This window comes from Ambystoma mexicanum, chromosome 2q (assembly GCF_040938575.1).
Source record: "Ambystoma mexicanum isolate Mex_15411 chromosome 2q, UKY_AmexF1_1, whole genome shotgun sequence".
NCBI lineage: Eukaryota > Metazoa > Chordata > Amphibia > Caudata > Ambystomatidae > Ambystoma > Ambystoma mexicanum.
Window position 1 is genome coordinate 502990304 of NC_090924.1, and position 72089 is coordinate 503062392.

Consider the following 72089-nt stretch of genomic DNA (forward strand, 5'->3'; position numbering starts at 1 on the left):
AAGTGAGTCTCAATTTTTTGAGCGATTAAAAGTAACATATTTTAAATCTTGTGGTCATTTTGCCAAATACTGCGCAGGGAAGACGCAGAGTTAATCCTTAACTGTTTGATAAACCTACGTGTTCACCCAGAGAAGGACCCCCCAGTGTCCGGCGGTTGATGCTTTTTGTTGTGCATTTGGGGCAATCCTGCTGCACACAGTGGCGGCGGAAAGGAGGGAGTTCACAGCGCCGCTAACAGCCACGTTACATGTTAAGGGAACTTTCTGTGATGTCCGGGCACATTGTGGCCCGCACAGAAAACAGCCCCACCCCACTCATGCCAACAGGGGCATGTTCACCCGTATACCTTTAGGGCGAGCGCTGGGTGTACAGAAATGGACTGTACAAATAAGACGCTTTTAGCTGTTAAATGTGTTTAGGAAGCAAGCAGAGGAACCTGCTGCTATTAATACTGGGGACTGCGCCCACCTCCTTTGTGGGCCATCTCTGTTCTCGGCATCTGAGGTGGCTGTATAATGGGGTGAAGAGCCAGTATCAAACAAAATGGAAGATGAAGAAAACAAATGAGTTCCTGGGTGGGCTTGAACCACCAACATTGCGCCACAGAGACGGCTGATAGCTTGATCTTCTATGAGGACATGTCACAGTCTAATGGCAGAGTCCTGGTCAACACTGCACCATTGCCAACCCACCTGAGACAGAGAGAGCTGAGCGTCAGACAATCAGTCTTCTTCTCACCGTCCTTCGTCACCGTCATGAGCCTCCACAGCACACGTTGCTCCCTGCTGCCTGGCTTGGATTCGGAAGATGAGGGAGGCTGGCTGGCAAGCTACGCAGAGGTGCACTGCGCACTCCAGCCCAGCCTACACTGGCACGTGCCGTATTCCCTGGGGCTGGGGGAGGAGGGGAACGCACAAGCAAGAGTTGTTGTCAACAACTCTTGCACGTGGTCCTGCGTCGTCCTCCTCCCTCTCCCCCACTGTTGTTGTACAGTGAATCAATCATGCCATGGCATGGATGGGAATCGAAACTACAGCTTCAGCCCGCACCTGCTGCGTGCAAACTTCAGACTCTCCGAAGTTTGCAAGCATCAGTGCACAGACGGACACAGGACACACAAACTGGGGGGATATTGTATCCCCGCCACTTAAGATTGTGGGGGGGGATTTGTCCCTCTGATCCCCCCATGTCCTACACCCATGGGGGGTCCCCTCCAGGGCCACCATGATGGGGGGCCCGGGCACATGCCCCATTTGCCCCCCATAGAGACGTCCCTGCTCAAATGCCCAAGCACGGACATTTTGTGCTTGCTGTAGCCTCACATGCCAAGTATGGTCCTTGGAAGCAAGGTACGGTCTAAACCGGAAAGCACTGCCATCATTTGATAAGTGCAAGTTCTAAAGTCCGAGTAATATCATGTTATGCCAGCTGAGTCCCCCTGCGTCAGTTACAGTCATCATGTGAACTGACCAGATTTACTGGCCCAGCTGCCTCCATCATATGCCACACACAACCTCAAATGCCAATGTGCACCCCTGACCTTACCACAACCGTATGCCGGATGCAGACGTATCCTCTCACTATCAAATGCCAGACAGCACCACAATGTGTGAAGCACTATGCACATTGGCTTAGCATACAAACACTTACATTGATAGGTAGACAACTTCGAAAACAGAATATCATAAGCAACTATTTAATAAGCTATAATGCTTTTTAAAAGACCTGCATTTTCATCAGGGGTCCTTTTATTTAACCATCAATAAAATAAGGCGTACCCTAATCTGTGTTCCTGGTTGATTGTTGGTTAGCAAGTGTAAGATTGTTCAACAATACGATGTATATTATATGTAAATGTGCATATAATATTGTTGAAATGAGTGCATACAATTCATACAGAAAGGTAAGTAAAGGGATTTTATATTGATGAAAAAAATATGCTTCCCTTTAAAAGAAGACGGGTGCGTTGAAGCGATGAAAGGAAGCTGCATAATAAAGGACACCCTGCTGAGAGGATGCTGTCCTTCCCAGCAGAAGGTTTCTGTTGATCACAGGCCCACGTGGATCCCGTCAGGCACAGAGCAAAGGTTAACTGCGAAAGCGGGCCGGCTATGGCATGCCGGATAGGACATCCCAGAATACGCAGCCGGACATATTGGCGCCACTAGTTCCTCATTGACGTTTCGCCGCAGTAGGCGGTTTGGCACGCCAAGTTAGGAGCGGCCAGTTCGACATGGGACGTTGTTTTGGCGCAAAGACTCATTATTTTTTTGAAATGACAGTGTCGTGCCAAAATACACTGAAGTATGTAGCTTTTTTTATATTAAAATAATGAAAGATGGTGACACTGACTGTCTAAACATTCCCAAAGCTGTTGTTTTCAAACAGCAAGCCACATACACCAGTACATTTTTTCAGAACAGCCACCACTGATAAACACGTCTAGTGAACTTTTAATTGGTGACGTCGGTTTTACTGAAGATGATTAATGCTTGCCCCAAAAGCTTCAGCGTTCAGTCTTTCAAGGAACGAAAGGGGCTTCTGTTTGTTTGATCGCACTGCCACGGTTTGTTGCCTTGCCATTGGTATGACTGAATGCTAGGGTGCCCAGTAATGGCCTCCGTGCCACGGCTTTGAAGGTCTCTATAAGAGAGCTTACAAATCGTTCGTTCAATCTCCCTCCCTGTAGCGTAGCAAAACTGCCCACTGATTGAGGTAAGCATTCCTACGTGGCTCCTTTGTCGTTCGTGAACAGCATAATGCTGTTCACGAATGACTTAGTACCTGTGGAGGAAGCACTATCTAGCTTTACAGATTGGCGTTTGCTTATTTTCTTCATGGGTTGGGTAGTCAGTGCACACAATAGCAGTGGTGCTGAAGTAGTACGATTTCAGGGGTATATGCTAAACTCACACTATCGGAATTGGACTTAATGCAAGCTTTCCAAGTTGTGTTCTCAGAACTCCTTTTGTATTTAGCTGGGTTTTCATGCTTGAAGGCTTACTTCACATAGTGGATCAATTACATCATAAGGGCAGGAACGGCGTCAGGAGCTTTCAAACTTTTATGTTATGGACGTAATGGTTCTGGGGTCCCCGGTTCCTTAACCAGTGAAGCTGCTGTTAAAGCTGTATTTTCTACCCACAGAGCCTAGTCTTCAAAATAGCTGCAGGCGCAGACTGGATTTGGAAATCTTTAGTGACTATAAAGGTTTGTGTGACTGCATGACCTGGTCGAACAGTCAAAATAGCTTGCCCAGAAGGTGGGAGTAATCCATTTGTATTTGGCGTGAAGGCATTTATACGTGACTACAATGTCAGCCAAGTCCAAACGTCCCTCACTCCAAATCGACTGTGCCAGAAACTCTTCTGCGCTGAAATCGGTGTCCCGAAATGGCTGCCACGTCAAAGCGGTCGTGCCAAACCAGCCCACGTCCAAACGGCGGTGCTGAAACGGGGTATACCGCCAGCATAGGCACAGGCAGATGTCGCACTAAAAGATAGGACGTTCAGGAAAGGCACACAGGGGCAAGCACAGGGCACTCAGGCGGCTCATACAGGAGAGGGCTTTGGCACACACAGGGCTGGGCACACCGAGGTGCCCACAGGAAAGAAGCTGTGCTTCTAGCAGAGGCAGATATGCAGGACAAGTCCCACAGGCACGTGGGAAACAGTGAGAGCATTTCCAGCATACTGAATCGCACAATCTGTGGGAACCGAGTGGGGTCATTTTCCATCGTCCAGGCGGGGAGCTAACACACAATGCACTTACCTTAGGGAAAGGTCGCTGACATGCATCTAGGGTTCGATGCCCCTGGGCTGCCTCAGCCCTTTATCCTCCGGAGAACTTGGAACTGAGCCCCATGAGTATTACATGGCAGCCTTTAGAAACTGGAAGCCACCTCAATAGCGAGCGAATGGAAACACTATACTCACCCCGCAGATTTCCAATCGAAGAAACCTTTTCCGAGGAAAGGCCAAACAAGGGATGTGATTAGTGAAAAAGGAAAGCAGAATTACACGGCCTGCGGTAGCGGCTGTGTAGTTATGGTTAAGTTGCTAAACCCATTGGAAGAGCACTTTTTGGGCGGCTTATAACTTCGCTCCCGCCTGGACGAAACCTCCCGAAACTCTGAAAAAAAATGATATGGCCCGCTCTGAATATTTATGGTAAGTTTGGTGAGGTTTTGTTAAGGGGGGGGGCAAAGTTAAAGTGGGTCCCACATTTTTCTTTTTCCATAGACTGAATGGAAAAAAACTTTGCTCACGCCTACAGCCCAAACCACTGGACAGATTTTCACCAAATTTGCAGCAGGAGCGGCAGCTTGGTCCCGAAAGCGTGCTTTTATAAATTCGGTGAAAATACAGTCTATTTTTAAAACAGGTAAAATGTAGTTGGCTAAAAATTGGTGATATCTGGCTCCGTTCCGCTGACCCATTTCCCGGTTTGCTCCATGGACAGGACTCTGATTGGTCCGGAGGGCTGTGTCATGTCCACAGACATGCAACGCGCCCACTGATTGGCTGAAAGGAAGCGTGATGTGCGTCACTTTTACCCAAACCACCTGCTATGTTGTATCCATGGATTTTCGCAGATGAAGGGCTGGAAAGGGTGGGGGAGTGAAAGATGGTTCATATGATGTATTTGTTTAGGTGGAAGAAGACTGTCTGGCCGATTCATGGAATCAATGTGCGCCGAAAATTCCGGCGCAGAGGTGCCAAAACGTGCGATTTGCAGTAAAAGTGCGAAATTCGCAGTGCAACTGCGAAAATCGCAGGGAAACCAGCGCACATCGATTCATGGAAGTCCGTGCGGCAGAAAAAAGTTGGATGTGCACTGAAAAAGTGCGCGGCGCATGCCGGCGCACAGGTCATCCAACGGCGTGCGCCACGGCCACTGCGAAATTGCACATAGCGCGGCGCACATCACAAAAGTAGGCGGAACACGGGGCGTAACACTCGGAATGGGGAACAACGCATGAAAATATGGGCGCCACGGGGGAAGTACAGGAGGCAAATGTGCGGAACGCCCACACGCTCGCCTACAACTCGTATTCATGGAATCGAATAGGGCAAACCAGCGCATGGTCAAAGACGGTCACAGGGCCAAACAAGTACGCCACAAGAAAGCAGGCGGTAGCGTCCCTGCGGCTGAAATAAATGTGCGCCAAAATGTGCGCTAACAAAAAGCACCTATATACAGCTATGATGAATGGCCCATACAGTGGCCCTCTAGGACAAATGAGGTGCAAAGGGGTACCGACAAACACAGACATCCGCTGTGAGAAAAATAGCGTGTGCGTGTATTACGGGGTTCGCAGGAAGTTCCACACGCGATTGGCCTGGGCATGTGTATTCCGGGGTGCGTGTGAAGTGTCCCACGCAAATTAGCAGGGTACGTGTATTTCGGTGTGCGTGTGAAGTTCCACACGCAATTTCAGCAGAGTATGTGTACTCCGGGTGCGCGACAAATAACACACGCGAATCCAGCAGCCTATGTGTATTTCGGGGGTGCCGGGGAGTCCCACACGTGAATTGGCCATGTGGGTTCTCCCAGCTGTTCCCTCTACACCCTCCACGGCCCCTGTAGGCGGCCCACACCACAGGGGACTACCCTGCATCCCTGCACATGTCCAGCAGGCAGCCCATCCACCATGGCCATGCCCCCCAGCCAACCCACATGTCACCTTGCACTACTGCAAACCAACACTTGTCTCCCAGCACCCCCACCCCCAGCATCCAGGGGCACCCTCCACCAGGCCCCCACTCCTGTCTCCCTGCACCCCCAACCCCCAGCAGTCAGGGGCACCTGCCAGCAGGCCCCCACTCCTGTCTCCCTGCACCCCCACCCCCCAGCAGTGCAGGGCACCCTCCACCAGGCCCCCACTCCTGTCTCCCAGCACCCCCACCCCCCAGCAGTGCAGGGCACCCTCCACCAGGATCCCACTCCTGTCTCCCAGCACCCCCACCCCCCTGCATCCAGGGGCACCCTCCACCAGGCCCCCACTCCTGTCCCCCTGCACCCCCACCCCCCTGCATCCAGGGGCACCCTCCACCAGGCCCCCACTCCTGTCTCCCAGCACCCACACCCCCAGCAGTGCAGGGCACCCTCGACCAGGCACCCACTCATGTCCAACTCATGTCCCCCTGCACCCCCACCCCCAGCAGTCAGGGGCAGCTGCCAGTAGGCCCTCACTCCTGTCTCCCAGCACCCCCACCCCCCAGCAGTGCAGGGAACCCTCCACCAGGCTCCCACTCATGTCTCCCAGCACCCCCACCCCCCTGCATCCAGGGGCACCCTCCACCAGGCCCCCACTCCTGTCCCCCTGCACCCCCACCCCCCTGCATCCAGGGGCACCCTCCACCAGGCCCCCACTCCTGTCCCCCTGCACCCCCACCCCCCACCAGTCAGGGGCACCTGCCAGCAGGCCCCCACTCCTGTCTCCCTGCATCCCCACCCCCAGCAGTCAGGGGCACCTGTCAGCAGGCCCCCACTCCTGTCTCCTTGCACCCCCACCCCCCAGCAGTGCAGGGCACCCTCCACCAGTCCCCACTCCTGTCTCCCAGCACACCCACCACCCATCAGTGCAGGGCACCCTCCACCAGGCCCCACTCATGTCCAACTCATGTCCCCCTGCACCCCCACCTCCCAGCAGTCAGGGGCACCTGCCAGCAGGCCCCCACTCCTGTCTCCCTGCACCCCCACCCCCAGCAGTGCAGGGCACCCTCCACGAGGCCCCCACTCCTGTCTCCCAGCACCCCCACCCCCCAGCAGTGCAGGGCACCCTCCACCAGGCTCCCACTCATGTCCAACTCATGTCCCCCTGCACCCCCACCCCCAGCACTGTGGGGCAACTGCCAGCAGGCCCCCACTCATGTCCCACTCCTGTCTTCCTGCACCCCACCCCCCAGCATTGCAGGGCACCCTCCACCAGGCCCCACTCATGTCCAACTCATGTCTCCCTGCACCCCCAACCCCAGCAGTGCAGGGCACCCTCCACCAGGCCCCCACTCCTGACTCCCTGCACCCCTACCCCCCAGCAGTGCAGGGCACCCTCCACCACGCCCCAACTCATGTCCAACTCATGTCCCCCTGCACTCCCACCCCCCAACACTGTGGGGCACCTGCCAGCAGGTCCCCACTCATGTCCCACTCATGTCTTCCTGCACCCCCACCCCCCAGCAGTGCAGGGCACCCTCCACCAGGCCCCAGTCATGTCCAACTCATGTCTCCCTGCACCCCCCCCAGCAGTGCAGGGCACCCTCCACCAGGCCCCCACTCCTGTCTCCCTGCACCCCCACCCCCACCAGTCAGGGGCACCTGCCAGCAGGCCCCCACTCCTGTCTCCCAGCACCCCCACCCCCTGCATCCAGGGGACCCCTCCACCAGGCCCCCACTCCTGTCCCCCTGCACCCCCACCCCCCACCAGTCAGGGGCACCTGCCAGCAGGCCCCCACTCCTGTCCCCCTGCACCCCCACCCCCTGCATCCAGGGGACCCCTCCACCAGGCCCCCACTCCTGTCCCCCTGCACCCCCACCCCCCACCAGTCAGGGGCACCTGCCAGCAGGCCCCCACTCCTGTCTCCCTGCTCCCCCACCCCCAGCAGTCAGGGGCACCTGCCAGCAGGCCCCCACTCCTGTCTCCCTGTACCCCCACTCCCCAGCAGTGCAGGGCAGCCTCCACCAGGCCCCCACTCCTGTCTCCCAGCACCCCCACCCCCCTGCATCCAGGAGCACCCTCCACCAGGCCCCCACTCCTGTCCCCCTGCACCCCCACCCCCCTGCATCCAGGGGCACCCTCCACCAGGCCCCCACTCCTGTCTCCCAGCACCCCCACCCCCCAGCAGTGCAGGGAACCCTCCACCAGGCCCCCACTCATGTCCAACTCATGTCCCCCTGCACCCCCACCCCCCAGCACTGTGGGGCACCTGCCAGCAGGCCCCCACTCATGTCCCACTCATGTCTCCCTGCACCCCCACCCCCAGCAGTGCAAGGCACCCTCCAACAGGCCCCACTCATGTCCAACTCATGTCTCCCTACACCCCCACCCCCCAGCAGTGCAGGGCACCCTCCAACAGGCCCCCACTCCTGTCTCCCTGCACCCCACCCCCCACCAGTCAGGGGCACCTGCCAGCAGGCCCCCACTCCTGTCTCCCAGCACCCCCTGTTAGGCGGAAACCTGTGCAGTTCCCTCTGGGACCACTGCAAAAGATTTAGGACTACAGGCGTTTGGCGGTGAACCCACCTGGTAGCAGTCTGTACCACACAGATTCACTTGGTAGCTTCAACTCTTCTTGAGGGAAGTCAGACTTCCCTCAAGAAGAGTTTAGCAGTATGTGGAGTATACAATATAGGGCAATTCTTCACAGTAAGACAAGCAAACACGCCACGAGACTCAGTGTATAGATATTCAGGTATTTATTTATAGCGGAACATGTATGAAAAACACTATGGCACTATCACGGCAAACAGTTCAATCACAATTACTCTACGAAGAAGACACGATCAATCCCTCTAACAATATTTCGACAAGTCTAGGTTCCACCAGCATCACTTATTTGCAGACAGAGGTGTATGCCTCAACCTAGATGGCACTCTAATATTAGTTAGGACGGGAGAGAAAAATAGGCAGGTTACGAAATCAACACGGTTCAATACTTCACGGAAAAAATGCAAGGTAAGAAGGCAAGAACCACAATAGATCATAATGTTCAAAGGCCAGGCCCACTCGGAGAGAGGCAAGATATATGTCCCAAAAAGTCTCTAGGGGAAATGCGTTCTAGTCTTTGTAGCAAATTGTTATCGGCAGATTGAACCAGTTCAGAACAATACATGAGAAAGCTTGGAGGCGACCCAACGGAAAGGAGAGGATTAAGACACCTCACTCGAACCGATCGAAAGGGAAGCCAGGCAGACACGGTACCTTGTTTGTGGGGAGACAGCTCCGGCGGGGGCAGTTGTTCCTGGTGGTGGATGCACGTCGGGTCTTTGCCAAGAGTAGAGATGATCTCGTCGTCGAAGAAAAGTGAAGTCCGGTGCACCACCAGGGAAGAGACCAGCCACGGAGTGCTCCGTTACAAGGCACCACCTTTTGGTCGCAGTACAGGGGTAGTGGCTATCCGGTTGCCGAGGTGCTCTGCACGGGCAATTCGACCACTGCGTCCTGAGGCGAAGAAAAAGCAAAGGGGACTGGTTGTTCCCACCAGTCAGGGGAAGAGACTCTCCGGCAGGGAGATCTCCTCTGTCGTCGGGAAGTGGTGAGTCGGTTCTGCAGGGCTCCACCGGAGGTGTCGTCGTGCAGGTCGGCTCAGCGTTACCCTTGTCGGATTCTTAGGTCCTGTGGCGACTTCTGAAGATCCAGTCCCAAAAGCCCTGCTTTTATGCAGAAACCCCCATTCATTCAGCCTAGCTGTCAATCAACACATGCTAAGTGGTGAGCGGGAAGGCTCACCACTTGGGCCAATCACTCCAGAGTGCGACCAGAGTTGGCAAGGCAACTCGGTCCAGGGTGCCTAAACCCCCTCCCACACCCCTGTGGTAACCCAGACAGAATGGCACCACTTTGGAGGGTCTCTGTACAGAGCCCGCCAAAAGTGGAACAAAGGGCTCAACCTTTGGTTTAGGAGTCACAGAGATGAACACAGACACCATTTTTAAAAACCGAGTTCTGGCAGAAAATACCATCCGATAAACTCATTTAAGATAAGTAGACCAGTGGTACGTTAGAAATTAATGAGAAAAAGTATCAATCTCTAACATTGGGACGAATCCCATAGGGTTATGTTCGGGGTCGAACATAACAAGTAGTTTCCACTGCCACCAGCCAAAACTCGACGAGGGGGGACGGGACAGTGCCCCCTCGAGTAACAGATCCAGGAGTAATCGAATTACCCCTACTAGTACGTCCACAATAAGATGGTTTGTACTAGTTCTGTTAGTAAATTTAGGTCTAGTAAAGCCAATGGTGACTTTACATGCCCGGGGAGACAGTAGTCAGTCCCCGGGTATGGAGTCTATGGTGGAGGTCCGCTAGGACGCCCCAGTGTTACGGCACATAGCGTGCAGTGTAACACACATAGAAAAACATATGAGACCCTATGAAGTAAAAGACCCCATAGCCCATAGAACACATTGCTATTCAAAGGAATTACACACATTCATGTCCAAGAGTGGGAGGAAAAGAGTCTCACTTTTGGCAGAATGGAAAAACAAAACTCCAGAAATCCAGCAAAGCTGCTGGGGGACTCACTAGGTTAGGAAATTCAGCCTAAACCGAGAATTCTCCCTAACACTCGCCCCCCCAGACTAAGGGACAGGAGGATTTAATCCACTCCTGGATGAATCTCATTCCTCTAGTCGATGACATACATCGTAGAGAGACCATCAGCATTTTGGTGGTGACATCCTGACCTGTGCTCAATGGTGAAATCAAACCCTTGCAGGCAGATCGACCATCTCAATAGTTTTGGGTTTTCCCCTTTCATTTGCATTAACCATTTTAAGGGTTGGTGGTCAGTCTGAATGACAAAAGTAGAACCATACAAGTACGGCCTAAACTTCTTCAGAGCCCACACGATAGCAAAGCACTCTCTTTCGATTGTTGCCCACCTTGTTTCAGGATCCTTCAGCTTGCGGCTGATGAAGCAAACGGGGTGCTCCCTACCTTTCCCATCCAGTTGACTGAGTACGGCACTTATCCCTACATTTGAAGCATCTGTCTGCACAATGAAGTGTTGGCGGTAATCAGGAGCTCTGAGTACTGGGGCTTGGCAAAGAGCCTTTTTCAGGTTTTCAAAAGCCTGATTGCACTCCTCGTTCCATTTAACCTTTTTAGGAAATTTGAGCGAGGAGATGACATTCAGTGGAGAAGCTATGGTCCCATAGTTCTCAAATGAAATTCCTGTAATACCCAGTGAGGCCTAGGAAGGCTCTCACTTGGGTTTGAGTAGTAGGTGTTGTCCAATTTTGCACAGCTTCAATCTTACTGAGCAAAGGCCTTATTTCTCCACCTCCTACCTCATGTCCCAGATAGACTACCTTACTCTGTCCAATTTGGCATTTACTCGCCTTTATGGTCAGATTGGCTCGTCCAAGAGCCTGCAAAACATCTCTCAGGTGGGTTACATGTTCTTCCCAGGAATTGCTGAACACTGCGATGTCATCCAAGTATGCCAAGCAGAAGTCCTCCATCACATTCAGAACCTGGTTTACCATCCGTTGAAACGTAGCAGGTGCATTCTTCAATCCGAAAGGCATTACCTTAAACTGGTATAAGCCAGCAGGGGTAGAAAATGCAGTTTTCTCCTTGGCATGGTCTGCCAGGGCTATTTGCCAATAGCTTGACGTCAAGTCAAATGTGCTGAGGAACTTGGCGGCGCCAAGTTTATCCACCAACTCATCTGTTCTTGGCAAAGGGTGGGCATCAGTCTTGGTGAATGCATTAAGAGCTCTATAATCCACGCAGAATCTAAGTTCTTTAGATCCGGCCTTTGGTACTAACACAACTGGGCTAGACCATGGACTAGTAGAGGGTTCTATTACCCTGAGATCAAGCATCTTGCTGACCTCACCTTTGATGTGGGTTCGTACGTTTTCTGACATTCTGTATCCTCTGCTTTTGACTGGCAGACAGTCACCAGTGAGTATGTCATGCTGGCCCCAAGGGGTCAAGCCTGGTGAAAGCGAGAACAGAGAGGCAAACTGATTCAACATGGATTTGCACTTTTCTTGTTGCTCGGGTGTCAGATTGGAGGAGAGATTTACTCCTTCAATTTGTTCGTCTAAAGGTAAGCCTCTGAGGAGATCCGGAAGAGCTTCACTCTCTTCTTCTTCCTCGGATGATGCTAGAAGCATCGCTCCTACATCAGGTCGTGAGACATACGCTTGGAGGCGGTTGGTGTGGAAGACTGTCGGAGCCTCCTTGGGATTGCCCAAGTCCACCAGATAGTTAACCTCTCCGAGTTTACCCACAACTCGGAAGGGTCCCATCCACTTATCTTGCAAGGCCCTCTGCCTTGTTGGGATCATAACGAGAACGAGCTGGTCTTGAGCGAACTCAACCATGTTAGCCTTTTGATCGTGCCAGTACTTGATCAATGCTTGTCCAGCTTTCAAGTTATCGCTTGCTTCTGTCATCATGTGCGACATTCTCCTCCGGAGACCTATCACGTAGTCAGTCACTCTGACTGGCTTGGGGGAAGGAGCACTCTCCAACCCCTCCTTAATCAGGGCCAATGGACCTCTGACGGGATGACTATAGAGAAGTTTGAAGGGAGAGTAACCTACTCCCTCCTGAGGGACTTCTCTATAAGCAAAGAGAAGGCATGGCAGTAGAAGGTCCCACTTACGCTTAAGGGGTTATTCTAAGGCACCTATCATGCTCTTCATGGTTCAGTTGAACCGTTCTACCAGCCCATTGGTTTGTGGGTGGTAAGCTGTTGAGAACTTGTAAGTAACTCCACAGGTTTTCCACATGGCTTTCATGTAGTGGGACATAAAGTTTGACCCCCTGTCAGAGATTTCTTCCTTAGGAAACCCGACCCTAGTAACAATACCAAGGAGGGCCTTAGCCACAGCCGGAGCTGTAACAGTCCTCATAGGAATTGCCTCAGGATACCTAGTAGCATGGTCTACTTCAACAAGTATAAACCTGTTGCCTGAGGAGGTTGGAGGATCAAGGGGACCAACAATGTCAATCCCTACTCTCTCAAACGGGACTCCCACAACTGGGAGAGGCACTAAAAGTGCCACATTCTTGGAGCCAACCTTACCAGAGGTGTGGCAGGTGTGGCAGCTCCTGCAGTGTTTTTCTACTTCGGCCCCCATGTTTGGCCAATAGAAGTAGAGAGAGAGCCTTTCCTTAGTCTTCTTGAAACTCAAGTGACCAGCCAAAGGAATCTCGTGGGCTAACTATAAGAACTGTGGTCTATTCTCTTGGGGTACTACAAGTCGTTTGTAGTCTCCAGGTGCAGACTCGGTTGGTTCGCTGTAGAAGAGGCCATCTTCCCAGTGCAACCTGTATTTCCCAGGTTCTTGCCCTTCAGCCTGAGCTTCTGCCTGGTGGCGAAGACCTTACAGAGGTAGACATTCTCTCTGTCCCTTACTGAAGTCTGCCCTGTTGGGTCCACCTTCTGGCAGTAAAGACTGCAGCTCAGGATGGTGAACAGGATCCAGATCTCCAATGAGTTCCTGGCCTTCCATTAGCTCTTCCTCAGAATCTAATTCTACCACACAGGGTTGTACCTCCCTCTCAGCCTCAGCTGGAGGTGGAGTTACGGGTGTAACTTTGGACAACCGCGGGGAAGTCTGTGTTGGCTGCACTGAAATGCTGGCTGCTGGTTTCGGGAGAGAAGTCTTAGGTTTCCCTTTCGCTTCTGTTTTCTTGGAGACAGCTGCCGACAATTCCAGTGGAGCAGGAGTGATTTCCTTCTTCATCATCTCCTGGAGAGTACTGCGCATGGTCCTCTCTCTTGCGGGTCTGGTTAGCTCCTGTAACCGTTTACTAGGAGGTCTGGGAGTATGCGATACAACTCCGAGAGTTTTCAAATCGTTACCCAACAGTACGCATCCTGGTACCTCACTCTGTATGCTGACAGGTATCTTTACAGTCATGTCGTTACACTGGATGAGAACTGGTAATTGGGGAAGCATCTGCACAGGCCCTCCAGCTAACTTGGTGAGGCGTTTGGGTGCCTTAGCAACATCCTCAGCCTGAAAAAACGATTTATCCACCACAGTTATGCTGGCCCCAGTGTCCCTAATGGCAGGAGTCTCCTGACCATTCACCTGGACACTGTCCTTATAATACTCTTTAGTATTATCGGGGATAGAATTATAGACATCTAAATTCTGTTGTTCCCACAACCCCAGAGATACTAAAGAAACACTGGCTGAGACTCCAATGGGTTCGTTAGCTAGCAGTAGAAAGTTTTCACTTGCCATTTGGACTTCCTCCTCTGGAGAGAAGGCTAAGGAGACAAGCTGGACCCCTGAAGGTTTACCCTTACATCTGGGATCTCCTTTAACGTGATCAGTCGAGCCACAAACAAAGCATTTACCAAACGCTTTTTGGAATGGTGGCTTGTTCTGACCTCCTTCCGGTTTGGCACCAGAAGACACACTATTCTGCTGTGGTTTTCCCGGTGGCTTACCCTTCTGGTTTTGTTTGGGGCCCTCTTTGGAATTTGAGTTATTCGAATTCTCTTTTGAGTCTTTTTTAGACTGCCTTCCCTCATCGTTCTTCTGAGTTGCCCCAGAATCCTTATGAGTAGCCCTGTTGGCAACCCACAAGTCAGCAGCCTTAGCTAGCGTCCGGGAATCCAATTCCTTCGAATCAGCCAAGTGCTGTCTGAGCTCAGGAGAACAGGCATCATAAATCGACTCCAACATAAAAAGATTCTTCATACCCTCATAAGTGTTCACTTTGTAACCCTTAATCCATCCCTTAAAGTTTTTCAACCCTTCACTCACCCAGGTAGCCCAAGGGGTACCATCATGCTTTTTGAGGGTTCTAAACCTCTTAAGATACTGGGAAGGGGTCTTCCCGAATCTAGCTATTAAAGCTAGTTTCACACTTTCGTAATCCGTTTTATCCGCCTCCCCCAACTCCATTACCACATCAGTCGCAACATGAGGGAGCCTAGAGAACAACCAGGGAAGTAAATCATTCCCGGTGATGTCCTGGAGCCCATGATTGTACTCAAACAGTTTTAACCAATCCAACACATCCAATCTCGGTTCATACATACCCAATAATTCCTTCGGCATCCGGGGTCTTTTGGGACTGGAGCTCCTAGAGGAACCAGAGGAGAGAGAAGCATTTTCGACAGACAACTTTTTCATCTCTAACTCGTGATTAAGTTCTATTTCCCTGAGTCTTAACTCAGCTTGCTTCTGCTCAGCCTGGGCATTCATCCGTCTGAACTCGAGCTCTTGGTTTCGTTCAGATTGAGCCAAGAACTGTTTGTATTCTAATTCGAGCTTCATTTTTTCAAGTTCAAAATAAGCAGGGTTACTTGTGGGACCTGGTATGGGCCCCGTAGGCACAGCGGGTAAGGCAGGTAGAGGATTAGGGGAGACAGTTTTGTAAGCCTCTCCGTCCTCGTCAGCCTCTTCATCGCTATCATCAGAATTACGATTCAGATCAACACCATCACTGTTATCTACATTTGCTGGAGAAATTGGTTCCTCTGAACCAGTACCCAGACTTTGGTTCGCCAGCAATCTCTCTATTAATTCTAACTTCTTGCCTCTTACAGAAAGATTCTCTTGCCTACAGAGAGCTCACAAACTCTCAGTATTTTCACCTGACAAGGATTCTTGACTGTAAGTTTCCATCGTAGACATGTTTTTGAAAGTTGCTTTTTAGTGCTAAGTTTTGTGTTTATTTATCCTAAAGTGTCGAAAAGCACTCTAAACTGTATACTCGATACAAATCCCACCGCTGTACACCAGTGTTAGGCGGAAACCTGTGCAGTTCCCTCTGGGACCACTGCAAAAGATTTAGGACTACAGGCGTTTGGCGGTGAACCCACTTGGTAGCAGTCTGTACCACACAAATTCACTTGGTAGCTGTGGCTGAGCAGTCAGACTTCCCTCAAGAAGAGTTGAGCAGTATGTGGAGTATACAATATAGGGCAATTCTTCACAGTAAGACAAGCAAACATGCCACGAGACTCAGTGTATAGATATTCAGGTATTTATTTATAACGGAACATGTATGAAAAACACTATGGCACTATCACGGCAAACACTTCAATCACAATTACTCTACGAAGAAGAGACAATCAATCCCTCTAACAATATTTCGACAAGTCTAGGTTCTACCAGCATCACTTATTTGCAGACAGAGGTGTATGCCTCAACCTAGATGGCACTCTAATATTAGTTAGGAAGGGAGAGAAAAATAGGCAGGTTACGAAATCAACACGGTTCAATACTTCACGGCAAAAATGCAAGGTAAGAAGGCAATAACCACAATAGATCATAAAGTTCAGAGGCCAGGCCCACTCGGAGAGAGGCAAGGCGATATGTCCCAAAAAGTCTCTAGGGGAAATGCGTTCTAGTCTTTGTAGCAAATTGTTATCGGCAGATTGAACCAGTTCATAACAATACGTGAGAAAGCTTGGAGGCGACCCAACGGAAAGGAGAGGATTAGGACACCTCACTTGAACCGATCGAAAGGGAAGCCAGGCGGACACGGTACCTTGTTTGTGGAGAGACAGCTCCGGCGGGGGCAGTTGTTCCTGGTGGTGGATGCACGTCGGGTCTTTGCCAAGAGTAGAGATGATCTTGTCGTCGAAGAAAAGTGAAGTCCGGTGCACCACCAGGGAAGAGACCAGCCGCGGAGTGCTCCGTTACAAGGCACCACCTTTTGGTCGCAGTACAGTGGTAGTGGCTATCCGGTTGCCGAGGTGCTCTGCACGGGCAATTCGACCACTGCATCCTGAGGCGAAGAAAAAGCAAAGGGGACTGGTTGTTCCCACCAGTCAGAGGAAGAGACTATCCGGCAGGGAGATCTCCTCTGTCGTCGGGAAGTGGTGAGTCGGTTCCGCAGGGCTCCACCGGAGGTGTCGTTGTGCAGGTCGGCTCAGCGTTACCCTCGTCGGATTCTTAGGTCCTGTGGCGACTTCTGAAGATCCAGTCCCAAAAGCCCTGCTTTTATGCAGAAACCCCCATTCATTCAGCCTAGCTGTCAATCAACACATGCTAAGTGGTGAGCGGGAAGGCTCACCACTTGGGCCAATCACTCCAGAGTGCGACCAGAGTTGGCAAGGCAACTCGGTCCAGGGTGCCTAAACCCCCTCCCACACCCCTGTGGTAACCCAGACAGAATGGCAGGACTTTGGAGGGTCTCTGTACAGAGCCCGCCAAAAGTGAAACAAAGGGCTCAACCTTTGGTTTAGGAGTCACAGAGACGAACACAGACACCATTTTTAAAAACCGAGTTCTGGCAGAAAATACCATCTGATAAACTCATTTAAGATAAGTGGACCGGTGGTACGTTAGAAATTAATGAGAAAAAGTATCAATCTCTAACAATGGGACGAATCCCATAGGGTTATGTTCGGGATCGAACATAACAAGTAGTTTCCACTGCCACCAGCCAAAACTCGACGAGGGGGGACGGGACAGTGCCCCCTCGAGTAACAGATCCAGGAGTAATCGAATTACCCCTACTAGTACGTCCACAATAAGATGGTTTGTACTAGTTCTGTTAGTAAATTTAGGTCTAGTAAAGCCAATGGTGACTTTACATGCCCGGGGAGACAGTAGTCAGTCCCCGGGTATGGAGTCTATCGTGGAGGTCCGCTAGGACGCCCCAGTGTTACGGCACGTAGGGTGCGGTATAACACACATAGAAAAACATATGAGACCCTATGGAGTAAAAGACCCCATAGCCCATAGAACACATTGCTATTCAAAGGAATTACACACATTCATGTCCAAGAGTGGGAGGAAAAGAGTCTCACTCTTGGCAGAATTGAAAAAAAAAAACTCCAGAAATCCAGCAAAGCTGCTGGGGGACTCACTAGGTTAGGAAATTCAGCCTAAACTGAGAATTCTCCCTAACACTCACCCCCCCAGACTAAGGGACAGGAGGATTTAATCCATTCCTGGATGAATCTCATACCTCTAGTCGATGACATACATCCTAGAGAGACCATCAGCATTTTGGTGGTGACATCCTGACCTGTGCTCAATGGTGAAATCAAACCCTTGCAGGCAGATCGACCATCTCAATAGTTTTGGGTTTTCCCCTTTCATTTGCATTAATCATCTCAAGGGTTGGTGGTCAGTCTGAATGACAAAAGTAGAACCATACAAGTACGGCCTAAACTTCTTCAGAGCCCACACGATAGCAAAGCACTCTCTTTCGATTGTTGCCCACCTTGTTTCAGGATCCTTCAGCTTGCGGCTGATGAAGCAAACGGGGTGCTCCCTACCTTTCCCATCCAGTTGACTGAGTACAGCACCTATCCCTACATTTGAAGCATCTGTCTGCACAATGAAGTGTTGGCGGTAATCAGGAGCTCTGAGTACTGGGGCTTGGCAAAGAGCCTTTTTCAGGTTTTCAAAAGCCTGATTGCACTCCTCGTTCCATTTAACCTTTTTAGGAAATTTGGGCGAGGAGATGACATTCAGTGGAGAAGCTATGGTCCCATAGTTCTCAAATGAAATTCCTGTAATACCCAGTGAGGCCTAGGAAGGCTCTCACTTGGGTTTGAGTAGTAGGTGTTGTCCAATTTTGCACAGCTTCAATCTTACTGAGCAAAGGCCTTATTTCTCCACCTCCTACCTTATGTCCCAGATAGACTACCTTACTCTGTCCAATTTGGCATTTACTCGCCTTTATGGTCAGATTGGCTCGTCCAAGAGCCTGCAAAACATCTCTCAGGTGGGTTACATGTTCTTCCCAGGAATTGCTGAACACTGCGATGTCATCCAAGTATGCCATGCAGAAGTCCTCCATCACATTCAGAACCTGGTTTACCATCCGTTGAAACGTAGCAGGTGCATTCTTCAATCCGAAAGGCATTACCTTAAACTGGTATAATCCAACGGGGGTAGAAAATGCAGTTTTCTCCTTGGCATGGACTGTCAGGGCTATTTGCCAATAGCCTGACGTCAAGTCAAATGTGCTGAGGAACTTGGTGGCGCCAAGTTTATCCACCAACTCATCTGTTCTTGGCAAAGGGTGGGCATCAGTCTTGGTGAATGCATTAAGAGCTCTATAATCCATGCAGAATCTAAGTTCTTTAGATCCGGCCTTTGGTACTAAGACAACTGGGCTAGACCATGGACTAGTAGAGGGTTCTATTACCCTGAGATCAAGCATCTTGCTGACCTCACCTTTGATGTGGGTTCGTACGTTTTCTGACATTCTGTATCCTCTGCTTTTGACTGGCAGACAGTCACCAGTGAGTATGTCATGCTGGCCCCAAGGGGTCAAGCCTGGTGAAAGCGAGAACAGAGAGGCAAACTGATTCAACATGGATTTGCACTTTTCTTGTTGCTCGGGTGTCAGATTGGAGGAGAGATTTACTCCTTCAATTTGTTCGTCTAAAGGTAGGCCTCTGAGGAGATCCTGAAGAGCTTCACTCTCTTCTTCTTCCTCGGATGATGCTAGAAGCAACGCTCCTACATCAGGTCGTGAGACATACGCTTTGAGGCGGTTGGTGTGGAAGACTGTCGGAGCCTCCTTGGGATTGCCCAAGTCCACCAGATAGTGAACCTCTCCGAGTTTACCCACAACTCGGAAGGGTCCCATCCACTTATCTTGCAAGGCCCTCTGCCTTGTTGGGATCATAACGAGAACGAGCTGGTCTTGAGCGAACTCAACCATGTTAGCCTTTTGATCGTGCCAGTACTTGATCAATGCTTGTCCAGCTTTCAAGTTATCGCTTGCTTCTGTCATCAGGTGCGACATTCTCCTCCGGAGACCTATCACGTAGTCAGTCACTCTGACTGGCTTGGGGGAAGGAGCACTCTCCAACCCCTCCTTAATCAGGGCCAATGGACCTCTGACGGGATGACCATAGAGAAGTTCGAAGGGAGAGTAACCTACTCCCTCCTGAGGGACTTCTCTATAAGCAAAGAGAAAGCATGGCAGTAGAAGGTCCCACTTACGCTTAAGGGGTTCTTCTAAGGCAAGTGCTGTCTGAGCTCAGGAGAACAGGCATCATAAATCGACTCCAACATAAAAAGATTCTTCATACCCTCATAAGTGTTCACTTTGTAACCCTTAATCCATCCCTCTAAGTTTTTCAACCCTTCACTCACCCAGGTAGCCCAAGGGGTACCATCATGCTTTTTGAGGGTTCTAAACCTCTTAAGACACTGGGAAGGGGTCTTCCCGAATCTAGCTATTAAAGCTAGTTTCACACTTTCGTAATCCGTCTTATCCGCCTCCCCCAACTCCATTACCACATCAGTCGCAACATGAGGGAGCCTAGAGAACAACCAGGGAAGTAAATCATTCCCGGTGATGTCCTGGAGCCCATGATTGTACTCAAACAGTTTTAACCAATCCAACACATCCAATCTCGGTTTATACATACCCACTAATTCCTTCGGCATCCGGGGTCTTTTGGGACTGGAGCTCCTAGAGGAACCAGAGGAGAGAGAAGCATTTTCGATAGACAACTTTTTCATCTCTAACTCGTGATTAAGTTCTATTTCCCTGAGTCTTAACTCAGCTTGCTTCAGCTCAGCCTGGGCATTCATCCGTCTGAACTCGAGCTCTTGGTTTCGTTCAGATTGAGCCAAGAACCGTTTGTATTCTAATTCGAGCTTCATTTTTTCAAGTTCAAAATAAGCAGGGTTACTTGTGGGACCTGGTATGGGCCCCGTAGGCACAGCGGGTAAGGCAGGTAGAGGAGTAGGGGAGACAGTTTTGTTAGCCTCTCCGTCCTCGTCAGCCTCTTCATCGCTATCATCAGAATTACGATTCAGATCAACACCATCACTGTTATCTACATTTGCTGGAGAAATTGGTTCCTCTGAACCAGTACCCAGACTTTGGTTCGCCAGCAATCTCTCTATTAATTCTAACTTCTTGCCTCTTACAGAAAGATTCTCTTGCCTACAGAGAGCTCACAAACTCTCAGTATTTTCACCTGACAAGGATTCTTGACTGTAAGTTTCCATCGTAGACATGTTTTTGAAAGTTGCTTTTTAGTGCTAAGTTTTGTGGTTATTTATCCTAAAGTGTCGAAAAGCACTCTAAACTGTATACTCGATACAAATCCCACCATTGTACACCAGTGTTAGGCGGAAACCTGTGCAGTTCCCTCTGGGACCACTGCAAAAGATTTAGGACTACAGGCGTTTGGCGGTGAACCCACTTGGTAGCAGTCTGTACCACACAAATTCACTTGGTAGCTGTGGCTGAGCAGTCAGACTTCCCTCAAGAAGAGTTGAGCAGTATGTGGAGTATACAATATAGGGCAATTCTTCACAGTAAGACAAGCAAACATGCCACGAGACTCAGTGTATAGATATTCAGGTATTTATTTATAACGGAACATGTATGAAAAACACTATGGCACTATCACGGCAAACACTTCAATCACAATTACTCTACGAAGAAGAGACGATCAATCCCTCTAACAATATTTCGACAAGTCTAGGTTCTACCAGCATCACTTATTTGCAGACAGAGGTGTATGCCTCAACCTAGATGGCACTCTAATATTAGTTAGGAAGGGAGAGAAAAATAGGCAGGTTACGAAATCAACACGGTTCAATACTTCACGGCAAAAATGCAAGGTAAGAAGGCAAGAACCACAATAGATCATAAAGTTCAGAGGCCAGGCCCACTCGGAGAGAGGCAAGGCGATATGTCCAAAAAAGTCTCTAGGGGAAATGCGTTCTAGTCTTTGTAGCAAATTGTTATCGGCAGATTGAACCAGTTCAGAACAATACGTGAGAAAGCTTGGAGGCGACCCAACGGAAAGGAGAGGATTAAGACACCTCACTCGAACCGATCGAAAGGGAAGCCAGGCGGACACGGTACCTTGTTGTGGAGGGCAGCTCCGGCGGGGGCAGTTGTTCCTGGTGGTGGATGCACGTTGGTTCTTTGCCAAGAGTAGAGATGATCTCGTCGTCGAAGAAAATGAAGTCCGGTGCACCACCAGGGAAGAGACCAGCCGCGGAGTGCTCCGTCACAAGGCACCACCTTTTGGTCGCGGTTCAGGGGTAGTGGCTATCCGGTTGCCGAGGTGCTTCTGCATGGGCAATTCGACCACCGCGTCCTGAGGCAAATAAAAAGCAAAGGGGACTGGTTGTTCCCACCAGTCAGGGGAAGAGACTCTCCGGCAGGGAGATCTCCTCTGTCGTCGGGAAGTGGTGAGTCGGCTCCGCAGGGCTCCACCGGAGGTGTCGTCATGCAGGTCGGCTCAGCGTTACCCTCGTCGGATTCTTAGGTCCTGTGGCGACTTCTGAAGATCCAGTCCCAAAAGGACTGCTTTTATGCAGAAACCCCCATTCATTCAGCCTAGCTGTCAATCAACACATGCTAAGTGGTGAGCGGGAAGGCTCACCACTTGGGCCAATCACTCCAGAGTGCGACCAGAGTTGGCAAGGCAACTCGGTCCAGGGTACCTAAACCCCCTCCCACACCCCTCTGGTAACCCAGACAGAATGGCACCACTTTGGAGGGTCTCTGTACAGAGCCCGCCAAAAGTGAAACAAAGGGCTCAACCTTTGGTTTAGGAGTCACAGAGAGGAACACAGACGCCATTTTTAAAAACCGAGTTCTGGCAGAAAATACCATCCGATAAACTCATTTAAGATAAGTAGACCGGTGGTACGTTAGAAATTAACGAGAAAAATTATCAATCTCTAACAATGGGACGAATACCATAGGGTTATGTTTGGGGTCGAACATAACAAGTAGTTTCCACTGCCACCAGCCAAAACTCGACGAGGGGGGACGGGACAGTGCCCCCTCGAGTAACAGATCCAGGAGTAATCGAATTACCCCTACTAGTACGTCCACAATAAGATGGTTTGTACTAGTTCTGTTAGTAAATTTAGGTCTAGTAAAGCCAATGGTGACTTTACATGCCCGGGGAGACAGTAGTCAGTCCCCGGGTATGGAGTCTATGGTGGAGGTCCGCTAGGACGCCCCAGTGTTACGGCACGTAGGGTGCGGTATAACACACATAGAAAAACATATGAGACCCTATGGAGTAAAAGACCCCATAGCCCATAGAACACATTGCTATTCAAAGGAATTACACACATTCATGTCCAAGAGTGGGAGGAAAAGAGTCTCACTCTTGGCAGATTGGAAAAAAAAACTCCAGAAATCCAGCAAAGCTGCTGGGGGACTCACTAGGTTAGGAAATTCAGCCTAAACAGAGAATTCTCCCTAACACCCCTACCCCCCAGCAGGCAGGTGCCCCACCCCCAGCGCTGTGGGGCACCTGCCAGCAGGCCCCCACTCATGTCCCACTCATGTCTCCCTGCACCCCCACCCCCCAGCAGTGCAGGGCACCCTCCAACAGGCCCTGACTCCTGTCTCCCTGCACCCCCACCCCCCAGCAGAGCAGGGCACCCTCCACCAGGCCCCCACTCATGTCAAACTCATGTCCCCCTGCACACCCACCCCCCAGCACTGTGGGGCACCTGCCAGCAGGTCCCCACTCATGTCCCACTCATGTCTCCCTGCACCCCCACCCCCCAGCAGTGCAGGGCACCCTCCACCAGTCCCCAGTCATGTCCAACTCATGTCTCCCTGCACCCCCCTCCCCAGCAGTGCAGGGCACCCTCCACCAGGCCCCCACTCCTGTCTCCCTGCACCCCCACCCCCCACCAGTCAGGGGCACCTGCCAGCAGGCCCCCACTCCTGTCTCCCAGCACCCCCACCCCACAGCAGTGCAGGGCACCCTCCACCAGGCCCCCACTCCTGTCTCCCAGCACCCCCACCCCCCTGCATCCAGGGGCACTCTCCACCAGGCCCCCACTCCTGTCCCCCTGCACCCCCAGCCCCCTGCATCCAGGGGCACCCTCCACCAGGCCCCCACTCCTGTCCCCCTGCACCCTCACCCCCCAACCAGTCAGGGGCACCTGCCAGCAGGCCCCCACTCCTGTCTCCCTGCTCCCCCACCCCAGCAGTCAGGGGCACCTGCCAGCAGGCCCCCACTCCTGTCTCCCTGTACCCCCACGCCCCAGCAGTGCAGGGTACCCTCCACCAGGCCCCCACTCCTGTCTCCCAGTTGCCCCCACCCCCCAGCAGTGCAGGGCACCCTCCACCAGGCCCCCACTCATGTCCAACTCATGTCCCCCTGCACCCCCACCCCCCAGCAGTCAGGGGCACCTGCCAGCAGGCCCCCACTCCTGTCTCCCTGCACCCCCACCCCCCAGCAGTGCAGGGCACCCTCCACCAGGCCCCCACTCCTGTCTCCCAGCACCCCCGCCCCCCAGCAGTGCAGGGCACCCTCCACCAGGCCCCCACTCATGTCCAACTCATGTCCCCCTGCACCCCCACCCCCCAGCAGTCAGGGGCACCTGCCAGCAGGCCCCCACTCCTGTCTCCCTGTACCCCCACCCCCCAGCAGTGCAGGGCACCCTCCACCAGGCCCCCACTCCTGTCTCCCAGCACCTCCACCCCCCTGCATTCAGGGGCACCCTCCACCAGGCCCCCACTCCTGCCCCCTGCACCCCCAACCCCCTGCATCCAGGGGCACCCTCCACCAGGCCCCCACTCCGGTCTCCCAGCACCCTCACCCCCCAGCAGTGCAGGGCACCCTCCACCAGGCCCCCACTCATGTCCAACTCATGTCCCCCTGCACCCCCACCCCCCAGCACTGTGGGGCACCTGCCAGCAGGCCCCCACTCATGTCCCACTCATGTCTCCTTGCACCCCCACCCCCCAGCAGTGCAGGGCACCCTCCACCAGGCCCCACTCATGTCCAACTTATGTCTCCCTACACCCCCACCCCCCAGCAGTGCAGGGCACCCTCCAACAGGCCCCCACTCCTGTCTCCCTGCACTCCACCCCCTACCAGTCAGGGTCACCTGCCAGCAGGCCCCCACTCCTGTCTCCCAGCATCCCCACCCCCCAGCAGGAAGGTGCCCCACCCCCCAGCACTGTGGGGCACCTGCCAGCAGGCCCCCACTCATGTCCCACTCCTGTCTCCCTGCACCCCCACCCCCAAGCAGTGCAGGGCACCCTCCACCAGGCCCCACTCATGTCCAACTCATGTCTCCCTGCACCCCCACCCCCCCAGCAGTGCAGGGCACCCGCCACCAGGCCCCCACTCCTGTCTCCCTGCACTCCCACCCCCCAGCAGTGCAGGGCACACTCCACCAGGCCCCCACTCATGTCCAACTCATGTCCCCCTGCACCCCCACCCCCCAGCACTGTGGGGCACCTGCCAGCAGGTCCCCACGCATGTCCCACTCATGTCTCCCTGCACCCCCACCCCCCAGCAGTGCAGGGCACCCTCCACCAGGCCCCAGTCATGTCCAACGCATGTCTCCCTGCTCCCCCCCCAGCAGTGCAGGGCACCATCCACCAGGCCCCCACTCCTGTCTCCCTGCACCCCCACCCCCCACCAGTCAGGGGCACCTGCCAGCAGGCCCCCACTCCTGTCTCACAGCACCCCCACCCCACAGCAGTGCAGAGCACCCTCCACCAGGCCCCCACTCCTGTCTCCCAGCACCCCACCCCCCGCATCCAGGGGCACCCTCCACCAGGTCCCCACTCCTGTCCCCCTGCACCCCCACCCCCCTGCATCCAGGGGCACCCTCCACCAGGCCCCCACTCCTGTCCCCCTGCACCCCCACCAGTCAGGGGCACCTGCCAGCAGGCCCCCACTCCTGTCTCCCTGCTCCCCCACCCCCCAACAGTCAGGGGCACCTGCCAGCAGGCCCCCACTCCTGTCTCCCTGCACCCCCACCCCCCAGCAGTGCAGGGCACCCTCCACCAGGCCCCCACTCCTGTCTCCCAGCACCCCCACCCACCAGCAGTACAGGGCTCCCTCCACCAGGCCCCCACTCATGTCCAACTCATGTCCCCCTGCACCCCCACCCCCCAGCAGTCATGGGCACCTGCCAGCAAGCCCCCACTCCTGTCTCCCTGTACCCCCACCCCCTTGCATCCAGGGGCACCCTCCACCAGGCCCCCACTCCTGTCCCCCTGCACCCCCACCCCCTGCATCCAGGGGCACCCTCCACCAGGCCCCCGCTCCTGTCTCCCAGCACCCCCACCCCCCAGCAGTGCAGGGCACCCTCCACCAGGCTCCCACTCATGTCCAACTCATGTCCCCCTGCACCCCCACCCCCCAGCACTGTGGGGCACCTGCCAGCAGGCCCCCACTCATGTCCCACTCATGTCTCCCTGCACCCCCATGCCCCAGCAGTGCAGGGCACCCTCCACCAGGCCCCACTCATGTCCAACTCATGTCTCCCAGCACCCCCACCCCCCAGCAGTGCAGGGCACCCTCCACCAGGCCCCCACTCCTGTCTCCCTGCACCCCCACCCCCCAACAGTGCAGGGCACCCTCCACCAGGCCCCCACTCCTTTCCAACTCATGTCTCCCTGCACCCGACACCCCAGCAGTTCAGGGCACCCTCCACCAGGCCCCCACTCCTGTCTCCCAGCACCCCCAACCCCCAGAAGTGCAGGGCACCCTCCACCTGGCCCCCACTCCTGTCTCCCAGCACCCCCACCCCCTGCATCCAGGGGCACCCTCCACCAGGCCCCCACTCCTGTCCCCCTGCACCCTCACCCTCTGCATCCAGGGGCACTCTCCACCAGGCCCCCACTCCTGTCTCCCACCACCCCCACCCCCCAGCAGTGCAGGGCACCCTCCACCAGGCCCCCACTCATGTCCAACTCATGTCCCCCTGCACCCCCACCACCCAGCACTGTGGGGCACCTGCCAGCAGGCCCCCACTCATGTCCCACTCATGTCTCCCTGCACCCCCACCCCCCACCAGTGCAGGGCACCCTCCACCAGGCCCCACTCATGTCCAACTCATGTCTCCCTGCACCCCCACCCCCCAGCAGTGCAGGGCACCCTCCAACAGGCCCCCACCCCTGTCTCCCTGCACCCCCACCCCCACCAGTCAGGGGCACCTGCCAGCAGGCCCCCACTCCTGTCTCCCAGCACCCCCACCCCCCAGCAGTGCAGGGCACCCTCCACTAGGCCCCCACTCATGTCCAACTCATGTCCCCCTGCACCCCCAGCCCCCAGCACTGTGGAGCACCTGCCAGCAGGCCCCCACTCATGTCCCACTCCTGTCTCCCTGCACCCCCACCCCCCAGCAGTGCAGGGCACCCTCCACCAGGCCCTACTCATGTCCAACTCATGTCTCCCTGCACCCCCACCCCCCAGCAGGGCAGGGCACCCTCCACCAGGCCCCCACTCCTGACTCCCTGCACTCCCACCCCCCAGCAGTGCAGGGCACCCTCCACCACGCCCCCACTCATGTCCCCCTGCACTCCCACCCCCCAGCACTGTGGGGAACCCGCCAGCAGGTCCCCACTCATGTCCCACTCATGTCTCCCTGCACCCCCACCCCCCAGCAGTGCAGGGAACCCTCCACCAGGCATCAGTCATGTCCAACTCATGTCTCCCTGCACCCCCCTCCCCAGCAGTGCAGGGCACCCTCTACCAGGCCCCCACTCCTGTCTCCCTGCACCCCCACCCCCCACCAGTCAGGGGCACCTGCCAGCAGGCCCCCACTCCTGTCTCCCAGCACCCCCACCCCACAGCAGTGCAGGGCACCCTCCACCAGGCCCCCACTCCTGTCTCCCAGCACCCTCACCCCCTTGCATCCAGGGGCACCTTCCACCAGGCCCCCACTCCTGTCCCCCTGCACCCCCACCCCCTGCATCCAGGGGACCCCTCCACCAGGCCCCCACTCCTGTCCCCCTGCACCCCCACCCCCTGCATCCAGGGGACCCCTCCACCAGGCCCCCACTCCTGTCTCCCAGCACCCCCACCCCACAGCAGTGCAGGGCACCCTCCACCAGGCCCCCACTCCTGTCTCCCAGCACCCCCACCCCCCTGCATCCAGGGGCACCCTGCACCAGGCCCCCACTCCTGTCCCCCTGCACCCCCACCCCCCTGTATCCAGGGGCACCCTCCACCAGGCCCCCACTCCTGTCTCCCTTCACCCCCACCCCCCACCAGTCAGGGGCCCCTGCCAGCAGGCCCCCACTCCTGTCTCCCTGCACCCCCACCACCCAGCAGTCAGGGGCACCTGCCAGCAGGCCCCCACTCCTGTCCAACTCATGTCCCCCTGCACCCCCACCCCCGAGCACTGTGGGGCACCTGCCAGCAGGCCCCCACTCATGTCCCACTCCTGTCTCCCTGCACCCCTACCCCCCAGCAGTGCAGGGCACCCTCCACCAGGCCCCACTCATGTCCAACTCATGTCTCCCAGCACCCCCACCCCCTAGCAGTGCAGGGCACCCTCCACCAGGCCCCCACTCCTGTCTCCCTGCACCCGCACCCCCCAACAGTGCAGGGCACCCTCCACCAGGCCCCCACTCCTTTCCAACTCATGTCTCCCTGCACCCGACACCCCAGCAGTTCAGGGCACCCTCCACCAGGCCCCCACTCCTGTCTCCCAGCACCCCCAACCCCCAGAAGTGCAGGGCACCCTCCACCTGGCCCCCACTCCTGTCTCCCAGCACCCCACCCCCCTGCATCCAGGGGCACCCTCCACCAGGCCCCCACTCCTGTCCCCCTGCACCCTCACCCCCTGCATCCAGGGGCACTCTCCACCAGGCCCCCACTCCTGTCTCCCATCCCCCCCACCCCCCAGCAGTGCAGGGCACCCTCCACCAGGCCCCCACTCATGTCCAACTCATGTCCCCCTGCACCCCCACCACCCAGCACTGTGGGGCACCTGCCAGCAGGCCCCCACTCATGTCCCACTCATGTCTCCCTGCACCCCCACCCCCCACCAGTGCAGGGCACCCTCCACCAGGCCCCACTCATGTCCAACTCATGTCTCCCTGCACCCCCACCCCCCAGCAGTGCAGGGCACCCTCCAACAGGCCCCCACCCCTGTCTCCCTGCACCCCCACCCCCACCAGTCAGGGGCACCTGCCAGCAGGCCCCCACTCCTGTCTCCCAGCACCCCCACCCCCCAGCAGTGCAGGGCACCCTCCACTAGGCCCCCACTCATGTCCAACTCATGTCCCCCTGCACCCCCAGCCCCCAGCACTGTGGAGCACCTGCCAGCAGGCCCCCACTCATGTCTCACTCCTGTCTCCCTGCACCCCCACCCCCCAGCAAGTGCAGGGCACCCTCCACCAGGCCCTACTCATGTCCAACTCATGTCTCCCTGCACCCCCACCCCCCAGCAGTGCAGGGCACCCTCCACCAGCCCCCCACTCCTGACTCCCTGCACCCCCACCCCCCAGCAGTGCAGGGCACCCTCCACCACGCCCCCACTCATGTCCCCCTGCACTCCCACCCCCCAGCACTGTGGGGAACCTGCCAGCAGGTCCCCACTCATGTCCCACTCATGTCTCCCTGCACCCCCACCCCCCAGCAGTGCAGGGAACCCTCCACCAGGCATCAGTCATGTCCAACTCATGTCTCCCTGCACCCCCCTCCCCAGCAGTGCAGGGCACCCTCCACCAGGCCCCCACTCCTGTCTCCCTGCACCCCCACCCCCCACCAGTCAGGGGCACCTGCCAGCAGGCCCCCACTCCTGTCTCCCAGCACCCCCACCCCACAGCAGTGCAGGGCACCCTCCACCAGGCCCCACTCCTGTCTCCCAGCACCCTCACCCCCTTGCATCCAGGGGCACCTTCCACCAGGGCCCCACTCCTGTCCCCCTGCACCCCCACCCCCTGCATCCAGGGGACCCCTCCACCAGGCCCCCACTCCTGTCCCCCTGCACCCCCACCCCCTGCATCCAGGGGACCCCTCCACCAGGCCCCCACTCCTGTCTCCCAGCACCCCCACCCCACAGCAGTGCAGGGCACCCTCCACCAGGCCCCCACTCCTGTCTCCCAGCACCCACACCCCCCTGCATCCAGGGGCACCCTCCACCAGGCCCCCACTCCTGTCCCCCTGCACCCCCACCCCCCTGTATCCAGGGGCACCCTCCACCAGGCCCCCACTCCTGTCTCCCAGCACCCCCACCCCCCAGCAGTGCAGTGCACCCTCCACCAGGCCCCCACTCATGTCCAACTCATGTCCCCCTGCACCCCCACCCCCCAGCACTGTGGGGCACCTGCCAGCAGGCCCCCACTCATGTCCCACTCATGTCTCCCTGCACCCCCACCCCCCAGCAGTGCAAGGCACCCTCCACCAGGCCCCACTCATGTCCAACTCATGTCTCCCTACACCCCCACCCCCCAGCAGTGCAGGGCACCCTCCAACAGGCCCCCACTCCTGTCTCCCAGCACCCCCACCCCCCTGCATCCAGGGGCACCCTCCACCAGGCCCCCACTCCTGTCCCCTGCACCCCCACCCCCTGCATCCAGGGGCACCCTCCACCAGGCCCCCACTCCTGTCTCCCAGCACCCCCACCCCCCAGCAGTGCAGGGCACCCTCCACCAGGCCCCCACTCATGTCCAACTCATGTCCCCCTGCACCCCCACCCCCCAGCACTGTGGGGCACCTGCCAGCAGGCCCCCACTCATGCCCCACTCATGTCTCCCTGCACCCCCACCCCCCAGCAGTGCAAGGCACCCTCCAACAGGCCCCATTCATATCCAACTCATGTCTCCCTACACCCCCACTCCCCAGCAGTGCAGGACACCCTCCAACAGGCCCCCACTCCTGTCTCCCTGCACCCCACCCCCCACCAGTCAGGGGCACCTGCCAGCAGGCCCCCACTCCTGTCTCCCAGCACCCCCTGTTAGGCGGAAACCTGTGCAGTTCCCTCTGGGACCACTGCAAAAGATTTAGGACTACAGACGTTTGGCGGTGAACCCACCTGGTAGCAGTCTGTACCACACAGATTCACTTGGTAGCTGTGGGTGAGCAGTCAGACTTCACTCAAGAAGAGTTGAGCAGTATGTGGAGTATACAGTATAGGGCAATTCTTCACAGTAAGACAAGCAAACACGCCACGAGACTCAGTGTATAGATATTCAGGTATTTATTTATAACGGAACATGTATGAAAAACACTATGGCACTATCACGGCAAACACTTCAATCACAATTACTCTACGAAGAAGAGACGATCAATCCCTCTAACAATATTTCGACAAGTCTAGGTTCCACCAGCATCACTTATTTGCAGACAGAGGTGTATGCCTCAACCTAGATGGCACTCTAATATTAGTTAGGACGGGAGAGAAAAATAGGCAGGTTACGAAATCAACACGGTTCAATACTTTACGGAAAAAATGCAAGGTAAGAAGGCAAGAACCACAATAGATCATAATGTTCAGAGGCCAGGCCCACTCGGAGAGAGGCAAGATATATGTCCCAAAAAGTCTCTAGGGGAAATGCGTTCTAGTCTTTGTAGCAAATTGTTATCGGCAGATTGAACCAGTTCAGAACAATACGTGAGAAAGCTTGGAGGCGACCCAACGGAAAGGAGAGGATTAAGACACCTCACTCGAACCGATCGAAAGGGAAGCCAGGCGGACACGGTACCTTGTTTGTGGAGAGACAGCTCCGGCGGGGGCAATTGTTCCTGGTGGTGGATGCACGTCGGGTCTTTGCCAAGAGTAGAGATGATCTCGTCGTCGAAGAAAAGTGAAGTCCGGTGCACCACCAGGGAAGAGACCAGCCGCGGAGTGCTCCGTTACAAGGCACCACCTTTTGGTCGCAGTAGAGGGGTAGTGGCTATCCGGTTGCCGAGGTGCTCTGCCGGGCAATTCGACCACTGCGTCCTGAGGCGAAGAAAAAGCAAAGGGGACTGGTTGTTCCCACCAGTCAGGGGAACAGACTATCCGGCAGGGAGATCTCCTCTGTCGTCGGGAAGTGGTGAGTCGGTTCCGCGGGGCTCCACCGGAGGTGTCGTCGTGCAGGTCAGCTCAGCGTTACCCTCGTCGGATTCTTAGGTCCTGTGGCGACTTCTGAAGATCCAGTCCCAAAAGCCCTGCTTTTATGCAGAAACCCCCATTCCTTCAGCCTAGCTGTCAATCAACACATGCTAAGTGGTGAGCGGGAAGGGTCACCACTTGGGCCAATCACTCCAGAGTGTGACCAGAGTTGGCAAGGCAACTCGGTCCAGGGTGCCTAAACCCCCTCCCACACCCCTGTGGTAACCCAGACAGAATGGCACCACTTTGGAGGGTCTCTGTACAGAGCCCGCCAAAAGTGAAACAAAGGGCTCAACCTTTGGTTTAGGAGTCACAGAGACCGACACAGACGCCATTTTTAAAAACCGAGTTCTGGCAGAAAATACCATCCGATAAACTCATTTAAGATAAGTAGACCGGTGGTACGTTAGAAATTAACGAGAAAAAGTATAAATCTCTAACAATGGGATGAATCCCATAGGGTTATGTTCGCGGTCGAACATAACAAGTAGTTTCCACTGCCACCAGCCAAAACTCGACGAGTGGGGATGGGACAGTGCCCCCTCGAGTAACAGATCCAGGAGTAATCGAATTACCCCTATTAGTACGTCCACAATAAGATGGTTTGTACTAGTTCTGTTAGTAAATTTAGGTCTAGTAAAGCCAATGGTGACTTTACATGCCCGGAGAGACAGTAGTCAGTCCCCGGGTATGGAGTCTATGGTGGAGGTCCGCTAGGACGCCCCAGTGTTACGGCACATAGGGTGCGGTGTAACACACATAGAAAAACATATGAGACCCTATGGAGTAAAAGACCCCATAGCCCATAGAACACATTGCTATTCAAAGGAATTACACACATTCATGTCCAAGAGTGGGAGGAAAAGAGTCTCACTCTTGGCAGGATGGAAAAAAAACAAACTCCAGAAATCCAGCAAAGCTGCTGGGGGACTCACTAGGTTAGGAAATTCAGCCTAAACAGAGAATTCTCCCTAACACCCCCACCCACCAGCAGGCAGGTGCCCCACCCCCAGCGCTGTGGGGCACCTGCCAGCAGGCCCCCACTCATTTCCCACTCCTGTCTCCCTGCACCCCCACCCCCCAGCAGTGCAGGGCACCCTCCACCAGGCCCCACTCATGTCCAACTCATGTCTCCCTGCACCCCCCCAGCAGTGCAGGGCACCCTCCACCAGGCCCCACTCATGTCCCACTCCTGTCTCCCTGCACCCCCACCCCCCACCAGTCAGGGGCACCTGCCAGCAGACCCCCACTCCTGTCTCCCAGCACCCCCACCCCACAGCAGTGCAGGGCACCCTCCACCAGGCCCCCACTCCTGTCTCCCAGCACCCCCACCCCCCCTGCATCCAGGGGCACCCTCCACCAGGCCCCCACTCCTGTCCCCCTGCACCCCCATCCCCCTGCATCCAGGGGCACCCTCCACCAGGCCCCCACTCCTGTCCCCCTGCACCCCCACCCCCCACCAGTCAGGGGCACCTGCCAGCAGGCCCCCACTCCTGTCTCCCTGCTCCCCCACCCCCAGCAGTCAGGGGCACCTGCCAGCAGGCCCCCACTCCTGTCTCCCTGCACCCCCACCCCCAGCAGTGCAGGGCACCCTCCACCAGGCCCCCACTCCTGTCTCCCAGCACCCCCACCCCCCAGCAGTGCCGGGCACCCTCCACCAGGCCCCCACTCATGTCCAACTCATGTCCCCCTGCACCCCCACGCCCAGCAGTCAGGGGCACCTGCCAGCAGGCCCCCACTCCTGTCTCCCTGCACCTCCACCCCCCAGCAGTGCAGGGCACCCTCCACCAGGCCCCCACTCCTGTCTCCCTGCACCCCCACCCCCCAGCAGTGCAGGGCACCCTCCACCAGGCCCCCACTCATGTCCAACTCATGTCCCCCTGCACCCCCACCCCCCAGCAGTCAGGGGCACCTGCCAGCAGGCCCCCACTCCTGTCTCCCAGCACCCCCACCCCCTGCATCCAGGGGCACCCTCCACCAGGCCCCCACTCCTACCCCCTGCACCCCCACCCCCCTGCATCCAGGGGCACCCTCCACCAGGCCCCCACTCCGGTCTCCCAGCACCCCCACCCCCCAGCAGTGCAGGGCACCCTCCACCAGGCCCCCACTCACGTCCAACTCATGTCCCCCTGCACCCCCACCCCCCAGCACTGTGGGGCACCTGCCAGCAGGCCCCCACTCATGTCCCACTCATGTCTCCTTGCACCCCCACCCCCCAGCAGTGCAGGGCACCCTCCACCAGGCCCCACTCATGTCCAACTCATGTCTCCCTACACCCCCACCCCCCAGCAGTGCAGGGCACCCTCCAACAGGCCGCCACTCCTGTCTCCCTGCACCCCACCCCTACCAGTCAGGGGCACCTGCCAGCAGGCCCCCACTCCTGTCTCCCAGCACCCCCACCCCCCAGCAGGCAGGTGCCCCACCCCGCAGAACTGTGGGGCACCTGCCAGCAGGCCCCCACTCATGTCCCACTCCTGTCTCCCTGCACCCCCACCCCCCAGCAGTGCAGGGCACCCTCCACCAGGCCCCACTCATGTCCAACTCATGTCTCCCTGCACCCCCACCCCCCAGAAGTGCAGGGCACCCTCCACCAGGCCCCCACTCCTGTCTCCCTGCACCCCCACCCCCCAGCAGTTCAGGGCACCCTCCACCAGGCCCCCACTCTTGTCCAACTCATGTCCCCCTGCACCCCCACCCCCCAGCACTGTGGGGCACCTGCCAGCAGGTCCCCACTCATGTCCCACTCATGTCTCCCTGCACCCCCACCCCCCAGCAGTGCAGGGCACCCTCCACCAGACCGCAGTCATGTCCAACGCATGTCTCCCTGCACCCCCCCAGCAGTGCAGGGCACCCTCCACCAGGCCCCCACTCCTGTCTCCCTGCACCCCCACCCCCCACCAGTCAGGGGCACCTGCCAGCAGGCCCCCACTCCTGTCTCACAGCACCCCCACCCCCCAGCATCCAGGGGCACCCTCCACCAGGTCCCCACTCCTGTCCCCCTGCACCCCCACCCCCTGCATCCATGGGCACCCTCCACCAGGCCCCCACTCCTGTCCCCCTGCACCCCCACCCCCCCACCAGTCAGGGGCACCTGCCAGCAGGCCCCCACTCCTGTCTCCCTGCTCCCCCACCCCCCAACAGTCAGGGGCACCTGCCAGCAGGCCCCCACTCCTGTCTCCCTGCACCCCCACCCCCCAGCAGTGCAGGACACCCTCCACCAGGCCCCCACTCCTGTCTCCCAGCACCCCCACACCCAGTAGTACAGGGCACCCTCCACCAGGCCCCCACTCATGTCCAACTCATGTCCCCCTGCACCCCCACCCCCCAGCAGTCAGGGGCACCTGCCAGCAAGCCCCCACTCCTGTCTCCCTGTACCCCCACCCCCCTGCATCCAGGGCACCCTCCACCAGGTCCCCACTCCTGTCCCCCTGCACCCCCACCCCCTGCATCCATGGGCACCCTCCACCAGGCCCCCACTCCTGTCCCCCTGCACCCCCACCCCCCCACCAGTCAGGGGCACCTGCCAGCAGGCCCCCACTCCTGTCTCCCTGCTCCCCCACCCCCCAACAGTCAGGGGCACCTGCCAGCAGGCCCCCACTCCTGTCTCCCTGCACCCCCACCCCCCAGCAGTGCAGGACACCCTCCACCAGGCCCCCACTCCTGTCTCCCAGCACCCCCACCCCCAGTAGTACAGGGCACCCTCCACCAGGCCCCCACTCATGTCCAACTCATGTCCCCCTGCACCCCCACCCCCCAGCAGTCAGGGGCACCTGCCAGCAAGCCCCCACTCCTGTCTCCCTGTACCCCCACCCCCCTGCATCCAGGGCACCCTCCACCAGGCCCCCACTCCTGTCCCCCTGTACCCCCACCCCCTGCATCCAGGGGCACCCTCCACCAGGCCCCCACTCCTGTCTCCCACCACCCCCACCCCCCAGCAGTGCAGGGCACCCTCCACCAGGCCCATACTCATGTCCAACTCATGTCCCCCTGCACCCCCACCCCCAGCACTGTGGGGCACCTGCCAGCAGGCCCCCACTCATGTCCCACTCATGTCTCCCTGCACCCCCACCCCCCAGCAGTGCAGGGCACCCTCCACCAGGCCCCACTCATGTCCAACTCATTTCTCCCTACACCCCCACCCCCCAGCAGTGCAGGGCACCCTCCACCAGGCCCCCACTCCTGTCTCCCTTCACCTCCACCCCCCACCAGTCAGGGGCACCTGCCAGCAGGCCCCCACTCCTGTCTCCCAGCACCCCCACCCCCCAGCCGTGTGATTTGCCTGGGTACGTGTATTCCAGGGGTGCGTGGGTAGTCTCACACGCAATACCATCAGGGTACGTGTATTATGGGTCCGCGTGAACTTCCACACGCGATACCAGCAGGCTACGTGTATTACGGGGTTTGCGGGAAGTTCCACGCGCGATTGCCCTGGGTACGTGTATTTCGGGGTGCGCGTGAAGTTTCACATGCGAATTTGCAGGGTTCATGTATTTCGGTGTGCGCGTGAAGTTCCACAAGCGACTGGGCCTGTGAGAGTGGGGTACGTGTATTCTTGGGGTGGGCGGGAAGATTCACACGGTCGCCTACAATGCGCCAAAAAATAAATGGTCCAATCCTGAAACACGTACGCCAGCATGAAGCAGGCGCACGTCCCGCGCAGCATAAAAGAGCACGCAAACAACAAACAAGCTCAGACGCCAGGATGAATATACCGTTCCTAGCAGCAGTGGCTGTGGGATTCCGCAGGAGGAGGAGAAAGATAGTCAGGGCCAGAATATTCACACCCAGAACCAGCCTATTTGGTATGCCTGATGACCAGGTGTATGGGAGGTACAGGTTTCCACCACACATAATACTCGACCTGGTCAGTGAGTGGGAGGATGACCTCACATCACCCACCGTGTGCTCCTTCTTGGCTACCGGATTATTTTCAGCGGACAAGTGCCATAGTGGGGGGGGTGTCACAGGCCACGCAGTCACGGTACCTACACCAGGTGTTGGCCATCATCACTGCACGCCCATCTGTCCGTAGGCACATATACCTGCCCAGAACACCTGCAGAAAGGTAGGCACAATTCCCCAAAGTGCTAGGTGCCATTGATTGCACCCATGTGGCTCTACGTCCCCCCAGGGCATCGGAACACATCTACAGAAAATGCAAGCACTGGCATTCCATCAACGTCCAGGAAGTATGTGATGCCAAGGGAATCATCACCTTAGTATATGCCAACTATCCAGGGTCCACCCATGACAGCTTCATTTACAGGATGTCAACCCTACACCGGGACATGGAAGCTGGGCGGCATGACGATGCATGGCTGCTTGGTGAGTAGAAATGTCACAGCACATGCATGCATGACAGATACAGAGTAATGCCAATACCCCACTAATGATCCCCATCACCACCTCCCCAGGGGACAGTGCCTACCCTCTGAGCACACACATGATGACGCCAATTCGGAACCCCATCACGCCTCCCGAGGTAAGATACAACACAGCCCATATTGCAACCCGGGGCATAGTGGAGCGCACATTCGGAGTGCTCAAGTCACTCTTTCGCTCCCTTAACCGTTCTGGTGGGCAGCTGTTATACGCTCCCCCAGTAGTGTGCAGGATCATAGTGGCAGCATGTGTCCTGCACAATGTTGCAACACGACGGGGCCTGGCTGTGGACGTGGTGGTGCCCCCACATCCCCAACCACATGCACACCCGCTGCGCATGGGAGGGGAAAGGGCACGGGGTGAGGCAGCCCGTACACAGCTGGTGGCTAATTACTTCACCCCTGTGGAGTGCACACAGCCCTGGCACATACCATCTGACAATCAATGATGACTCAATATGACAATTCTGATGAATCAAGGGACAGTCAACTGTCAGAACCATAGCAGCCTGAGATTGTTCACCTCGAAGTGTCACAATGTGTGCATCCCTACCTACACAAACACCACCAATGCAGTGTCATCAAAAGACACACTTCCATGCAGCAAAAATGAATACCCACTTGCAAAATACAACATGAGAACAGTGCCATGTCACCCAACCCCTCCCCGGCATGGCCACACAACACACCATGGCATGTCATGCAATGTGAGAGCAAACAAATTAATCCCCACAACATGACCCAAGTGTCACCAACTACAGTGTCCCTAATGGAAACTGGCCACACATGAAATGCTCACAGTAATGCAGGACCAACAACACACATTAGCAAATACTTACCAATAATACCAATCACCTACACAACCTCCAACCTACCGTAAACATGACAGTACAGACTTAAAAAATTGGTAGCCTCACTACCTGATAATGCCAGCACTTCGAACACTTCCAACTATACAGTGTTAGCGCCACGCAAGAGTGTAGGTGCACTGCTTACAACATGGACTCCAGTTCCAAAGTAGACCGCCTTGTGAAGACATGAGAAATGGACCTGCAAATTAGGAGGATGAGAAGGATGCAGAGGCACATATCAATACACCATGCAGTGTACAAAACAACAACAATATGCACTAGGAATGTATACACAGTATTGACTACAGACTGCCCACACATCAAATGGGAGTCCAACGTCACTGTGTAAGTCAATGTCACTTGGGCACACCCTTTGCAAGCCCATGGAAACGGGAAGCAAGAGGGGTGTGTGTCACACAAACCCAAACATCTGACCCAAATTCAGGACAAGCCTGCATGTGCCCAGCCACAATCCATCATATGCCCACGGGAGCCACACAAGGCAACACACTGTCCAAAAAATCAAAAATCAAAAATTAAAAAAAAGAAAAAAAGAAAAATCAAAAATGGCCATTAATGGGCCCGGGGGGGGAGGTCACCCAGGAGGTCCGAGGACAGGGTGCACACCAAAACCCACCTGTGTGGATCTTGCGGAAAAAAACACCTCCATGGGCTCATGGCCTGCACGGCTACCCTATTGTGGGAGAATCGCTGCTGTCGCTCTCCTCACCCTCTGCAGCTTCATCAGGAGGTGGTGGCACTATGGGAGGCAGCCCACGCAAAGCCCTAGTCTGGTCCTCCATGGCAGCAAGCATGCGGGTGTGTAAGGTCTGGTTCTGGAGGATAATTGTGCGTAGGTCCCCATGCAACAACTCACGGGATGCCCGGACCTCCGCCCTAGTTGCCTGCATCTCAGCTGAGAGCGTACGTGTGAGCCGCTCCAGCTGCTGTTCTGTCCTCATGTTAGCTGAGGCCTCAAGCTCAACCAGAGTTGCCCTGAGCTGACGGAGTTCGACCCTCAGGGCTTCCCTGTGGCCCTGGGACTCAATGGAAATGGCTTCCGCAGAGTCTCCAGTGCCGCCCGCCTGTCCCTGTTGGATGCCAACATGTCCTCCCTGTGTGACTGGCTAATGGACTCTGTTGCCTGCTGTAGTTGTTCAATTAGCCTTTCTTGGGGGACAATGGAAGTGGCCACACTATCCATGGCCTGAGCCATCATCTCAGTTGATGCTGCCTGTTGGTTTGCCATACCGTATATGGATTGCTCCCATGCGGTATTGCCAGGTGGCGTACGGCCACTGCGTCGGCGGGCACCACACCTGTCTGGGGCAAGGCGAACTGCGCCTTGCTGTGCCGGCACTGCCTGAGGCTGCAGGACTGCATTCCCCCTCTGATCTGCTGGCCCAGGAACAGGATCAGATGTAGCGGAGTGTGACCCTGCATCCGTAACCACCAAAGGCGGACCTACCAACACTGACATCACCATTGAGGATTCTACCCCTGGTGCAGGTGGGTTGGACAGTACAGAATCCCTCCCAGAAAAACGTACCTGCGACGGCACATAGGTCTCATTATCCGAATCGACACCTGAATAGAGCTCGGGGGACGTGCACCCAGAGACACCCCTTGAGATGATGGTCTGCAGCAGGTGTGGGTTCTCACCCACCACCACACCACGTCCCTCACTGGTGCCCGGTCGGGCCTGAGACCCCTCCTGGGTCTGCACCATCTCCACAACCCCAGCAGTATCAAGTGCGTCCTCCCCTGCAAAGACATGAAAGAAAAGAACTGGGAACAGGCATTAGCAACATGGCACACAATTCTGGCTGAGAAGCAACAGAAACAGTACTTCATTGACACATGTACCACATGACTACAACCCTCCCATGCATGCACTGTCACTGTGTATGAAGGGGAGGCAAATGGCACACATTGATGACACCGAGATGGAAGACCAAATAATTTGCTGCATGCTGTCTAGCAGTGCCATCACACAATGGCCTGTGATTGGCATGTCCAATACACATACATGACACATGCCATCACACAGATGGCATGTACCCTAGCCATGTCACACATGTGACAATAGGACTGAGAAATGCCTAGTGAAAGTGGTGGAATGCAGACAATCAGCCTGAATGAACACAGAATAACATGCAACTATGTTGTGGCAAGATGACAATTCAAGGGCAACTGGCGTGAGGTTGGGCTGAATGTCTACTGTTGCCAGAAGGGATACTGCAACACCCAAATCCTGGTGCGCAGAATGTATTGGATGAAGCATATGGGTGACCCAAACCACTCAGGCACAACCCCCCTCACCTGGCACTCAATCAGAAGCACTCACACACACGCCATGCACATGGATGACAAACACATGCATGTGCACTCACCGGACAATGCCTCGTAATCTGGCAGGTCTCCCACGCCTTGGATCTGTTCCTCCGTGACGTAGGTCCCCGCAACATACTCATGTGGAGTGAGTTCTATGTCCTCTGCCGGAGACCCACCTCCAGTCACTAGAGTTGCGGCATGACTTGAGGCCAGCTTTTTCTTTGCCCTGCGCTTAAGGTCATTCCAGCGCTTGTAGCAATCATTAGCTGTGCTCCTCACGAATCCAAGGGCACATATGAGTTCCGCAATGGTCTGCCAGTGTGCCTGACGTTGTGCAGGTGTGGTCTTGCATCCTGCCGTAATCACCATTTCGCTGTCATGTGCGGACACATACTCCACAAGTGCATCAAGTTCGACCCGATTGAAGCTGGGCTTCCTTGGTGGGCCGGACTGTGTAGCCGTGCCTGGGGCATCAGCCTGTACTGGACGAGCACTCTTCCTCTTCCGCTTGGAAGGTGGTGGTGATACTGAGTGTCCTACGCCGCTCTGGACACTAGGGGCAGGAGCCCCGGTGGACTGTGGACTAGGAGTGTGGGAATGAACACTCACCATGGGACTTGGTGCAGGCATTAGCTGAAGTGTGATGTAGTCAGGGGGAATGTCAGCAGGATGGACTAGGACCGACACTGTCCTGGCTGGGACACTCAGAGCTGGGGGGATGAGCCGCAGCTGCCCCTGCAGCCTCCCCACCCTGCCTACTCGGGGCAGCAGATGACATAGCTGCCCCTGATCCACGTGGGCTGGTGACACCAACGTGCACCGCCACACGTGGCCTAGACCGGCTGACCTGGAAGTCAGCAATGGAGTCACCCAGTGCCAGGTCTGGTGCCACAATGGGCTGGTCCAACAAGGGCTGAGCAGGGATGGTGTCAACCACGTTACCCTCAACCAGGGGGGGCATGGGTGTCCCTGACTGGTCACCCACACATGGGGGGCTAGGGGCACCCTTCAAGTTCTGGCCACGTCCCCTACCGTATCCACCACGGCCACCTCTCGTGGCTTGCCCACCTTTGCCACCCTTACCGCGTGCTTGCCTCCCAACCATGGCACTGATGTAGTTGTGCGTATGGGAGTTGCAGTAAACTATTGTCCTGGGCAATTGGGGGTCAAAGGGGTAGGGTACTAGATGGAATATGTACCCTAGTGCTCTAGCAAGGCTGTATGTGACCCCTGGGGGAAGATGACGGGTCACGCAATGCACAGGCACCCTGAAAAAGGGAGATAATGTGCACGCAACCCCTCCTAGACCGCGTGCGTGGAAAAGAAACCCTGCACTACGCTGTGGCACCCAGAAACACAAAAATGAACGTATGCGTGTCACACGCAGCCTAGACTGACCTCTGAAGGGGTAGGCAACACATGGGGCAAGCACAGATGTCAAATACGTACGCGACTCACCGTCTGCCAGGAAAAATCGTGTGAATAATACGCACGTGTGCGCGTTGGCAACACCCCCGCCAAAAGAAGAATTGTACGCTGTCTGAGGAGACAGGACAACAGGAGAAGTGAACGCTGTTTGAGGAAACAGGCCCAGGAAAAAGACAAGAAGAGAAAAAGCTGTCAGAGGTAACAGGGAGTACGAACTTGGAACGCTGTGAAGTAAATCGCGTGTGAACTGACAAGAAGTACAGATTTCACCCACTCGCTCTCCACGAAAAGCACGTACAAGGAAATGGCGTTCTACACGTACCTTTTAAACATGCCCACACGTCCAGCGTCACTTCCGCGTGTAAGCGCTAAGGCCCCACCCTCCAATTACACGCGCTGACACTCTGACGTGCAGTCATTGGACGTGTAACATGCACCCGTGTACAGGGAAACGCCCGCACACACACGTCACAGATGCGCATACGCGCTGTTGGCCTTTGGGCCAATGGATTTGCGTACATGTGCTGACGTGCTTACGCGCTAAGGCCCTTTCCTCGAATTACACGCAGACGTGCTGGATTTTCACATGCCAAATCACTCCGTATCAAGCTGGCCACACATAAGCACACGGAAGACCACACTCCTGCCCAGAAGGCCGAATTACTGCCCCCAGAACCCTGAGCACACTCCCACCTGCCATCTGCTGCTGCCTGATTGCCTGCTGCCCACGTGCCCTGCCATTTGCTGCCTGCACATCAGCCAGGGTGCTGTTGCTGTGACCACCCCTGCTGGAACAGAAGACTCCCTACTGGGATTCCATCGCTCCACACCCCAGCCCCAGGACCCAGTTGCCCACCCACTCCTGCCTCTGGCGTTGTCATGTCGGGCACTGCAACATCTGGCACCACTGACAACCCCCGGCCAGAGAGGCAGAGGGGCACCAGCTTAACTGCCACCGAAGTTGGTGTCCTGGTGGAGCAAGTCCTGGGGCAGTATGATGCCCTCTTCGGAAGTTTGCGCGCCGACAAGGAAGGACGGACTTGGATCTGGACGGACATCGTGACTGCCATCAAAGCGGAGGGGGTGGCAGTCCGCGACTTTCAACATGTCAAGAAGCGACCCTCAACAAGGCCCGGTGCCTCTTGAAGACAGCGGATGGTAAAGGGCGCCGGGGCCACTTGTCGGACGATCAGATGAGCGTCCTGGAACGCATATCCCCGTCGCTCCACGTCCAGGTCCTTGAGAGGCAGACCCGTCTGGAGTCGAGCGGTAAGTGTACATGCATCATGATTGTAAGCTGTGCGTGTGGTGATGTGCCAGTAGTGTGCAGGTTGCACATGTGTTTGTATGGGGCCGAGTATGGGTGGGGGTGTACAGGGCCATGAGGCTAACACATGCGAGGGCTGTCATGTGTGAGACATGGATGGTGCTTGTGTGTGTAGGCTTGCATGCCAAATGCAGTTGTGTAGGCACACATGTTTGGATGAATGTGTATGTAAGTAGGCATGTTCGTGATGTCACACATGGATGTTGTTTTCAGCTGCATGTATCAGCACTGTGTACATGTGCATGTGTGTGTATTTGACAAGGGTGCAACAGTGATGCAACATGGATGCATGTGACAGCGGGATGTGGAAGCCTGATTGGCAGATGTGACATGGATGCCCATCTGAACACTGCGACAGTTGGCAGAGGTGTACACATGCATGCAAGCGTGGTGGTGTGTGTGCATGTGTAGTGCACTCCCTGTGTTGCATGTGATGTCTGGCTCACCTTTGCCTGCTCATGCTGTTGTATGTGTATGGATGGTGCTGGCAGTTGCGATATGGCTGTGGTATGGCTCATGTGTGCAAGTTGAAAGGACATGTGTGTTGACGATTGTGATGCCATGTCTGAGGTTTGCCAATGCCACTCATGTACAACTGTCATGTGTGTATGTGTCCATTGTACAGTGCCCTGATGCCTGTGTTTCATTTCTCCCTGTCTGCAGCGTCAACTGATGAAGAGGGCGGAGAAGGTGCTGTGGAGCACAGCGGCGGGGATCACACCGCCAGCCGGAGACGCAAGGCCCGGCTCCCCTCCCAGGTTGTGATCTTATCGGGGAGTGAGGAGTCTGGTGCCGCGTCCCAGGCCGCAGCTGCCGGGAGGAGGTCCAAGAGGCAGAGGTTGGAGTTGGACTCCTCGGCAGCAGAAGGGGCAGCTGGGACCCTACAGGGCCCAACGGGGGAAGATGGCACGGAGTCATCCAGGTTGGTGGGGGGTTTGGTGGAGGAGGAGGCTGTGCAAGCAACAGAGACGGGGTCTGGAGGTTGAGATTCCACTGGTGCTAGTGGTTCAGTGCAGGACCAGGGACAGGAGGCAGCACAGGCCACCGCGGAAGTGCCTGTGTGCAATCCTGTCCCTGATCCTGTCACTGCATCATATTGCACCAGCAGGGTTTTCAGGCAGGAGATTAGCTCACAACAACTGGCCTTCCTCTGCCTGCAGACATGGCTATCCGGGTCCAGGTTGAGCCTGTCCTGACTGGTGTGGCGTTGCGTCAACGTGCCATGCGAGGTGACCTGCAGTCTTTTCATGAGGAGACTGCACGTCATCTCGAATGGCTCGTTGACCGCGTCGGCCCACTGGGACAGGTCACCCAGGCAAGATTCCTCCGTTTGATGGGGCTTGCTCAGACCCCCTCCTCAACTGAGCCCCCTATGTGCCAGTCGTCCTCCGTGCCATCTTCCCACCCATTAGTCACCTGGGTGCCCTGTGGAGCTGCCTCTGGCGGTGCGGCCAGGCTGGTGGAGGAGACATCCCTGCCACAGTCGGGAGTCGGACGTCCAGCAGGGGTGGCCACATCAACGACTGCACCCCAGCCAGTGGAGGAGGTGCAGGCAGCAGGAGCCAGGGCACGGGCAGAGGCACAGCAGCACAGCAACGAGGTGGGAGGCATGATGGCTCGGGGCCTTCAACATCGGAGGGGCAGGCATCGGCCAGAGGGCAGGAGGACCCAGGACGGGAAGTGTCTTCCGTGTGGCAGCGGTTGGGCCACGACATAGATGCGGAGCGGCAGCGGGCGGAAGAGGCACGGCTCACGATGGTCAGGGCGGAGAACTCCATGCGGAGGGCCCTGAGGCGGGCCGAGTGCCTCGAGGCAATCCGCAGGGAGTTGGAGGTGAACATGTCGACGGCCCTGCGGACCCTCGGGGCCATGGAGGAGGACCGCCTCCGGGACATTGAGCAGGAGTTCGATGATGCCCTGGCCCGGAACATCCCGAAGTGAGCCGTCGGACCAACCCGCTGCCCTTGTAAATAGTTCTGTAGTTAGTGTTAGGCTTCCTTTGGTTTTGTATTTTTTTTTGACCTTTTGGACAATGGGCCACATTTTTGTATATAGTTTTTTTTATTAGGTAGTGTTATTAGATAGGTTTCATTTCTTCTGTTGGGATCATGGACCCTGGATTGTTTATCTGTATATAGTTGACTGTTGGATTTTCTATTTTTTTTTTATGATTTACCCATGGAGCAATGGTTTTTGATTTTAATTTTCCATTGGATTTACTTTTGTGAACTGTGACTTTGGACACCTTTCCTTTGGATTATGATTTTTTTTTTATTTTTTTTTTTAAAATATTTTATTGATTTTATATTTTAGAAAAACAAACACACAACACAATACAACTGTTAATTATTTAAAACTCCCCCCACCCCCCATCAAGCCAGAGCCGGCTCCCTTGTATCCTCAGTCGGGGCACCATCAGGAGAAACATTGTCCGTAGGAACATCTTCAGAATTCTCAGAGTCGTCCAAGCCCTGTTGTGGGTTGGTCATAGAGGCCACCAATTGTCGCCAGGCCAGCAAGGGCCCTATTTCCTCCTCGCCCCCTCTAGTGACCGCTTCAAACCAGACCACGGATTCAGCCTCCACCCACCTCATGATGTCCGCCCACCATAGTTCCACTCTCGGCCTGCTAGCCGATTTCCAGTTCATGGCAATCCTGCGTTTGGCCAGAACATATGCCAGGTCCCTCAGCTTGCTCAGGTGCCTAAAGTGTCTGGGCCTGGGGAAGATCCCAAGCATACATGACCAGGCAGATCCCACGTCCAACACCACTCCCCCACTTGCGAGCTTCATCTTGACCTCCTCCCAAAATCTATACACTTCCGGGCAGGCCCAAAACATATGTAGCAACCCAGCTTCCACCTCCCCACACCTGGGGCATTTTTGAGTAATCGAGCCTCCGAACCGTGCGATCCTCTGGGGAGTCAGGTAGGCCCTGTGAGTAATGTAGAACTGGAGTTGTTGAAGCCGTGCATTTCTGGACACCTTTTTATGATATCCCAGGACCCTCTTCCATTGACCCTCCGTCATGAGTTCACCCATCTCCTCTTCCCATTCATGCCTCAGTTGGGGCAACTCTTTCCCAGCCTTCGTTCTGAGGAGTTCGTATATTCGTGATATTTCATGCCCACCCTCTGAGACATCATACATAGTTTCAAGGGTGGCATCAGGGTCATCTGCCAGTGCCGTCTCCGGCCATCTCTTTTTTACACGTTTTACTAGCCTAGCATGGGTGATGTACTGGCCTCTGTGCACCCCCGTCTCATCCTGCAACTTTTGAAAGTCCAGCGCCTCCCCCTCTCTCCATATGTCCCCAAGCGTGGCCAGGCCCACCGGTTCCCAATGCCTACGGACAGAGTGAAACAGTTGGGTGTCGTTTTCACACAGGGCCACCAGCGGGACCTGCCAAGATAGTGGTTCTGACTCCCCCATCAATTTCCATGTTCTGTGCCAGACCTCCCATCCCAACCTCAATAGCCACCCTCTTCCCGTCAGTTTATTCCTTTGTAGCCACACCACCTCTCTCAGGAAATATGGGGCCGCATCATCACGCAGCAACCTAGATTCCGCCGAATCTTCATCAGACAACCACCTAGCCACATACAACAGTTGTCCCGCCAGATAATATAGTTCGAAGTTGGGCAAGCCTATACCCCCCTTCTCGTGCAGGTTCTGAAGCTTCCACAGGGCCACCCTATTCCTGGAGTTACCCCACACAAAGCCCCTACACATACTATGAAGTCGTACAAATAGGCTTTTAGGGATCAAATACGGGACGTTCACGAAGAAGTGCAGGAGTCTGGGAAGGACCACCATCTTCAGCAAGGCCGCCCTCCCCATCATGGACAGGGGCAATCTGGACCAGAATGTCATGCTGTTCTTGACCCCCTCTATGGCTTTCTCTGTGTTATGCTTGTACACCGCCTCAGTCCGGTGGTAAATATTTACCCCCAGGTACCTAAACGTGTCGGTCCGCCATGGTATTGGCAACACAGGCAGCCTCTCCAACGGGACGTCCCTGTACGCGCCCAAAGGGAACAGGCTAGACTTCCTGGGGTTCACTGATATGCCCGAGAGGACAGCGTAATGATCCAGTACTTCCAGTACGTACTGCAGGTTCTCCTCCGGGTAGCGGAGGTACAACAGCATATCGTCCGCATAGAGAGATGTTAAGTGGCTGCCGCTGGCAGTGTTAATGCCCACCTCACCGTATTGTTGCCGCAGGCATATCGCCAGCGGTTCCAGCGCAAGTATATATAACATGGGTGACCAAGGGCATCCCTGCCTGGTCCCCCTGCTAAGCTGCCAGGCATCCGAGACTGTGGCCCCAGTCTTGACCCTAGCCACCGGGCTGCTATATAACAACTGGACCCATCTGATATAACCAGCGCCCACGCCGTATCCCTGCAGGGCCGCTTTCAGCCAAGGCCATCTCACTGAATCGAAGGCCTTGACTGCATCCAGCGACACTACCGCCATCTCGCCCGTGTCATCCTTAGTAGGGTCGATAACATGGTGCAGCCTCCTATGGTTATCACTGATATTCCTGCCTGGGACATATCCCGTTTGATCCGGGTGGACCAGCTTGCCGATCACTTTCTTCAACCTGTTGGCCAGCACTGCCGTGAGTATTTTGCTGTCCTGATTTAGCAAGGACAGAGGTCTATAAGATCCACACTCAACAGCCGGCTTGCCTGGTTTCAGTAATGGGACAATCATGGCCTCCCGGAGGGACAACGGGAGTTCTCCCTGTTCGTATGCCTCGTTAAACAAGGCCAGCAGAGGCTGCAGCAGCTCCTGCATGTACACCTTGTAAAACTCACCAGGCAGGCCATCCGCCCCAGGTGCCTTGCACATGGGGAGGCCCCGGATCACCACCTCCAGCTCATCAGATGTGATAGGGGCGTCAAGTTCCTCCCGCTCCAGGTCGTCTAGGGTGGGCAGACCAATGTCTTCCAGTGTGTTCAGGATGTCCTGGCTCCTGTCCTCCCCAGTGTCCTCATACAAACGTTTGTAGAACCTGAGGAATTCCTCGTTCACCCCATCCTGAGTGTTGCGAAGACCACCGTCTTCACCACGGATCTCATGGATAACCACTCGAGGGGACTCACTCTTGTATAGCCAGGCCAACAGTCTGCCTGGCTTGTCACCCCCCGCGTGCAGCCTCTCTGTGTATTTCCTATGGTTCAGTCTACATAGTCGGTCCCAAAGAGCGCTTCACGCCACCTGAAGGTCTCTCATCCTAGTCTTGTCTACCTGAGTGGCATTCTCAAGACGAGCCAGGCTCTCCAGTTCCCTTTCGGTGTCCTGAAGCTCCCTCTCGATACCTCCTTGAAGTCCCTTGGATTTAGAGATCGCCACTCCGCGCACCACTACCTTAAAGGCCTCCCACAGAGTTCCCGTAGAACGCACACTACCCGTGTTTATCTCGAAATATTCCCAGATGGCAACCCTCAGGTCCTCTCGGAAACCCTCATCCTGCAGTGCTTCCGCCCGGAGTCTCCATGTGGGGACCCGAGGCCTAGGGGGTTGGTGTCGCCACTCTACCACCAGGGGCGAATGGTCCAACAATACTCGAGCCTTGTATTCCGCCTCCACTATTTCACCCGCTATCTCGGCAGTTCCAAACACATAATCCAATCTCGTATATGAGTCGTATGGCGCCGCATAATGCGAATACTGCCTCTCCGTGGGGTGGAGTCTCCTCCACACATCCACCAGTCTCAAGTCTCCTAGCAATGTCCCGAGCGCCTTGGCCGCCGGCGACATTTTCCCTTTAGTGTCTGCGGACCGGTCAATTTTGGTATCTAAGACACAATTGAAGTCCCCTCCCCACACCATCGCGCCCCCTACCAAGGGGCCAAGTTTGCCATAGAGGGATCTAAAGTAGGCTGCAGTATCATGATTGGGGGCATACAGGTTGAGGATGTGTACTTCCCTGTTCTCCAGGAGTCCCGTTATCGCCACCATTCTACCCTCCGGGTCCACTATCGAGTCGAGCACCCGGAACGGTACATGCGGCGCCACCCAGGTGATGACCCCTCTAGCATACGCTGAGTACGTGGCACCCACTACCTTGCCCTTCCACTTCCTCGTAACCACCTCCAATTTCTCCCTGGTGAGGTGGGTCTCTTGTAGCAGGGCTATGTCTATCCGCATCCTCTTTAGGTATAGCATGACTTTGTTTCGCTTGAGGTAACTATTGAGGCCTCGGACATTCCAGGTAACTATACGAAGGCTATCCGATGCCATCAGTTTGGTCTGTGTTCAGCCCCGCCCTCCCCACAATACCCCTTTGGTCTAACACTCCGCCGGCTCTTCCGCCCTTGATCCCCATCCCCCCTCCCTGTTTCCCAACTACACACCACAGCAAACAACCCCTCCCATCCCAACAAAAGCCCAGCTCCATCCCTGGATCTCAGGCCCACCCGCGTCTGGTCTTATCCCGTTTACAAGGAATAGGACCCCGCGGGGCGTCGCCGATCTAACAGCGACCTAACTAACTAGATATGTTACTATTGGGGACAAAGGAAGCCTCTTGGAGCTCCCAATCAGGTCACCACGGGTGGGCACGTCCCACGGGCCAGCCAGTCAGTACCACATCATACACCACATATCGTACAAATGACTATATTCAAGTCCCAATGTCTCGGCCCCGTTGCCCTAGGCGGCCCAGCCATAAGCTACTTATCTTCCGTAGACTCTGCCTGGATGCCTGATTCTTGAGGACTGCCCAGCGCGTCTAGCCAGTCCATCGCCTCAGTTGGTGTTTCGAAAAACAGGGATCTGCTTCTGTAGAAGACTTTCAATTTGGCCGGGTAGAGTAGCATATAGCGATGGCCAGCTTCACGAAGTCCCCTTTTACCGCTCCGAAGTGCATCCGACTCCGCTGTACTTGTAGCGTGTAGTCAGGGTAGGCCGTAATCTTGGCCGATCCTCTGTCAATCGTTCCCCCTTTTCGAAAGAATTCAAGAATCTTTTCGCGATCACGGTAGTTCAGAATTTTCGCGATCACCGGCCGCGGGGGGGCCCCGGGAGGCGGCCTCCTGGTTAGGGCCCTATGAGCTCTCTCAACTGCAAACCCCTGGGTCAGTACCCCGCCAGTAATCTCCTGCAAAAGCATGGATTCCACAAATTCCATAGGGTCTGGCCCTTCAGTTCCTTCAGGTAGGCTCACGATACGGATATTGTTGCGTCTGGCACGTCCCTCCGCCTGCTCCGCTCTGTCCTCCAGGTTGCCCACCCGTTGCACAAGGGCGTGTAGCTCCTTTTTATGAGCAGCGCAATCTGCTGTGTTTGTGGCCGTCTCCTTCTCGATGGCCCCCGCGCGTTCCGAGACCGCCCTCACATCCAGCCTAAGCAGATTCACCTCCTCCTGGACGGCACCGATCTTGAGATTTAAGCCTTCCTGTAGTTCTTTCATGGCGAGGCCCAGCTTGGTCTCCCATGACACTTTTAAGTCCGCAATCGCCGCCAGCACCTCCTGTATCGTGCCAGGTGACTCCGCGGTCGTCACGGGGGTCTCTTTGATCTTGCCTCCTTCCGCCCCTGGGGGGGACCTGGCGTAAGCCTCCATCGTGGGCTGTTTGGCCTTGGGTTTCACACCTCTCGTGGTCATAATGTTGTATGAGTCGGGCGGGGGCCCGTCCCGCCAGTCACCGGGGGGGAGTCACGCCACCCAACGTCCAAAGCCTGGCCCACCACACCATGGGGCATCCAACACGCCCGGAGCACTCCGACCACCAGGCCCACGGTCCTGTCGTTACAGCCACATCCGTCCGGCACTCCCGCTTGCTGGGCCACCGTGCGTCCTAGGCGGCGCTCATGTGTTTTAGTCTCCGAGCAAAGGGACGCAAAGGTTCAGCACTCGTGATCGCGACACTGACTTCATGATCCTCGGTGTTCGCAACGTGTCGCCGCCATTTTGTCTTGTCCGCCTGTTCAGGGCTCGTCCCAGTCAATCACAATTATTTCGATTTCTAAGCATTCTGAACGTCCCAAACTTTCACAGGATATAGTGGTGGCATTCACACACCTGGACATCGATTTTCAACGTCGGCCGGCCCCCGTGGACGTACCCCTCCATCAGGATCAAAACAGGATCAGCGGAGCTCCTCCAGAGTGCGACCTCTTACATGGCCGTCCAAGCCACGCCCCTTGGATTATGATTTGTGGTTTTACATTATTTTACGGACATGCTGCTTTCTTTTTTTTAAATTCCCATTTTCGTTTGTTTATTTTTGATTCAATTTATGTTGCTTTTAATACATATTTTTTCTTCAAACTTCAATGTGTAGTATCATCTCATTGGTTTCATGCATATCATGATATGGGTTTTGACATTCACTGACACCCATTGTGTGTATGTGAGGGACATGTGTTCATTTACAAACTTGCCATTGGGGTTGTATCATGTAATTGCCATTTCTAAGTGGGTGGATGCAATACTCGGGTGGGTGTTTGGCATTTGGAGGCTCCCATTAGGCCCAGTGGAGGGTGCCCTGCACTGCTGGGGGGTGGGGGTGCTGGGAGACATGTGTTGGACATGAGTGGGGGCCTGCTGGCAGGTGCCCTGCACTGCTGGGGGTTGGGGGTGCTGGAAGACATGTGTGGGTGCCTGGTGGAGGGTGCTCCTGACTGGTGGGGGGTGGGGGTGCTGGGAGACATGAGTGTGGGCCTGGTGGAGGGTGCCCCTGGATGCTGGGGGGTGGGGGTGCTGGGAGACATGTGTGGTGGCCTGGTGGAGGGTGCCCCTGTACTGCTGGGGGGTGGGAGTGCAGGGAGACATGAGTTGGACATGAGTGGACCTGGTTGAGGGTGCCCCTGCACTGCTGGGGGGTGGGGGTGCAGGGAGACATGAGTTGGACATGAGTGGGGGCCTGCTGGCAGGTGCCCCTGACTGCTGGGGGGTGGGGGTGCAGGGGATCATGAGTTGGACATGAGTGGGGGCCTGGTGGAGGGTGCCCTGCACTGCTGGGGGGTGGGGGTGCTGGGAGACATGTGTGGGGGCCTGGTGGAGGGTGCCCCTGACTGGTGGGGGGTGGGGGTGCTGGGAGACATGAGTGTGGGCCTGGTGGAGGGTGCCCCTGGATGCTGGGGGGTGGGGGTGCTGGGAGACATGTGTGGGGGCCTGGTGGAGGGTGCACCTGCACTGCTGAGGGGTGGGGGTGCAGGGAGACATGAGTTGGACATGAGTGGGGCCTGGTGGAGGGTGCCCTGCACTGCTGGGGGGTGGGGGTGCAGGGAAACATGAGTTGGACATGAGTGGGGGCCTGCTGGCAGGTGCCCCTGACTGGTGGGGGGTGGGGGTGCAGGGGATCATGAGTTGGACATGAGTGGGGGCCTGGTGGAGGGTGCCCTGCACTGCTGGGGGGTGGCGGTGCTGGGAGACATGTATGGGGGCCTGGTGGACGGTGCCCCTGACTGGTGGGGGGTGGGGGTGCTGGGAGACATGAGTGTGGGCCTGGTGGAGGGTGCCCCTGGATGCTGGGGGTGGGGGTGTTGGGAGACATGTGTGGGGGCCTGGTGGAGGGTGCCCATGACTGCTGGGGGGTGGGGGTGCAGGGGGACATGAGTTGGACATGAGTGGGGGCCTGATGGAGGGTGCCCCTGACTAGTGGGGGGTGGGGGTGCTGGGAGACATGTGTGGGGGCCTGGTGGAGGGTGCCCTGCACTGCTGGGGGGTTGGGGTGCTGGGAGACATCCGTTGTTGATCAGTAGTGCAAGGTGACATGTGGCTTGGCTGGGGGGCATGCCCATGGTGGATGGGCTGCCTGCGGGACATGAGCAGGGGTGCAGGGTCGTCCCCCGTGGTGTGGGCTTTCTGCAGGGGCCTTGAAGGTTGTAGAGCGAACACCTGGGAGGACTCACACGACCAATTCACGTGTAGTACTCCCCAGAACCCCTGAAATACACGTACCCTGCTGAAATCATGTGTGAGACTTCCTGTGCACCCCGAAATACATGTAAACCAGGACATTCATGTGTGGAACTTCCCGCGCACCCCTGAAATACACGTACCCTGCTGAATTAGCTTGTGAAACTTCTCGCACACCCCAGGAATACACGTACCCAGGACATTCGCGTGTGGAACTTCCCGCGCACCCCTGAAATACACATACCATGCTGAATTTGCTTGTGAAACTTCCCGCACACCCCAGGAATACACGTACCAGGACATTCACGTGTGGAACTTCCCGCGCACCCCTGAAATACACGTACCCTGCTGAATTCGCGTGTGAGACTTCCCGCACACCCCGAAATACACATACACAGGACATTCGCGTGTGGAACTTCCCGCGCACCCCTGAAATACACGTACCCTGCTGAATTTGCTATGAAACTTCCCGCACACCCCAGGAATACACGTACCCAGGACATTCACGTGTGGAACTTCTCGCGCACCCCTGAAATCCACGTACCCTGCTGAATTCACATGTGAGACTTTCCGCACACCCTGAAATACTCGTACACAGGACATTCGCGTGTGGAACTTCCCACGCACCCCTGAAATACACGTACCCTGCTGAATTTGCTTGTGAAACTTCCCGCACACCCCAGGAATACACGTACCCAGGACATTCGTGTGTGGAACTTCCCGCGCACACCTGAAATACACGTATCCTGCTGAATTTGCTTGTGAAACTATCCGCACACCCCAGGAATACACGTACCCAGGACATTCGCGTGTGGAACTTCCCGCGCACCCCTGAAATACACGTACCCTGCTGAATTCGCTTGTGAAACTTCCCGCACACCGCAGGAATACACGTACCCAGGACATTCCCGTGTGGAACTTCCCGCGCACCCCTGAAATACACAGACACCCTGCTGAAATCGCGTGTGAGACTTCCCACGCACCCCGAAATACACGTACACAGGACATTCGCGTGTGGAACTTCCCGCACACCCCTGAAATACAAGTACCCTGCTGAATTCGCTTGTGAAACTTCCTGCAAACCCCAGGAATACACGTACCCAGGACATTCGCGTGTGGAACTTCCCGCGCACCCCTGAAATACACGTACCCTGCTGAATTCACGTGTGAGACTTCCCGCGCACCCTGAAATACACGTACACAGGTCATTCGCGGGTGGAACTTCCCGCGCACCCCTGAAATACACGTACCCTGCTGAATTTGCTTGTGAAACTTCCCGCGCACCCCCGAAATACACGTTCCGCGCTTGGCGTTTGCTGTTTGGTAGCCCTGGGAACTGGTCCAAGGTTAGCGCTGACATTTGCGATGAATTGGGGATTTTGATGGATTTTCCTTGCGCGAGGGCGTTCTTGGGGGCGTTACTTGCGCTGCTGCAGGGTCGCTGCGCCACTCTGCACCACAGCTGGTTTTGGAGGCTAAAATCCATGAATACGCTGTGCGATGAAATGGATTTTATCGCACGCGGCTGGCGCAGTGTATCGCACGGGGACACTGTGCACCAGCCGCGCGCGCCACTTTTGTGCAAAATTCTATGAATTACCCTGTGTGTCGGGTCTGCGGTGTTCACGGACACCGCAGTAGTTCGCGGGTAGGTCCTCAGGCGAGCAGCTTATGTGGTTACTGCTGGCAGGCTTCATTAGGGTAGGGGAGTGGAATGTAGATAATATGATGATGTTTGTATAGGCTGTATTATGCTGTGGTATTTGTGGGAGTCTGCCCACTGGTTGCGGTACTGTAATAGTATGTGTAGAGAAGTGTACAGGGCCGCAGGCGGTTTAGGGTAGGAGAGTGGAACGTGAATGGTTGCAAGTACAGCAATAGTATGTGTACAGAAGTGGACAGGGACTCTGGCGGTTGGCTTATGTGTATAGGTTGTGGCCAGTGTGTAGATTGTTGGGTGGATGTCTGTATTATGCTGTGCCTATCTAGTCATTCTTTCGAAAACATAGTTTCGAATGACAAATGTTTTGAATACAGTTTCAAGAAAAAAAATTTGAATGCATTTTTTTTTCATTTTTCTGGTTTTATTTTAGATTTGTATAGAAAAAAGGTTTGTTTTAAAAAGAAAATGGGGGTTGGGGGGAACCCCCATGAATTTTTTTTTTTTTAAATGCATTCCAAACTTTTTTTTTCCGATGCTTTTGTGTCACAACTTTTGCCATTCGAAACTATGACTGTCAAAACTATCACTATAAACCATGCTCTGGTGATTGTGGCCAGCTACTAGTCTCTTGAGTGCAAGAGTCTGCCCACTGGCTGCAAATACTGTAATAGTATGTGTACAGAAGTGGACAGGGTGTGTGGCAGCTGGCTTATTGGACTGTGCTGAGATTCTTGGTTGTAAGACAGTCTGTGCAGTGGGTGCAAGTAGTGCAATAGTATGTGAACTGAAGTGTATAGGGCCTCAGGCAGCTGCCTTATGTGTGTGGGTTGTGGTCAGTGGGCAGATTTTTGGGTGCATGCCTGTATTATGCTGCAGTGATTGTGGCCAGGCCCTAGGTCATACACCGAAGAGCTTAGGGGTTGGCCACAACCACGTAACATAATACGGACATGCACTCAAGAATGCAACACTGGCATATGGATTGCACAAATATGTTTATAAAATGCAATTTGCTGATTACAAAGAAGCATGACACCAATAATTGTATACTCACTGTATATATTGCTGAGGCACTATACACCTTTCTTTGGACTCAGTGTAGAATACTGTTGAAGTGGCAATAGCAGAATTGAATATTGTGGCATGTGAAAATACAGGAGGAATCTTTGTTTCATTGTGTGTGATAAAAGAAAATATAACATGTTAGGATAGGTACTTCATAATGTGGTATTGTATTGCATTCAGACATTTATGTACTTTGTGGACCCTCATAATTAGTACTGTACAAGTACTATGCTTTAAACAAGTGTACTGTGCAATCGGCTCAGTTTCTGTGCTTCTTTGAATAATCATTGGGTCTGGGGGAAAAAACCCATGCAGGATTAAAAAAAAGCTTCTACATTCATTTGTTGCTATGTGGCACACTCTGTTTCATTGACATGTGCAGTACTTACAGGAATGTTTAAGGTGCGTGGGCTTGCTGTTATAAGCACTGTTGCAGTAGGAGGAATTGAAATGGTGTATGACTTTCCTTTTGGAAGTGGTGGTACTATGGTTGCAGTTAGATACCAGTTGGCGTATTCTAACTGTTTATCTGTTTCCTCTTTTTAGCAGTATCTGTTTATGCGTTTGATTGCTGTTGGTGTTTTCTAAGTACTGTAGTATTGCAAACTGATATTGCAGGTTAGCGGGGGCAGTTAGATACCTGTTGGCGTATTCTAACTGTTGGTAGTTTGAAAGTTGTTGAGGGTATGTTTGTAGCAGTGTGATTGCTGAAGTTTGATTTTGGCAGTTTGACCGCTGGAAGTAATATTGTAGGTGCAGTAAGATACCAGTTGGTGTATTCTGGTAGTTTATACTTAATAAATGTTGAAGGGTTTCCTCAGAAGAACTTTCATTTTTTGCTGGTGGATTTCAAATTGTGTAGCAATTGGAAGTAATATTGTAGTATTATGGTTGCAGTTAGATACCAGTTGGCGTGCTCTAACTGTTTACAGTTAGTCTGTTTTGCAGGGTATGTCTTAAAGCACGTTCATTCTTGTTGGCGGATTTACATTTTTCACTATTGTGAAGTGCCTTTGCAGTAGTATGGGTGTAGTTACATGCAGTTGTGTATTTATTGCAGTGGTATGGGCATTGTTAGACAGCTGTTTCCTTATTCTAACAATTTGGTCTTTTCACAGGTCATTGATGACAGTTTGTAGACCCTCATACTCAGTCATTTTCTTACTATGTGGGAAACAAAATTAGTGTGTCCTTTCCACAGTTGCTGTTTCTGTGACTACAATCGTTGGGTCTTGGGGAAAAAATGGTATAGCAGCACAACTGATGTCCTCATGGGCCAGTTGGTGCATGCTAAATTGTTCCAGTTTCACAGGCCAGAAGGTTATTTCTAGTTTGCAATTACATATCTGTTGGTGGGTATTCGAGAGTAGGCTATGCTACTTTTGTAGATCAGCGAGTACATTTTGGTTTCAAGAATATTAAGTAGGCATTTGCAAGATTTGTTGGTAATCACTGCTTCAGAGTAATGGAAATATCACTGCATTTAAACCACCCACATTTATTTTTAATGTATGCAGTATAGTGACCTGCAGTGGTTGTGACACCCATGTAGTAGATTATGCCTACTGTTGTGAAGGTTTTCTTGCCAAGTGATGCTTGCCTGTGTGTGAAGCTAGTAAACCTGCAGTTGTTTTTGGTACAATCTGCATTGTATCGTAAAAGCATTACTATTATGTATTGGCTATGTGATTGTATCTGACTGTGGAGCGATTGTCTGAATTGCAAGTAGCACATAATATGCCATGGTTTGCATTTTGTATCAGATGTTGAAATGGAATGGATTCACGGCTAGGTATCGCTACATACACAAAGTGCTTGATAGGGACTTGTTCCTGCCCCAAATGGCTGCAGAGAGTGCATGTATGTTTCCACATGCATGGAATCTGCAACATTTAATTTATAGGTATGTTTCTGCTTTCCGGCACTTGCAGTAAGTATATTAGACATTCTTGTGGATCTTCTGTGTGTTTATAGTGACTCTCACCATTCCCACACAATAGTCCAATTGTTGCCTTATTCCTGAGACATCGTAAGTGTTGTCAGGTTTGTTTGTTGCATTTCTATGAAGGAGTAGCATTTGCAAACACAACTGGTCTGCACCGTTTACGTAAATGTTTTCAACATTTGGTGGCAATTGGAATAGAACATTGATTGCTACATTTGCATAGCAATTTACACCAGCTGTGTTGGAAAATTTGAATTGACCAGACAGTTCTGTGCCTGAGTCATTTGATGTAACTGCAAGTGCTTTTTTGAAGAGGTACTTCTCTTTTTTTGTGCAGTTGGGAATGTGTTTGCCTTTTCAGTACATACTTCTGTGGTTGTGGTAATTGATGGAGTACCAGCTGCTTTCAATTTCTTTGGTGGTACTGTTGGGAGATCACGTAAAAGTTTACCTTTTTGTTGAACAGGGTACATTTTGAGATGGGGTGTGTAGAGTGAACATAGTCTGTTGTAATCTACGATGCAAGAAATGTCAGCCTTGACTTTGCTTGCATCAAAATGAACTAGAAATAGTCCTTCAACTGTACATAGACGTGACAGTGCTACGTAACTCATGCCTTCTTTAAATACTGTTCTGCCAATATCAATCAATGCTCGATCTAGGGTTAGACATTGCGATTTATGAATAGTTACTGCGTATGCTAGAGACAGAGAAAACTGTTCTCTGCGTACATACATGTCTTTGAAACAAAGGAATCGGGCTGTTGAGCATCCTATCCTTTTAACTTCTGAAAATTTGATTTGTCAAAGTGGATGTTGACAAACTGAATGCTGTTGTCATGTGGATATGTCCGGAATCCAACAACTGTACCAAGTGCTCCATTAACTAAACCTTGCTCCACGTCAAGGTTACACTTTAGCATTACTCTACAGTTTAAACACAATGTTAACATTTTCTCCAAACCAGCTGTGTTGGAGATAGAGTTTTCTATGCTATTTTGTCATGCTGTGGCGTGTTGATACATAGCTACTGTCCTAGCGTGATCGTTCAGTTTGTCTGTGGAGTTAATTTGCACTATTGTTGCATTTTTTTTTCCAACATTGTTTCATTGAAATGTGCACAACTTGCTAGGGTTGGCATTAAGGACATACATTTTACATTTTTGTGTGCTAATTGTTCCATGACATCAGCAGCCGATGTGTCTGCTATTTAAGATAGATTCTGCTTCCTTAGAAAGTACACCAATCCGAATGCTTTTCAAAATGTTCGCATAGGTGAGGTCTGCAGACTGACACATGTTTTCAGTTAGTTCTCTGTATTGGAAATGTTGCCTGAGATTTACATTTCCTATTCTGCCAAGTGTGTTATGGCACAGTTTGTGTCCTAATTTTTAAAAAATAGGTTGACCTTTCACTGGTGTTAATTGAAGAAGATCTCAGAAAACAATAATGTGTTTTCTTCCAATGAGTTCTTAGTAGTAAGTTGTAAGGACCTGTTGCAATCTGAGGTGAATCAAAGCCAACATTAAGTTGGAGACCATGCTCACCTCATCTATTAGGAGCATTTTCATTTGTTTCAAAACTCTGCATATCTCCATAGCAGCTTCTGCTGAAAGTTTGTAGTAGTCTAATTTGTTTTGGTTTTCTACTGGAAGGAGTAGGAATCGGTGTAAAGTAACACCACCCATGCTGTAGGCAGCTAAACCTGTGGGAGCAGTTCCAACAGCTGAAATCTTGTTGTTTGTCAATTGTTGGAGGAACTTGCTGATGATTTCTATTAAGAATGTTTTGCCTAAACCTGCTTGAGCAATTACATGCAGGAGTACAGGTTTATAGTTTTGACAGGTACAAGTTTTAATTTCGTGCTGCACACCATGTTCAATTTCTTTAGTTACTTCTAGGAAAATGCTACGCTGCTCGTTATTCAGATGTGCTTTCAGATTGCTCATACTGACACATGGTGTTTTCTACTTCAGTTATGGCTAATTATGCCTCATTTACTATGAGTGGCTCTCCAAGTGGTTCTTGGTTTCCTGTAAGAGAAGGCTGACTGCTCTCAGGCGTGTCAGACTTAATTGTGCTTGAAGTTCTTCTTCTTGTTGGCGTTCAATGTCCAACCTGTTTTTGTACTGTTTAAAGTTTATATCTGTTATTAAATGCATCTTCATAGAAGGCATGGGTGTCGAACAAATCTTCTTCTTTTCTCCATGATTTAAAAAGTTGCAGTAGGGACATGTAGTAACATGCTCTATGTTGAGGAGTTTATGATGATAGCTTCATTTGATTAATCAGACTGTGTTTGGTAAGTTTAACCAGGCTGTCCTCACAACTTTTGACTATGTATTTACCTTTTTTCTTATCTGGTTTAATATTATTTTTGCATGAGAAGTTTTGGGCTATGTGGTATAGACACATGGTTTCCAAAGCAGTACTCCTGTTTGGGCAGTATGTGTCCAATAAATTGTTTTTCAAAATGTCCTGGCTGTTGGGATCATTTTTTGGGCTATTGTTTCTATGTCTTGGTATGATTTGAGAACTCATTTTCTGCATGCAGAAGCACCAAAGCTTAGTCAGACTATGTTTTCAGATATCCCATACAAGGCTGTGCCAGTTAAACGATCTGTGGCTTCGTAGCAGCCACATTCTCCATGGGAGATCATTTTTATGCCAGAGCTGTATAATTTTTGTGACAGTGTTTTGTCAGATGATATGTCATCCCATAGGTCTTTCAGCTCTGTTTTCTCAGCTTTGGTTAAGTAGGCTGTGACATATCGTGCAACTGCAGTGAAATTGTCTGCAATGTACTGCACATCTATTTTTGCATTCGATAGGAGGACAATGAATGCAGAATGTGTTCTTAGGTGATTTGCCTTTCACACTGTGCCTAACAGAAGACATGCAGCTGTTAACTTGTCCTTTTGCTGAAACTGGTCTAGGGAAACCAAAGCAGCATTTGGTGTAGTATTTGACTTTTTTTTATATTTACGCTGACAATACTTGCCACACTTGTGTCTTTGAAACCGCAAAATGTGTGCATCTAGGTCACTATGTGCGCTTCCTGAAGGAATTTCACAATTGACATCTTTGTAAATGAACTGCAAAACAGTGGCATAACTGTCCTGGCCAAATTTAGGAGCATCATTAATCCACAAAAGCATGTGGATGTGTGGTGCTCCTCTGGATTGCTATTCTTTTCTCCAAAAGAAGTGTTTCACTTCTCCGAGGGGAGGAATGATTTTATTACAGATGAAGTGCAGCATGGCAATAAAGCGATGATGGAAGTACCTTGACACATTTACATGGTCAAGAGAGCAGATTTCTCCTGGTGTTTTTATGTCTATCCCTGCTTTGTTTTCGTTTGCTATGCGTAGAAAATCGTGCAAGTCTTCCCATGCATACCTTTTACAACTTAAAGTGACAAACCATGTGGGTGGGCTACGGTTGCATAGCATACACCGTATATCTGCGAGAATTTGGAACCAGTATTCTTTCGTACAATGCATGTTGGCCAAGAGATTTGTAATACTTGACTGTAAAACTTCATCTTTCTCTTGTACCTTTTGAATTAGCTGCATAGCAGACATGTTTAGAAAATTGGAACCTGTTTTCAATGTGTGTGCAACTCTGTAATATAGAGTTGCTAGTTCACTTTCAAAGATGAGGTAGAATATGTATTCAACGTTTTGTCTGAATCTGGGGTCTTCAGAATACATTTGTAAAGAGCGGTATTCTGATGCTGTTATTTGTGTGCATCTTTCATCATACCTTCCACCTTTTCCAGTAGGAAAGAATATGGAAAGGCTCGTGCTTCTACACTTTTTTCCCAAATGCTGATTGGAGATCCTTTGGCTTGCCGCATTTGATGTGTTTCTAGTGCATCGTCTATGGTGTCTTTGGAGTGCAGAGGGTGAATTGTGAACTGGTCTAAAATATTGGTGGTTGTATTAGGATTTAGAAGTTGAAATTGGACATTTGATGAGGAATACTGAATTATTTTGGTGGTTTCTCTGAGGTTTTCTTCAATGTTTATTTCTTTGTAGTATTCATTGTTCTCATTAAGATATTGCAGGACTTCTCTAACTTTGTTTAAGTCTACTAGTTGCTGCCAAATTATTTTGTCTTTTGTAGGTACACCATTTACTAGGATCATCAAAGATTGATCTATTGGCCGTTGCACTTCCAGAGTTTCTACATTTTCTTTAAGATCTAATGGCAAATAAACTACTTTGCCACAAATGCCTTTCAGTAATTCAGAAATAGGCAACTTGGCTGTTGTCGGTTGAAAGCGCATTATCTCTTGTAATAGGTGCACTGTTTGGATTACAATGCTCGCATACAAATTAAGTTGTTGGAGTGGTTTTGGGAGTGGGAATATTTCCAAGTTATTAGTGATGGCCCGTGAAGGCATTTGGTTATTGTCAAGTATGTGCAAAGTATGGAGGTGTTAGTAATTTTATATTTGTTTTCTGCTATAAGATAGAGAGCTAATTTGAACCATTGGGATTCCTCATTATCTTCTATTTTGTACGCTATATCCACAGGTTTGGTGCTCTTTTTATGAAAAGTTCTGCGACAACACACACATACTTGGCTTGGTACTTCAGCAGATGTGCTTTTAAACTCTGCTATTTCTTTTTTGTACGTGTGTCATGGAAGGTTGGCATCTGCAAGGTTGTCACTACTCTCCTCTAAATTTACTAGATTTTGTAAGTGCTCTTACCTTCCAAAACATTTTCTTTGGATGTTGTCTATTTCTTCCAGCAGTTCTTTGGCTGTACCATGTAGGAGTATGTGATTTAAATACTACAGTGCAAAAGTAGGACTATTTGTATAGTACAGTCTCTGAACAAGATTGCGTACAGTAGAATGGTGTGTAGCTAACATTTTGATGTGGTTGAATGTGCTTTTGCAAGCAGGCCCGGAAATGCAGGCTAATAAATGTCCTTGTAGTCCTGTGCATTTGCGCACTGGACACGAGTCAATGATTTATAATATTTTAACTTTTAATATGTCTTTGGCTTTCACATACTGATTGAGACACTGCTGCAAAGATTTGAAGGATTGTTTTTGTACGTTGCACATTGAGGTGCACTGCCATTTGTAGACGGGACGGATTGGTTTGGTGGAATGGAGAGTTGATTGTAAGTTTGTTGGGGATATTCTTGTAATCAGCGTTTCTTCTACCACAATGGTACTGTCTAACTTTTCATACACTCGCCCTATGCTATGTATGGCTTGTTTGCTCTTGTTTTCATTGAAATATGGCTCTGTGCTTGTGGTGTGAATCCACTCACCTGCACAGACGTTTACAAAGGTATCTATGTTGATATTGCATATGTTGTGAAGTATTTTGTAGTTTACTAATTCATTTTTTAGTTGTTTCATTCTGTTCAAAATTAATATAAATAATTTCCTTTTGAGGAGAATTGCACTGTCTATGAGAGTTTCCAGGATACGTTTTCTGCTGTAAGTTTTAAGGGTGAAGCATGATTTTTCCTGTGTTTATAAGGTTCTGAAGGATTCTATGGTGGAACATTTTTTGTAAAATACATTTTTTGGAATGCTTAATTGTGGCTATGTAAATGTTGGTAGATTTAGTGTTATCACTATTGGTAGTTGCATTCTTCTTAATACATTTAGTTTTAGTTTAACATTTTGGAAGAGAAGTCACACTTTCTTTCCTGCTACCCGGTTCCGTTTTGCTCAGTGACTGTATTAGCTATTTTGTTTGAAATTTTATTACAAAGTCTGCTAGAGGTGGATGGCCATTTTGCATGGTTTGAGTTTTATCTGCTCTATATCTGCATTGTTTTCTGTGGTTTTGCTTTTTGGTAGGCATTGTCTTGTGTCTGTTGGAGACAAAAGGAAAGTGCGAGTTGGAAGTTGTGCAATGTATTTGTGTGTACTGTGCATAGGTGTCAGAATATGAGGGTAGGTATATATAAAGGAGTGTGATTGTGCCAAGGGCTGTTACTTTTGGTTGGGAAGGTTGTACTGGTGTGTGTGTGTGTTCCTGTGGGAAATGTTTGCTTCATTGTGTATGACAGTGTAATGTGCTTGAAGAAGTACGGACATTACAATGTTGTTATAAAACTAATCGGTATTAACTTACTGGTGTTCTGATGACAATAGAAACAGTGGACCTGGCAAGGTGCACTGAGTAAGGGTGAAGTGAGTGCTGTGGGGTTGGATAACATTGTCTAGGGTACAATACAACATTTCTGCACTGTCTGAGTAACAGGTAGAACACTACAACGGTACTGCACTTACTTTGTTGGATGTGAAGAGTAGGTTTCTTCTGGGTTTTTATCTTCCAGCAGAAATGTCACTGGCTTTTAGGAGGTGGTTTTTCACTGTAATTGTAAAAGAAGGAGGTTAGTGTGTTAATGGTACAGTAATAGAAGTAGGAGAACACATTATTTTAGATTGTAGGAGGATTTGTTGGCATGAAGAGTTAGTGCGTGTGTGCAGTTATACAGCACTGCATACGAGTGAGGACTTGGGAGCATTAGCATTGTTGATATGGGGGCCAATGTGCAATGTCAACAAGACTGTTTGTGCATTTTTGCGAGATGTTGGTATTTCTTCCTTCCTCAATGAAAACATTACATTTCATAGCACCAAAATTATCCGCAGAGATGCCGTGCATCTTATTGATGCCGACAATCACCTTTTTTTGTGCAATATCCAAAACGCTTTGAAGCCATTCTTACAAGCATACAAGCATGTGTGCAGTTGGTTTTGGCCACTTCAAAACTTCCAAGAACAAAAAAAAAACAAAAGGCTCTTTTCAGAGGCACCACTTTCTCCCGGAAAAGAATGCAATGGTTTACATGCTGCCACACCCTCCATGCTTTGGTAGTTTGCGGACTGCGCAGGGGCCTGCACCATTTCATTGGCACTTCTATTTTTAAACTGTGAAAGGTGGCTCTGAAAAGAGCCTTTTTTAATTTGTGTGTTTTGCGAATATTTTGGGATTTTTTAAACACGGCACACAAGAAAGGGACGTGTAGGGAGGGTAGGGAAGGGGCACCAACCACAGGGATAAGAAAGGGCAGATGGAGAGAGGAAGTTGTTGGGTGTGCCTCATTGAGGTAGGGGGCACTTTCCTTTGTGGTCCCGTACCGCAGCCTCGAAACCACTCTGGAACTGCTCACCCCTGCAGAGTACTGTGTCGCAGTACACACACAAAACACTGACCTTTGAAGAGTAAGGATCTACTGCACTGCGTATGGCCTCCGAGGCTGTTTGAGGAATCTGCTGCCCCACAGGAGTGTCCCTTGTGGTGACAGGAGCAGATGTCGAGGATGCTGCAGTGGAACTCAACATATTACCTTGTTCGAAGGGGATGACCCGTGGAACTGCGGTTTTGTGGCTCGATCTCAGTTGTCGCTGCATGGAGGTAGTCCTATAACTGTACAGCCCAGGTTTGCCGCGACTGAATACACTCATTGCAGCGAACCTTGGCTGCACTAGCCTTGGGCTTACCACCAACGAGGGTAGAAACTCTCCACAGCCAAGACTCACATCTGCAGCTGGTAGTGGGGACTTCCACTTCCTCATTCTCTTCTTCCTCTTCTTCTTCCTCTGCATAATGACGTCTGTTCCCCTCTCCAGGCTCTTGGGAAGGAGGTGATGGTGTTGGTGGGGTTTGGGGTGGGGGTGGTGCTGAGGCAGTGGCAGCAGCAGAGGTAGACATGGATGCCATTATCCAAATAAAAGTACCCTGGAACCAGGAACATAGTAATCTGCAAAACAGCTGGAACACAGCAATCTACCAAACAGCTAAACAGCAGCCTTCAGCAGTAGTTCTGGTCAGCCAGAAACAGCAATGCCAATCACAGCAATGCAAACCATAGCCAAGTGCTCTGAGCAGCAATCCAGCAGTAGCAATGCCAATGACAGCAAAGTGTTCTGTCCTGGAAATCCAAAAACAGAATGAGGAGCAGCACTGGGGTGTAGCCTTTTATGGGAATTCTAGGGAGCGCTTTGCGGACTGTCGAGTGCTTCATGGACAATTCCCAATCTTAGCTGGGCTCAAAGTTCCAAAAGTGTCCAGATCGCCAGGGGCACGGCATGGGACCTCTGCCTGGATGACATTTCACAGTAAAACACCTTGGATTGGCCAAAAAAGCACTTTTTTGGTGTTTGGGGGCCCGGACCCTGTTTGCGAGAAGGGTTGACGCTCAGCGTGGGGGTGGTCACATGGCAATGTCACAAACGTTTGTGAATGTGACAGCTGTCCGTAGGACACCTATTGTATGGGATCCGGTGTGCCCATGTGCATAGGTGTCCTACAGACAGGGTTGGGGTACCCGAGCTAATTAAAAGTATGACGCACATGTGGCAGACAGTTCTGAACATGTTCTGTGTTCATAGGACCCAAGGGATGAGATGCGCATGTGCCCAGATGTCTGCCGGACATGGGTGTTGTCCCCGAACTAATGAAAGTACATCACCGCTTTGCGGACATGCTGGATAGGCCTGTTGTTCGTAGGAACCGGGAGAACAGATGCGCATGTGCCCAGGTGTCTGCCAGACATGGGAGGGATCCCTGAACTAATAAAAAGTACACCACGACTTTTCAGAGACAGGTGCGTTGTCCGTAGGACTTAGGGAATGTGATGCGCGTGCGCCCAGGTGTCCGCAGGGCAGGGGTGGGGTCGCCGAACTAATTAAAGGTACGTCACAACTTTGCAGACATGCGGACAGGTGTGTAGTCCTACCGACACCTCCATTTTGAATGCAGACTTCCCGGACAAGTGCGGTGTCCGTAGGACACCTCCATTTTGATTAATTGCAGCCATCCCAGACCGTCCCATGCTCTGCGGACTCCTAACAGGGCTTTAAAAAAAGTAAACACGCACACACAGCAACAGTATGCACATAGAACTTTATTTACACACGTGAATACACACAATTAGGAAATGGAAGGGGTAGCAGAAATGAAAACATATACAGGGGAATTGGGGTTTTCCAGAGGTTGGTCATCAGGGGAGGAAGGGATTGAGGTCTCACCATAACGTCTTTGCTTACAAGGAATTTGTGGGGATGGTTGACTGGGACAGGGGGGAGGGGCACAGGTGCATGTGGGGCAGTGGCATTTAATATTGTCCATTATATGTCTCTGTACAAATTCTTTTAATTCGCCAAAACTCTTCTTTAATTGGTCAATTTTTGCCTCCAGGCTCACTAGTTTATTTTGCACACTGTTAGTTTGGTTTTCTATGTGCCCATGCACTTGTGGAGGAGCTGCTGCTTCTGGGCCATTCCCTTCATTTCCCGTATTTAGTGTTAAAGAAAAAACATATCTCAGATACATGTGAAGCAATGTGTATTAATTCTCTCAATTTTCAAACTGCACTGTGTACCATTGGAGTTACTAGGCCTCATTACGACCCGGGCGGTAAGGGATTACCGGTACCGGTAAGGGCACCGTAACCGGTAATCCCTTACCGCCCTATTACGAGTTCCCTTTGCGGGTCCTCACTTAATGCCTGGTTTTACCAGGCGTTAAGGACGGGACCCGCAAAGGGACTTTGGTGCTAATAACGGCAGCGCAATTTGCGGTACCGTTAATAGCGCCTTCCCCATTCCCATTGAGCCCTATAGGGGCTCAAATGGGAATGGGGAAGTGCCCTGGTGAATGGGGAATTACCGCCCCTGCCACTCTTGGAATGGGGTGGTAATAGCTCCATTCACCAGGGCAGAGTCGGTAAGGATTTGGAGGCAGCCATGGCGCTAATAGCGCTATGGTTACCTCCAAACTCCTAATGAGGCCCACTGTCTTCACTCATTTCATCACGAGGAAGATTTTCCTCAAGCCACTCCAGGGTGCCTGCCATTTCTGTGTAAAAAAGAGAAATAATTTTTACTAGTATTGTACACAGAACCAACTGCACAGTTATAGGGAAAAATATAGTGTACTTAACACTTTGTAGTACAGTTCTACTGTCAGTAATTTGCACTTGTCCCGCTGACAGTTGCTTTTCAGTTTGTATGTAATGCATCATTGAGGTAATACTGTTGGAAGCACAGGTTATTTTCCTGCTTGGTGCATTCCATTTTGTTGCACACTCTATGCAATTGCATTGCTGCTTTTATAAGTACAGAGTGTGTAGACCTATTTCATATTTCCTTACAATTGATATTTATATTGATATTTTATTTCTATTGCGCTCGTACACAAGTGTTTCATGTGTTGGTCTTTAAAGATGTTCAGTTTCTTTTCTGTATTCTACCATAATGTGAAACAACCCCCACGCTATTGGGGAGTGTGAATGCTACCCGATATCTGCAAACAGTTGTATAGTCGGCGGACCCAGAGGTTATCAGCTTGGCTTTAGGGGGATCAGTATGTTCTATACAAATGAAGGGTATGCTGGTAAAAACCTATGAAATTCAGTGAACATTATTTTTAAAGGGACATTATGGTTAAGTTGTGCTAATAAATACCTATTAAATTCAGTGAATACACATTGTTAAAGGGACATTATGGTTCAGTTGCGCTAATAAAAACCTATCAAATTCAGTGCAAAACTTTGTTAAAGGGACGTTAAAGTTACTTTGCACTAATAAAATTCTATGCATATTATGGTTACAAGTAAAATTGAAAAACCCCAGAAATTCACCAATTATGGTAAGCTAAGCAACCATAACTTGCACCACCACCACCGTGCACTGCTAAGACTAACACCCATGACATCAAAGATGACATCACAAATGTCATTGATGACATCACTGATGACATCACATGTGCAGTTACTTTTCATGAAAAGTCCCTACAAGGGGTTGTGAGTATCATGTTGGCAAAAAAGTGTGAGGGGTGATTGCGAGACGTATTATGAACTACGTACTTCACTAAAGAATGTACTGATATAAACAATATTCCGTTGCAGTGTTCTTTCTAGTACAGCATCCCACTCATACAGAAACATAGGCATTGCCTGCAGCATGCACCATAGAGGTGCAATATTTATAATATTTCAATGTTGCATAGTAAAATGGTAAATGCTTCCGTATCAGACTTTGGTATACTGTGCAACATGTAATAACTAGCTAATAATGCATCACTTACTGCAGACTTGTACTGCTACAAACAAAACATAAAGAGACCACAATGTATATAAAACTGTGGCATATAGAGGGAATATAAAGTAACCCAAAGAGAAGCAGTGTTATCAGAAACTGTTCATAACCTAAATGGTTTTCTTCATGTACAGAAATGATAGCTGTGTTTCAGGCCTGCTTCTTCCCCTATGTATATGCATCACAAGATGCGACGGAACCCTAAGGGAAGTACTGTAAGAACATATGAGAAAGGAACGCCTGCAAACACAGTACCTTTTGAATGTTCTGTTTCTGACTGTCACTGAAGAAAACCACCTGACCTAGAAATGTCAGTGAACAAAAAAGAAGGAGCCAGACATGTGATGTCATCAGTGATGTCATCAATGACATTTGTGAAGTCATCTTTGATGTCATGGGTCTTAGTCTAAGCAGTGCACGGTGGTGACGTGAGTTATGGTTGCTTAGCTTACCATAACTGGCAAATTTCTGGGGTCTTTCGATTTTACTTTAACCATAATATGGATAGGTTTTTATTAGTGCAAAGTAACTTTAACGTCCCTTTAACAAAGTTTTTGCACTGAATTTGATAGGTTTTATTAACACAACTGAACCATATCGTCCCTTTAATACAGTTTTCTTTCCACTGAATATATATATATATATATACATATATAAGGTAGCAAGACATAATTCCTGGTTATTTGTGTTCGACGTAGAAAATAATTACATACCGTGGGATCCTTTATAAGAAGGTTGATTAATGAAGGTTTGGATATACTATATCTGTTCAAAAGCACCAAAGCATCCAGGAAAAGAGTTATTAATTACACTTCATACCCTATCACTGTGGCAAAGTTATGCTTATTGTACGATATCAGAGTGAACGATATTTACTGAAATTGTGATCCTGAAGAAGACTGTGTTGCCCGTTCAAGTGAACAACATTACAAGTCGTAACATGCAGATTATTCGATGTTCAAAAATTCTGTATTTCAAGATTTGTTATTGTGATTTTATTATTGAATATATAGAAAATGAAGTGTTAAATGATAACTGTCTGTAGACCTGTGGATGAATGAACATGCAATGTATGATATATTTTGATGCAGAAACTGGTGTTGCTTTTTTATGTCTTTAAGTGATCGTTAGAATGAGTGATAGCTGAATCAGATACCAATGAGATCTGAGTTTGAAATGGACTTTCTTTTTTCTGTGTTGTTCCTAGAATTACATTGATTAATCTTGAGCCTTTTTCGGAAAATGTATGCAAGAAATGTAAAAATATGTAATAAGAATGTTGTTATATGGTCTTAAAAGTTATGTAGTATAAATATAGTACTGTGTACCTATAACATAAAAAAATAGGAATAGGTCGATGATTTGAACCCATGGTCTGTCTCAGTCCTTTATGCCGCGAGGCCTTTAAACTGCGTACAACAGGTTAATAAATGGTGACACAATTTATTGCAGCGTTGAGAAACTGGAAGAATCCAGTATGAAACGCTATGCAAATAACCATATTATTATTATCCAGGGCCATTGCAAGTACTGTTGGGTAGGCCTGGTGCGGAAGGTTGGTAGATAAAGCTTCAAGGGGCCTGACTGCGTGTTTGGCAGAAAAGGCCAAACATCTGTAATTTTTTAAAATATCAGATGTTTTACCACTTCAGCAAAATCCAAATTTTGCACGTAAAACTCATCCCTTCCACCTGCTTTCTGAGAAGGTAAAGACCTACACACAAAAGCGTTACCGCATGCAGTAATGACCGACCCCCATGAGGTCCTATGGGACTCCAAAATATGGAACAACAAAAGGGTCCACATGACTCGAGTTCATGCAAACACTTCCCATTTAACACGTGCAGCAATGGTAAATGAATTTGGCAGTATAACCAGAGGTAAAACGGCCAAACTCCTAATCAGTCCCCTCGTGTCGCCAGATGTTGTGTTAGTGGATCAGATGGGCAAATCCTCAATGAATGTAATCATTGATTATTGTTGCTCGGATTGTCGGAGGGCGGAGGGACACGAGAGAGGCTGTGTGGCTGGCATCTGCAAGCAATGAGTCTACTAGCACCTGGTTGAGGCGCCGGGTTCTATGGGCAGTTACCATCTGGGAAGGAGGAACCCTAACGCCCCCACCCGCCAAATGCACGGGTCGCAGAGCAACGGGTGCCCAAGAACCAGACTTTTTCATGTAGGGGAGGTTTTGTTTTCCTCGCGTCTTGTGTCTCTTGTGTCCCTGGTCACTTATCTTCCTCAGTAGTCATTGTGTGCTCGCGTGGCCGCGGAGAACATGTCGAGCCTCTCCATCCATCTGTGTGATCATGGTGCTCCTCTCACTTTACATTCAGGGATAAGGGAGCCTTGAAACTCTGTGTGGGACCATTGATGTGCAACTGCGGCGGCCTAGCGACCTTAACTGAAGGAGGACACCTTAGTCTCCTCATCACAGTCATCATCAGCTTTGTTGTTTTGGAGGTCAAACACCACAGAAACTGAGGAGATGTGGAACTGACCCCATCAGAGGATCGACTGCACCCTGATGTAGCTTCACAGTCTTTGGAGGTCTTTAGGTGTATATATCCCTGTACCTGCACGTACCACCTGTGAAGAGCAGCATTCCTATCTTGGTTGGTTTACGGTTTTCGTTTTTTTTTTTTAATTGGGTGTTTTATTTCATCCACAGTGACTTCCCAGAAGTGCAGGGAGGGCTGCACAAGTATGCATGACGTGGCCACTGGTCATCACCAAAAAAGTCACTCCCTAGTGCTGCCCGGAAAGTCAAGAAACAGAACCCAAAGGGCACATGCACTCTGTTTGGGATGAGTACCATTGCTCACCACCAGTTGTTGGAGCGTAGGCCAAGTGCCCATCCAATGTGGAGCACAGAGCCCCCAATAAATAAATCACCACAGCTGCTATGGTAGAACAACTGGCTCTGCCATGTGCTGGTGCCCACATTTTGTCATCTGCCCCACGTGATGCAATGCATCGTCCCATACATGCGTGACGATGATCACTCCATGCAGGGAGCGCACCTTTACACAAAAGCGAGATGGTTCAGAGGAAGAGGAGTAGAGGTGTTGCTGCTCTAGAGCTGAGGAGGAGTTACAATTATGCTCTGGATAACAATGTGCCATTGTGGGGGGGGGGGGAGGGAGGATAGCTCTGGAGCAACGAGTTTGTCTTGGAAGCAAGACAACGTGGCTGGCGAAAAACAGGTTCGAATTCCACTCTCTGCTATTAAGCGTGTTATAAATCAACAATAAAATAAAATAAAGAAATAAACTGTCAGAGAAGGCCTAGCGGTGAAGTCACGGCGGAACGTGTTTCAGAATGACCATTGCCAGAACGCCGGTGTAGCAGCCGTGTTTTCGTTCCCTGTTTGTCTGTGAGGAGCAGCTGATTGTGAAGGCATGAGAAGATGGCTTGGGAAGGTTCTCACGTCCACATGCATTCCACGGAGATGTTACGTAAAGTCCTCTGTCCTGTTCCTCGCAGGAACACTGCAGGCTTGCACTGTCCTATATGTCCATGATTTACATGTGACACTTTTTTGGCAAGAGTGTGTCAGTTTCATAAGTTCTGACACCAGTTTTAACCTATTTTACTAAGCAAATGTGCTTTCAAATGCATTATTGCAAAATATTTTAGCAACTGCCCC